The sequence below is a fragment of the Cannabis sativa genome, chromosome 2, assembly GCF_029168945.1.
Source record: "Cannabis sativa cultivar Pink pepper isolate KNU-18-1 chromosome 2, ASM2916894v1, whole genome shotgun sequence".
Lineage (NCBI taxonomy): Eukaryota > Viridiplantae > Streptophyta > Magnoliopsida > Rosales > Cannabaceae > Cannabis > Cannabis sativa.
Genome location: NC_083602.1, coordinates 3,659,134 through 3,729,782, shown reverse-complemented (window position 1 = coordinate 3,729,782; position 70,649 = coordinate 3,659,134). Strand labels below are relative to the sequence as shown.

The window sequence follows — 70,649 nt, the reverse complement described above, 5'->3', positions numbered from 1 at the left end:
GATTGGATGTTACTTGGAGTGATGATTCTGAGAGTAGTGAGGATGAAAAAGAAAAAGTTGTCCTAACAAGTGTTTTGTCAAGAAATTTGCAGGAAAAAGGAAAAAGCATTTGCTTGAACAATATCCTGATCAATGACAACAAGGAAGAATCCAGATCCGAATCAGATGAGTCAGAAATTGATGAGGATTCCATGATTGAATCCTACAAGGTAATGTTTGGTAAGTGGTTGGAAACTAGTGCTTGAAAATCGCTCCCTGGTTAAAGATAATAAAATTTTGTGTAACAACATTAATGAGTTGGAAGATAAACTCAAATGTTGTGAATCTGAATTGTCTTTAAAAGAATCAAAAATTATTTCTTTAACCAAGGAAATTGATAACATTAAAAAGAATGTTAAAATGTTAAATCCAGGTTCCACCATCTTTGAAAAAATTCAAAAATACCGGCCAAACCAATCATCTTGGGCTGGGTTATGTTCCAAATCAACCGTGTCTAATACCACTAATAGTTTTGTTTCTGGAAGAACTGTTTCTACCTCGCAGGTTTCTGTCTCGACAGCAAAGCACTCTGTTGCTACAGAAAAGAAGCAGCACGGTAAGTTTGACAATTTCAAAGGGAAAGGAAGACGTTTCATTCCTATTTGCCATTTTTGTGGAGTAAAAGGTCACATTCGACCTAAATGCATAACCATGCATAACATGTTTAAATCTAATTACATTGGAAATAAACATGTTTTACAAAAACAAAAATGGGTTGTCAAAAACAAATGCTTGGTAGGTTCTACTTGTTTTAAAACTGTTGCTTCTAACATGTGGTATTTTGATAGTGGTTGTTCCAAACACATGACAGGTGAAAAAGAATTTCTTGTGAACATAAGACCAATGCACTGTGGAGAAGTTACATTTGGTAACGGTCTTACTGGTAAAGTCATAGGAATGGGAACTCTCAAGTTCGAAGGGCTTCCTAAACTAAAGAATGTCATGTTGGTTGAAGGACTAAAAGCTAATCTACTTAGCATTAGTCAGATTTGTGATCAGGGTTATACTGTGAACTTTGATAGCAATCATTGCTATGTATATAATATTCTTGATGAAATTGTGTTACAAGGGCTGCGATCTAGTGATAATTGTTATACTCTCACTACGCATGCCATTTGTCATTCTGTCATTGAAAATGTTACTGACCTATGGCATGAAAAACTTGGGCACATTCACTTTAAAAATCTGAAAAAATTATCTGTTTCAGGGATTGTTCGAGGATTACCTAAATTAGGTAAAGAGTCATTGGGAAAATGTGGTCCATGCCAGTTAGGTAAGCAACTGAAAATTTCTCACAAGAGTGTCCCAGATGTGAATACTTCTAGAGTTCTCGAACTCTTGCACATGGACTTAATGGGTCCAATCCAAGTAGAAAGCTTAAATGGTAAAAGGTATATTTTTGTTTGTGTTGATGATTTTTCTCGATTCTCATGGGTGGATTTTTTGAGAGAAAAATCTGATACTTTTGAAGCTTTCCAATCTCTGTGTTTGAAATTACGAGTTGAAAAAGATAGTAACATTGGCAAAATTGTTAGGATTAGGAGTGATCATGGTAAGGAATTTGAAAATACCGTATATGATGAATTTTGTAAAGCTAACGGTATTTCTCATGAATTTTCTGCTCCTAAAACTCCTCCACAAAATGGAGTGGTTGAAAGAAAGAATCGTACTCTAACAGAAATGGCTAGAGTAATGTTGAATAGCAAGAAGCTCACAAAGCGCCTTTGGGCCGAAGCCATTAACATTGCTTGCTATACCATCAACAGAGTATTCTTGCGTCCAGGTACTCACAAAACACCATATGAAATCTGGAAAGGTAAGAAACCAAATGTAAGTCACTTTCATGTGTTCGGATGTAAGTGTTATATCTTACGAGATCGTGATTACATTGGTAAATTTGATTCTAAAAGTGATGAAGGTGTTTTCTTAGGATATTCCACAAATAATAGGGCATATCGTGTGTATAACATGAGAATCCAAACTATTATGGAATCTGCTAATGTTGTTGTTGATGATCTAAAAGATTTTTTTGAGTTTTCCACAGAAGAACAGATTGAAGATTTGCTTGAAAAGCCTGCTGCCGAGGAAAAGGAACCTGACGAAGCTTCAGAAGCAGTCGTTGAGGTTACTGTGCAGGAATCTGTTGCTACAGAAAATCCGACAACAAAAGAATCTGAGTATCCTTTAAATTCAATCACTGATCCAATACAGAGGGAACCATCCTCCAGGGTTAAAAAGAATCATCCTTCAGATCTCATCCTTGGAAACTTGGATGAGAGCATGGTTACAAGAAGAAAATATGCCAATATAATTCAATTTTTATGTTTTATTTCTTCTTTAGAACCTAAATCTGTAAAAGAAGCTTTAATGGATGAAGATTGGTTTTTAGCTATGCAGGATGAGCTTCATCAGTTTGTTCGAAACAAAGTCTGGAAAATGATTCCAAGACCACCGTTTGTGAACATCATTGGAACCAAGTGGATCTTCAAAAATAAGAGTGATGAGTTTGGCACTATCATTCGAAACAAGGCAAGGTTGGTTGCCCAAGGATACACTCAAGTTGAGGGTGTTGACTTTGATGAAACATTTGCTCCAGTAGCTAGACTGGAATCGACCAGGTTACTTCTTTCCATAGTTTGCATTCTTGGTATTAAATTGTACCAAATGGATGTCAAATCCGCTTTTTTGAATGGGTTGTTAAAAGAAGAAGTGTATGTGGAACAACCTAAAAGGTTTGAGGATCCACATTTTCCTGATCATGTTTATAAGTTAGACAAGGCATTGTATGGTCTAAAACAAGCACCACGTGCTTGGTATGAGCATCTAACTGAATTCTTGCTTTCTCATGATTACAAGAGAGGAAATGTGGATAAAACACTTTTCATCAAAAACATTAATTCTGATGTGATTGTTGCTCAAATATATGTTGATGATATTGTGTTTGGTTCTACCTCTAACTCTGAAGTGCAGGTTTTTGTTTCCCAAATGCAAAAGGAGTTCGAAATGAGTATGGTAGGTGAACTCACTTATTTTCTCGGTCTTCAAGTGAAGCAATCAGATGAGGGAACTTTTGTCACTCAAAGCAAGTATGCAAAGAATTTGGTGAAAAAGTTTGGTCTTGAGAAAGCCAAACATACCAACACTCCCATGAGCACAACTTTGAAATTAAGCAAAGATGAACAAGGAGTAAAGGTAGATCAAACTTTGTATCGAAGTATGATAGGAAGTTTGCTTTATCTTACTGCTAGTCGTCACCGACATTTGCTATAGTGTTGGTGTTTGTGCACGTTATCAGGCTAATCCCATGGAATCCCATCTTTCTGCTGTGAAAAGAATCATTCGCTATGTAAATAGCACTATTGATTTTGGGATTTGGTTTTCAAAAGACACTAATTCTAACCTTGTTTGCTTTAGTGATGCTGATTGGGCAGGTAATGCTGATGATAGAAAAAGTACTAGTGGTGGATGTTTCTATCTTGGAAATAATTTGGTTTCATGGCATAGCAAGAAGCAAAACTCAATCTCTCTGTCCACAGCAGAGGCTGAGTACATTGCTGCGGGTAGTTGTTGTACCCAATTGTTATGGATGAAACAAATGATGGCAGATTATGGGTTTGATTTGAAAACTTTAACCATCTTTTGTGATAACACTAGTGCTATAAACATTTCTAAGAATCCTGTTCAACACTCTCGCACTAAGCACATAGACATTCGTCATCACTTTATTAGAGAGCTTGTGGAAAATAAAATTCTTGTCTTAGAATATGTTGAAACTAGCAAACAAATTGCAGATATTTTTACTAAAGCTCTTGACTCGGTCCGATTTATTTCTCTAAGGAAATCCTTAGGGGTTTATCTTGTTTAATGCTTTTATTTTTCCATAGTCCTTGATATTTGAGTTGTCTTAGAGTTCATAATGTCTTGTCTTTGTCCTAGAAGAAAATTTCAACCTTATAAGAATTTCAGTCATTATTTTATTGCTAATGTTGTAATATTATGATGTCATACAGGTTTGTCAGGAAAATTGTCCACTCCTCACAGGAATATTCAGGTTCATCAAACAGTGTTATGTAAGCTACCATTTTCGAATGATGTTGTTCAAAAAACTGTGTGTTCAAGCTCCATTGGATGAATAGAGCTACCTATCTCAATGCGTGAAAGCCATCTCTGAGTAAGTTGGAACTATGTAATTAGGAGTTATGTAGAAGATACGCTACCATTGAAAAGGGCTACCATTGAGGTAGTGTGACAGCGTCTCCTATGGGTACAATTTATCAGAAAAAGTCTTTTTGACAAATTGGGCAATGTTCCCTGCTTACACTTTCACACACTAATGCTTGACACAGTTTGTGGTAAAATTTGTTTATTCTCGAAAATGGTGTTATAAAGCTATTACATACTGTTTGATGTGCTTTAATATTCTTGGTGATGGAGTCAATTTTTCCTGTGAACCGGTATGACCTCATTCTATTACTTCATTAGTTTGATAAAATAATTTCTGATTATTCTTATGAGTTTGATTTTTTCATCAGGGACAAAGACAAATGGACATTGTGAATTCTAGTTGCAAAAATATCAAGGTTATTTTATTTTTCTGTCTTTTAATCAAAAAAAAATAAATAAATAAAAAAAATTAAAAAAAAAATAATAAAAAAAAAATAACAAAAATAATAAAAAAAAGGGGGTTCGTGATCGAGTAGTCAAGTGAGCTTTGTTAAAAATTTTGTTATTTTTTTTTGTTATGTTTCATTATGTTCTTAGACACAATTTTTGCTCTTAAGTGGTGATTAGTGTTTTTTGTGTCTTGGTGTGTTCTCTTGTTCATTATTTGCATTTTTTCTTTGGGGGGCATTTTTTGAAAAAATAAAAGAAAAAGGGGGGCATATTTTTTTTTTCGAATTCATTTTCGAATCCTTGTATATATTTTTTTCTTTTATTTTTTTTTTATTTTATGGAAACATGTTTTAATTGTATTTATTTTAGAATGTTTCCTTTATTTGTGGAGATTTGGTCTTTTTGGTGTTATAGGAAACTTGTACTTAAATAATTAATTTTATTTTTGGTTTCCTTTTTTGGTGGCTATTTCGGATTTGGTGGGGTTTTTATTTCTTGGATTTTGTGGGAATATATGGTTTCCTTTTTTCATTTAAGGAAACATTGACCACATTTGAAAAACCTTTCTTTGGTTTCCTTTTTTTTCTTTCCACACGTGGGTCAAAGGTAAGGAAGTTACCTTCCTTTTCAGTTTTTTTTTTTTATATTTTGGGCATTTAAAATTGAAAGTTATATATTCTCAACTTCCCATAATCCCACGATCACCACTCTCTCTTCTCTTTTTATTTTTTCTCTCAAAGGTCTAACATTGTTCAAAGTGTAAGAGGGTTTGTGTTCTAGGGTTTCAAAAAAAAAAATGGCCAAAACTAAGAATGCCCAACCATCCAAGAAGCCCACTCGTGGATCTGCGTCTGCTTCACCGGTGTCTCCGCCTGCGCCGCCTGCTCCAGCAACCGGAGCTTCTGGTTCGTCTTCTGCTCCGACGAAGCCTGCCAAGAAATCGAAGACCCAAGCTCGAAAATCAGTGGCAAAATTCTCATCTCCTCTTGTTGGTGCCTCTCCTATTGCTTCTCCAACACCTGGGTTGGGTGATCATGATGAATCCCATTCATCCGATCACACATTGTCGAAGTCCTCTTCTTCGAATGGTGCTCCTAATGTCGACCAAGCCTTGGTGACTTTGCCCACGGTGAGTTCTCGAACAAGGTCCAAGGTTTCCACTCCTTCTAAGCCTGAAGTGGTTAAACCTAAAATTGCATCCAAAGGGAAAAAGGTGGTTTCTTCATCTTCAAAGGCCAAAAATCTCAAGGAGAATCCCCCTTCGGTCTCTTCCTCGGATTCTGAACCAGAAGAAAGTGAGGAGGATCATGATTCAGAGGGCTTGTCCGATTCAAGTGAAGAATTTGTGCCCAAAGATCTTCCTGTTGTTGATTCTGGATCCGAGAGTGAAGAACCAGAAGCCGAGGCACGTCCTTCTGAGAATCTGCTCCAGTGCCTCCTGCTGTTCCAAAGAATGACAAAGGAAAAAGGCCCATTGTCTCTAATCCTGTTCTTCCACAGAAAAGAAAGAGACCCTCTGGTATTTCTCTTGATAACTTCAAGCCCCACTCTCATTATTTTTGTTATAATGATCATGCTAGAGATATGAAATTCTATGAGAATAGGAATTTTACTGTGGAGAAAAATTTTAATGTTATTGCTCATAAGCCTTTTGGAGTGTATAACATGTTGAAAGAAAGACAATGGGTAGATACCTTGATCGGTTTTGATGGGTATGTGGATAGAATTGTGAAGGAATTTTATGCTAACATCACTGATGAGTTTCTCGATGAGGACTCTTTCATGTTTGGAAAAGTTTTTGTCAGAGGACACTGGTATTCCTTCACTGTGAAGGATGTTGCTGAGGCTCTCAATTTGCCTATGGGAATTGAGCCAACTGATGTGGAGTTTGATCGTCAAAAGGTGTTCGGTTATCTCTCTGGTGATGATGAAATTGAACTCTCCGACACCATGCATATGTCTCAACTCACCTATCAACATGCTGCTCTCATGAGGTTTGCCCTATCCAATTGGTTTCCTTGCTCCAATCCGGTAAATGTTTCAAATGAACTTGCTTTCTTTTTGTATAAAGTTTCAATTGGTGCTAAAATTGATTTGGCTGACATGATTTGGGAGCAAATTGTCTCTCTTCGAAAGGGTAAGAAACCTAGGCTCAATCTCATTTTTCCTCACTTAATCTATAAAATTTTATCTGATCAAGAGGAATTGATTCTTGAGAATGAATCAATTGAGATGCCTGCTATTGGAACCACTTTCAAAATTCCTGAGAAGCCTCCTCAAGGAAAAGCTGCTCAAAGAAAGGCTCGGTCTGCTTCCCCTGGTCTTACAAATGATCCTGCTGCTGGATCTGCTTCCACTTCTGCTCCTGCAGAAATGGCAGAATTCAACTTGCGTTTGGGAAGAATGGAGACCAGTCAGGCCTTGCTTCTTAGGAAGATGGACAGCATCATGAAATACTTCTGACCCAATGATGATGAATAAGTGGTTCAATCTTTTATCTTTTGCTTTTTATTAATGTTTATTTGAACTTATGACTTTGTCCATGTTTGTTTTTGTTATCTTTGGCTCCTTGATAGACAAAAAGGGGGAGTAGTATTATTTTTTGGATTCCTTGAACTTTTTGTTACAACTCTGGACCCTTGGTTTTAGGGGGAGTTGCTCTTTTGTGGTTTAACACTTTTCCGTTTAAAAAGTTGTGTTCTTCGGTTTGCAAGCTTTTCCGTCCAAAAAAAGTTCTATGTTTTATGTGTTAGAGAGCTTTCATGCAGGGGGAGTATTTTCTATACTCTTGTATCTTTAAAAAGCTATTTGCTTTGGTTTCTAACACTTGATGCAGGTTTTCTCATAATAAAATGTTTTGTCAATCAAAGTGCCAAAGGGGGAGATTGTTAATTCCATTTTTGGCATATTCAATTGACAAAAATATTTTATTATTTAATGTATATTTCGGCTGGCATATATTGATATGGTTTCCATATTTGTGTAAATCAAACTTGAAAGGAAAATTGTCTAGCTTTCCTAATTTTGGAAAAAAGGTAAAAATGGTAAGTTTGGTTACCCATTTCGTTTTTATCTAACCAGCTGTGTAATCTGATCTTGTGTTGAGTTTCCCATTTTCTTAGATCAGGTTTCTTGAAGAGAAAACCGGAGCTAGACTTTCCTTTTCTATAAAAGGAAAGTTGTAGTTACTGCCCACGATTACGTATGTACGAAACGGAAATTCTGATCGATTGAAGAATTATTTTAGGGAAGTTTCTAGTGGGTTGAGGTCTTGTTCAGACCGAATGTAAGCTGTCTATGAGATGTATATTCATTATAAATACATCTTATAGCTGCTAGGTTTTGTATCTCTTTCAAACACTTAGAATTGCTTTCATATCTTAAGGAAAGAGTGTCTTTGTTTAGTACCTCTCTTGGTACCTCTCTTGTATCTTTGAATTTCATTCATATCTTTAGAAAAGAGAGTCTTTGATTTGTAGAGAAGAGTTGTTCTACTCTTACTCTGTTTATTTGTTGTTTGTATTGTCTTGAGTCTGTATTCAAGTCTACAACGAAGAAGAACATCAGTGCACCTTCGGGAGAAGGGTATTTACAAGCTTTCGGGAGATTGCTTTTGAAGTCTTGCATCGGGAGGATACAAGTACACAACCTTCGGGAGATGGTTGTATAGGCTTTCGGGAGATAGCCTTTAAGCCTTGAATCGGGAGGATTCAAGCACTCTTCAAGGTGATCGAAGGGAGTTCGAGCTCTTGGAGTTTTATCAAGATTCGGTTAGTAGGTAGAATACATCAAGCTTGCGGCATACAATAAGAGGGAGTCTATTTATGCATAAGTCAATTACTTTGTATTTTTGATACCGATCTAATGAATCTTATCTCTGGGCGTGGCCCCGTGGACTAGTAACAATCTGAAAGGATTGTTGAAACCACGTACAAAAATCTTGTGTGTTTTTACTTTTATGCACTGTTTGTTTTTAAGGTTTCTCCGGAGTTACAGAGTTGCATTCGTAACTACGAAAATCGTTTTCGATACCGGTTTATTATTCCGCATTTAATTAATCATTTAATTAAATAATCAAACTGGGAATATTAAAATACGGAATTTCAACATAGAAATATACTAGGCACTACTGATATCTATTAATATTTTTTAATTTTTAAATATTTAAATAATTAAATAAATGAGATCAATCAAAATATGACACGTGTTCATATGTTATTCCAACTTGGCATTTAGTGGATACTGTTTGGACGACACTTTGAATTTGCAAACAGAACCAAACATTAAAAGGTATTGCTAAGGTGATTAATTTTATATCTAGTTTCGCGCTTTTACATATTTTAATTTTATAATTATAATAAAAAATAAGTACTCACTCGTAAAATGCTACCATATTATAGTATCATACATCATTAAGACCTAATAGCAATATTTAGTATATTTTGAGTTAATTGTATGTATACAATATGTATCTATTTAAAAGATATTCCCTCTAAATAAATGCAACATATGCTAATATATTCGTGTTTTGAATAATAAGTTTATGGTAAAACAAAAAGAAAAAGAGAATAATAAGTATCAATGGTATTCAACAATAATATCATAATATGATACTTTTCAAATAGATAATTATTTTATATCATAATAATCAAATTAAAGTATATACAACTTGATACAATAGCTAATAAAATTAATAATATTATAACATCTCGTAGTAGTATTTGACTATTTGTTCCCCATTAACATTTCTCCTATAAGCTCAAATTTTCTCTATAAACCAAAATTTCATTATAAAAATATGTATAATTAAAATTTTTGCTCCTAAAATTATAACTTTTGTGGAGTTTTGTTCCTTAAATTTTTGTTTTGTTACAAAAACTCCCTCAAACTATACAAAATGTTGTAAATATTCCCATCCAATTACATTTTACTTATTTTTTTTAAAATATGTACTTATATAGCTTGAGTTACAAGTATAATTGAGTACAACGACGTATTAACAACTTTAACCGTAAGTTATCCAAAATTTAATTTATTAACATTAAACATACAAATATTAGCTCTAATAATGCATATACATATTCTCATAATTCATCATTAGATTGTTATTTATGCATTTAATTTTTGTTTGGACTCTTGATCAGGGCTAGATTAACATCACGTTAGTGCTATATCAATAAATAGTTTAAAGAAATGAGTAGAATGCAACTGCAGGAGATACTTGCAACAGTTTTTAAAGTTCAGGATTGCAATAAAAAAAAATTAGACGACAAAACTCTACAAGGGTCATATGTTCGGTTTGGGGGATAAATATTATTTATTCTAAAAGATATATGATTAATGCTAAATGGCACTAATGGTGATTAGCATCTTCAAAAGTATCATATTGCTATTAGTATAATTAAATATCGAATCTTATATGTAACGACCCCGCTTCAAGCCTCCATTGAGTCCTTACACCCACGGAATGAATGGCTCTTATACACGAGTTCGTCACTCTGGTTGCTTCATGGACTGACGACTGACCCTACAGACCAACACGAGTGTTTCCAGCGTGCTTTGTCCTCACTCACACGCATCCTGCGAAAACTTCTCAGGAGGTCACCCATCCTTGAAATTGCTCCAAGCCAAGCACGCTTAACTGTGGAGTTCTTTCGAGATGGGCTACCGAAAAACAAGATGCACCTTGTTGATATAGGTAGTACCAATCAATCCATTTAAGCTCTCTTCAACTATGCAGTCCCATACCTACACAGTCTCAGAATCATCCCACTTGACCTTCCCCAGGCGGTGTGGGATTGCACAGCTTACCCGGTATTTCCCTTTACGGATCACGGGATTACTGACTGTCACAATCACCCCCCCTTACGGGGTCCGACGTCCTCGTCGACCACACTTCCGACTGGGTCAAAGCTCTGATACCATTTGTAACGTCCCCGCTTCAAGCCTCCATTGGGTCCTTACACCCACAGAATAATGGCTCTTATACACGAGTACGCTACTCTGGCTGCTTTCTGGATTGATGACTGACCCTACAGATCAACACGAGTGTTTTCAGCGTGCTTTGTCCTCACTCACACGCATCCTGCGAAAACTTCCCAGGAGGTCACCCATCCTTGAAATTGCTCCAGGCCAAGCACGCTTAACTGTGGAGTTCTTTCGAGATGGGCTACCAAAAAACAAGATGCACCTTGTTGATATAGGTAGTACCAATCAATCCATTTAAGCTCTCTTCAACTGTGTAGTCCCATACCTACACAGTCTCAGAATCATCCCACTTGACCTTCCCCAGGCGATGTGGGATTGCACAGCTTACCAGGTGTTTCCCCTTACGGATCACGGGACTACTGGCTATCACAATCACCCCCCTTTACGGGGTCTGACGTCCTCGTTTCTTGTGGTCATTAGAATTGGCTCCACCTTTCTTAGATTCTCTCTTGGCAGCATTTTCCTTCCAAATTTTGTTTTCACTCCGCTCAGCCGTAAGAGCCATTTCGACAACTTGAGCATAACTGAATTGACCCCTTGACACAATTTCCACATTTCGAGCAACCATTGGTTTCAGGCCTTCCACAAATCGATGTGCTCGCACTCTATCAGTAGGTACCAGATCTGGAGCAAATTTCGCCAATCTATCAAATTTTTGTGCATACTCAGTCACAGTAAGACTCCCTTGGACTAACCCAGTAAATTCATCGACCTTTGCTGTTAGAACTACTGAGTTATAATACTTCTCATTAAAGACCCTTTTGAAATTGTCCTAGTTCATGGTATCTACATCCTTTGTTTGTTCCACCACCTCCCACCAGATACGAGCATCTTGTTGGGTTTTATACCCTAAATAAAACTCATTTCAATATAATCAGATTTACTTATTAATATAGATCAGAAATAACATTTAATGTTGCATGGTTCACATGATTTATTTCATGATTATATGTACATAATGTATGAATTCATCTGAAACCCTTTTCACATACTTGATCATGTTTATTGTGCCGTCAACACATTGGAAAGTAAACATGACTATGTGAATAAAGTTTCCTAGATTTATCAGACACAGGGTTTTACTGATATGATAATCTACAACAGAGTTTACTTGCATTTGGAGAAGTGCTATGTTCTTTCCAGAGCATTGGTTAAAGTAAAGCTCAGGTTGGATGCATGGAGTATGCATCGGAAGGGACCGATATTGAACTTTGACTTAGATTTAATTAAACTTACCGTAAAATCTATTCAAGTCAATATCGCCTAGTTGATCCTAGATCAAATGTTCTTAATCCTGTTATGATTAGGCTCAATCTTGAAAGGCTATTCGTGTTCTTTGATTTGTTAGTTAAGCCTACTTTTAGGTCAGGGTGATACGTACATTTTGGGAACACGGTAGTGCAATTGAGTGGGAGCGCTAGCATAAACATGGAATCTATAGCTTCTATCTGGCGAATAGTAAGCAAAGGATGATCTCCTTCGAGCTTGACCAAACGAACATAAATGGTGGAGTACTCATTTCACATAAGCTGAAATATCATTTATACGGGCTCAAGTGTTTTAAGGAATAAATACATTGTAGGGTGTAACGGTAATTTAATCCCTTTACAGTGTAGATCATTCATATAGAGGATCATTGATCACATTAGGATTATAACAATGGATAACTAATGATGTGTCTATATGGTGGAACATATAGAGCATTCTATATACTGAGAGTGCAATTCTAAGTTCTATGCGTGGATTCAACGAAGAATTAATAAGTTAGTGAATTTTAGTGCTAAATTCTTGATCTACTTATTGGAAGCTCGGTTATATAGACCCATGGTCCCCCCACTAGTTGAGATAATATTGCTTGTAAGACTCATGTAATTGGTTTTGATTAATCAATTATAATTCTCAAATTAGACTATGTCTATTTGTGAAATTTTCACTAAGTAAGGGCGAAATTGTAAAGAAAGAGTTTATAGGGGCATATTTGTTAATTATGATACTTTGTATGGTTCAATTAATAAATATGATAAATGACAATATTATTTAATAATTATTTATAGTTATTAAATAGTTAGAATTGGCATTTAAATGGTTGAATTAGGAAATTGGCATTTTTGAGAAAATCATATACAAAAGGTGTTAAAATTGCAAAATTGCAAAAAGCAAGGCCCAATCCACTAAGTGTATGGCCGGCCACCTTTGTAGCTATTTTAAGTTGATTTTTTCATTATTTTAATGCCATATAATTCAAATCTAACCCTAGTGGAATGCTATAAATAGATAGTGAAGGCTTCAAGAAAATAACACTTTTCTTCAGACTTCTTCTGATTCAGAAAAACTGAGCCTTCTCTCTCCCTACTTTAGCTGCCACTTCTTCTTTCTTCTTCCTTTGAATTTTGAAATCCTTATTGATTAGAGTAGTGCCCACACACATCAAGTGATACCTCAATCATAGTGAGGAAGATCGTGAAGAAAGATCATCAGCAAAGGAGTTTCAGCATCAAAGATTCAGAGAAAGAGATCCAGGTTCAGATATTGATAATGCTCTGCTACAGAAAGGAATCAAGGGCTAGATATCTGAACGGAAGGAGTCATTATATTCCGCTGCACCCAATGTAAGGTTTCCTAAACTTTATATGTGTTTATTTCATCGTTTTAGAAAGTTCATATTTAGGGTGTTAATCAACATACTTGTGAGTAGATCTAAGATCCTGGTAAAATAAATTCCAACACATCTTTCCTCAGCATGTAAGATGCACACTTCACTCGGTCATTCCCATCCACCCTTAACATCTGCAAAATGCTTTCTATGTGACTTATCCACTCCTCAGCCACTACCGGGTCTATGCCTCCCTCAAACTCAGGTGGGTGTTGTTTCCGAAATCTCTCTGCTAACAACTCATGTCTAGCCTCTGTAGCAGGATATACCACTGCAGCTGGTGGGTCTCTATTTTCTGCATCCTGCCTTATTTGGACTGGCAGCTCCGGTTGACGTCTCAGCTGATGAAGTTCTTCATCCTGCCTATGAATGATTCCTTCCAGTGCGGCAAGGCGCTCTTCCCATCCCTATGGTGCTTGAGGTGGTTCATTGATCCCTCCATCATCTCGGCCTCTATCTCGGCCTTGGCCTTGTCCTCGACCTCGACCTCGACCCACTCTAACTGACCTTCTAGGAGGCATTTCTAAACTCCTGAACCACACAAACCAAAACACATCAAGATCATTTTGATCATCAATTTTACATCAAAAGAATATTACACTCCCGCGTGCAGAAATTTAATGCAACTTAATTATAAGTAATAACCACTTACAGTACAGTGAGTCGAGCTCGTCTCATGGCGGTAAACTTTACATGTTAGGGCTAACCACATTCTTTAGGACTGTATTTCTCTGATACCATATTGTAACACCCCGATTTCCCGAGATGTCACATAGGATAGTCCGTATAAAATAATTTAATAAGATAAAGACAATCAAACACTTCTTTATTGAAAAAAAAAATATCCAAGCATGAGATCTCATTGTTTAAAACAAAATACTTTTAGTACTATAAACTTAAATAAGAACTAGTTAAGTCAAAATAATGGTTCCAAAATGTTTAGCAGTTAAAAACATTAAAAGCAAAATACTGTGCCAGCCCCCTAACATGCGGTCCACGCCTCGAGCTCTTCAATCTCACTGCTTAGCCTTACCCTTACCTGCACACAGAGTACCCGTGAGCTAACGCCCAGTAAGAAGAGCTATGTAGGACATAACCCTCCTAACTAGTTACTTGACATAAGTTACTCTTTAACATTAATCAACAGTAATTCACATTCCATAAATATATCCACAACGCATGTTGTTCTCACATGTACAAATCAAGTCTCATATCGCACACTATACTCACATACGATAATCAACTATACGCTCATGTTGATCAGACATGAGGTAACCTGCCCTGCCTTGTGTTATTCTCACACTTGGCATCCAACAGGGCAATTAATTACCATAAGTTGTATTCACCCATGATAAAGTTATAACCTGCAAGTGATATGCTCACACAAGCAGCAAGAACCTAATATTATTCTCATGCTAACGATGCTCACAAAATATAAGGAAATCCCAACACAATCGAATTAAATAACAAACCGACCCAAGTTGTATGCATAACATACACCCTGTGCACAGATGTCCACTCTTCTTACCTCAGTTGCTAAGACCACACTTGCTACCTCGAGCACCTCAACGAATTTCCTTGTTGAGAACAAGATCCTAAACATTCATTAACACAACAATACACTCAAAATACATTCAAGTATGAATCTCTAAACCCATACAGAAACTTACGTAAAAATACGTAACACATAGGTCCATTTCATTTGCATGGCACACCATATATAAGCATTTATTATTTTGATTCTCACAAACATATTGCATGCACTCAAACAAATATTCTTAACGTAAAACATGAATTCATACAACACCTTTTTACGTAAAATTTACTAAAATACTATTTATTCTCATTAAAACTCAAATAAATAGTTAATTAATCACCAATAATTATAATAAATACCTACAGCAACTAATAAATAATTTTGATATCATAGGCAGTAAATGGTATTACAAAAATACATTTTACTATTTTAACAACACTTATCCATTTTACTATTTCTGGTGGTCATTTTTCGAACTGGTGCTCCAAGCCAAGCACGCTTAACTGTGGAGTTCTTTCGAGATAGGCTACCGAAAAACAAGATGCACCTTATTGATATAGGTAGTACCAATCAATCCATTTAAGCTCTCTTCAACTATGCAGTCACATACCTACACAGTCTCAGAATCATCCCACTTGACCTTCCCCAGGCGGTATGGGATTGCACAGCTTACCCGGTATTTCCCTTTACGGATCACGGGACTACTGACTGTCACATTATATAATTCATTGTAATAATTTTATGGAATATCGCTAACTTATCACAAGATATCACCTCTAAGTGGTGTTAGATGTCATTGGTGCCTTAAATCAATGTTAAATATATGAATAGAAAATTTAATGGTAAATGCACAAATGTACCCTTATCTTATTTGGCATCCAAGAGAAATTTTAGTCATTTTTTTCATAGTCATATACTTGTAGTTATTTAAGACATCCAACAAAATTTTAAGAAATTCAAAAAAATTTAGCACGCTAAAAATAGGGTTCAAGTAGTCAGTTTCACGCGTGTTTATTTTATTTTTATATGCGTGTGTAATAGACAATTTGAACACTCTTTCTATATTATAAATTATTTTAAATTCATTAAAAATTTTGTAAAATATCCTAATTTTTTTACTGAAAATGTCTTAAAAAACTTTTATATACGATGAGTGCTAATTACAACATCTTAGTCAATTCTATGTTCGAAATTACATGCTGGAATCTTTTTTTCATTTTTTTTTTCATAGCAGTATTTGTTATAACTTGCCGTCATAATATCACACATGTAAAATTTTGAAAAGTATGAATAGTTTATAGTACCGAAAATAAAGTTCTTGATATTTCAGTCTACTACGCTTGTTCGAAAAATTAGAAAATTTAGCAGTCTAAAATAGTATCCTAATGCCAAAATAAATAGGTGTGTGTCATGGTAAAAGGATAATTGAATGCAAGTAATTGGGAGGTTGATGCTGTCATAAATTTTCCAACCTCCATAGCCAAAAGGGTACCGTTATTGTCTGATCACGACTTTCGAAAAGATGACCACTATTTAATGCCCATATCCAGAGAGGTCCCATTTGCGTTTTCAGTCTAAGAAAATGTCAGCATTGAAATTGGCTGAAACTGAAAGACAGAAAAATAGCTTTGATCAACCAATGGGGTTTGTGGGTTGGTCAATAATATCACCAACATCCACTTTACTCAACGAGTAACGACAATTGGGTCTTACGACACTCCCAAAGCTTCCTCATTTTCCTAAAATTCTATTTCGGTTGATCTTGGAAAAAGGGTATCTTTCTCTCTCTGTCTCACTCACTCACTCTTTCTGGGTTTGTTTCTGTCTCCTTGAGTTGCACGCTAACTGTTTGATCATTTGTTTCTGTGATCTGAAGATGGGAAATAAGCGTTTTATGGTTCCAGCAGAGGATTTGGACTGGTCTACTGTGAAATATAATCTGGAAGAAGCTAAAGGTGAATTATGTTTTTGGGGTTGACTTTGTTTTAGTAATTAGTGGTTTTGGTGATGAAAAGTTTGAAGCTTTTTGATGGAACTGAATTGGGTTTGTGTGTTTTTGTTGTTGCAGCTCCTCATTTGACTGGATTTGGCTTGAAGTTTTTTGTTAGGTTTATTGAAACGCCTTTTATAGGTTCCTTTATTGTATCTTTCTTGAAGAAGCAGAATGGAATTGTTGAGGTAATATTGTTGATTTTGTTTGAAGAGAAGAGGCTAAAACAATTTGTTTATGGGTTTAATTTTGTTGTGTAATTTCCAGTTGTTGCAGGAGACTGTGATACCAGAACCACCTATGTTCAGACCTGAATATCCTCCCCAAGGTTTTCTTTCTTTCTTCTTTTTATTGTTTGAAAGTCCATTCTTTGTAGAAACTTCTCTGTTTCCTCTGTTTATTTATGGACATTTAATAACGAATTGGCTGAGCTACTACCTTATGATTTTGATTAGCTGGTCTGGTTGGTTATTAAATGAAAGGACCATTTTCTGTACTTGTCATTATTTCATTTTCAATACATTAAAAAAAGTTAGGAATCATCTTGATTGAACATGAACATTGGAATTCAAATCAAACACAACATGATTATTATTATGTCAAAAATCCAAACATAAACATGTGGCTCACCATGACACATGTAAATCCATTTAATAAATGCTTAAGTATGCTTTTTTAATTGCTATTTAAAATGTTTAAAGTGAGTATGCTTGTATCATGCTGACATGACACTACCTTTCTACTTAAATGTATCATGTGTCACTTTCGAGTTAAATGTATGTCTCATTATTATTGAATGTTGGTTTGTCATCTGAATGTGTTCTATCTAAAAAAATTGTGTGACATAATTTCAAATAGTGAAAGTGTTTGGTAAAGATCAAACATAATATGTGTAAATGAATGCTTATTCCTGTGGTTGAGAAACTAACAAATTATTATCCATAAATATGACACAATTATGATGATGGCTTTAGAATCAGAACCGGCTGTTGTCATTTTTGATGAAGATGGGAAACCTGAAGAGAGAGTTTCGTCAACCTTGGAATGCCTTCCACAGTATGATCCTGCTAAATGTTGGAATGGGGATACAAATCAAACTTTCCGCTATTGGAAGATACGTGACTATGCTCATGCTTATCGCTCAAGGATTACAACACCATCTACAGTGAGTTGGTGTTACTTCGCTAAAAAGAATGTATCATTATTTATATTGCTACTGAATTCCAATATCACATGCTTTTAGGTTGCAGAGCATGTAATCTCGGTTCTTGAGGAGTTTAACAGCAAGAAACCTGCAATGCCTCTGTTGATTTCTTTTGATGCAGAGGAAGTCAGGAAGCAAGCTGCAGCATCGACAAAAAGATTTGAGGAAGGTATTTTGGATCATATTATTTTTGCTTGAACAATTTCTGTTTCTGCTTCAGTTACATCTCCCGAAGAACATTTTGAGTCATATTTGATTTGATTGAGGCCAGGGATTCTTACCAACAGAGGTGTATAGACAAATCTTAAAAGGGAAACAAAATCCAGTTATAGTAACCTATGCCTAAAGCAATTAGTAAAAACTTTTTTCATGGAGGATTTTTTTTTTTCTTTTTTAAATGTCTCGCCGAAGATTTGGTTGGCTAAATCCATTAATAAGTTAAGAGACACCTTTTGATTTTGGTTGTGCAGGCAATCCATTATCTATCTTGGATGGAATTTTTATGGCAGTTAAGGATGATATAGACTGTTATCCTCATCCATCAAATGGTACTACTCTCCCCCATCTGGCTTTCCGATGATTTTATTTCTTTCACTATTTAATAACAGCCAGTTAACCTTCTATGGTGACTGACAGGTGGCTCAACATGGATGCACGAGGTTCGCCCTGTCAATAAGGATGCAGTTAGTGTTTCAAAGCTACGTAGATGCGGTGTAATTTTTGTAGGAAAGGCAAACATGCATGAATTGGGCATGGGTACAACTGGAAACAATCCAAATTATGGGTAAATTTATTTCTTAGCACTCATCTTTAGATGTGAACATGAATTTTTAGTGTTTGATATGAACATAGGCTGTCTCCAATGCCACCCCATGATAAAATTATTGCACATGCATCAATGAATTCAATCTGGTGTTAGACAAAACAAGAGAGCTTCTAAATCTCATGCGCTTATGATCATCTCTACAGTTTTGCTCTATGATTTTGTAACAAGGAAATCGATAATTTTTTATGAATCTTTTTTGTCATGATAGACTTGATTCTTTCTTCCTTCAATCTTTACTGAACCAATTTTTTCTTTTTAATTTTTTTTATGGATCTAGAACAACAAGAAATCCTCATGCAGTAGATAGGTACACCGGTGGATCTTCCTCGGGCCCAGCAGCAATTGTAGCTTCTGGAATATGCTCTGCTGCGCTTGGAACAGATGGTGGAGGTTGTGCAAATCTTAATGAAGGGGCTATTAAAACTACATTGTGTATAGTAATCTTCTAGACTTAATTCAGCTTAAAAATGCAGGTTCAGTCCGAATACCCTGTTCTCTTTGTGGTGTAGTGGGATTGAAGTCAACATATGCACGTGTAGACATGGAAGGGTAGGCTCTTTCGTCTATAATACTATTGACAGTGTTAGGTAGAAATGTGCTAAGTTCATTATTCATTTTCTTTTTCTTGATAGCTCTTTATGCGGTGGTGGGACTGTGGAAATTATCGGACCAATTGCTTCATCGGTGGAGGATCTCATGCTAGTGTAAGATTGTTTTGCATTAATTTCAGTGCGAATTACACCAAGAGCACATCTTAGGATTCTCTAAAAGAAAATTACGCCTTAGAATCCCACTATTCTAACATGTTGTGATTGAATCTATATTTCATTAGGTATTCGGCAATGTTGGGTTCCTCTCTTGCTGATAGATTTAGCTTGAATCCGGTTACATTTCTCTTATCTTTTGAGTGATTACTAATTATAATAATTGCCTCGTTGAAAATTACGCAAACTAAAATTATTTTTTCGCTCTTATATTGTTGTGGATAGTCCCCACCTTGTGTGCCAAACTTGTTAGCATATGACACTTCTGATATCTTGGGATCTTTAAAACTCGGAAAATACACAGAGGTAAGTTGTAAACTATTCAGTATTTTTTTTTCGTCTTTCATATTCTGAATAGTTATCAAGTTTCCATGGCATGAACATTGTATTCTCATTTTCCTGCAGTGGTTTAATGATGTATATTCAACTAATATATCTGACAAATGTGATGAAGTTCTTGATCTTTTGACAAAATCATACAATTGTAATGTAAGTCATCACCATTAATTTTAATTTTCAACATTCAGTGCAATCTGTTTATTAACCCCAAACATTCCCAGGTGGTAGAAATTGTGGTGCCTGACTTGCATGAGATGCGCACTGCTCATGTTGTTACGATTGGATCTGAGTGTGCATGTTCACTAAATCCAGATTGTGTTGACGGGTATGTTCTTAGTAATTTTTTTGTTGTTGTTTCTCTTTACATTTTGAAATTTGTTTGTAAACGAAACTTATCTGCAATTTAATCTGTTCCCTCAGGAAACTTGAGAGATTGACATATGATACTCGAATCAGTATGGCTCTTTTTAGATCTTTTACTGCAGCAGATTATGTGGCGGCCCAGTGTCTCAGGTAAGGAAAAATCAGAACTAAACGATTCACAACTGAGAGAAACCAAAAGTAGTTTTTATTTTATTTGAAAAACTGATCATAGGTGTTGACTGACAGAAAATCAATTTCGTATTCATGAATTTAACAGGATTACTCCAATTCGATTAATTCTTTAATAGGATTTTTATGGGGTGGCAGAAACTGTATACACAAAGTGTTTCATATGATTGAGAAAGTGAGAAATTAAACACTGTACTATACAGCATTGTAGAGTCAATGTTTAGAGACTAATGAAAGGAAGTGAAGAAGGGTAATGTTTACAACGACAGACGGAGATCAAAATATTTTTACGAATAATTAGCTCGTTAAAACCATTAATGGAAAAATTGAGTGCGGGATTTTTTCTTTACCTTCTACATCTGCCCCTGAACACGGTCACTTCCGGAACTCAGACTAAAAACTAAGCCTATAAATATAAACCGATTTAATAGTATACTCTTAGCTACTCCGCCATTTTAATTGTATAACACAGACTATTGTAGAAACTTGAAATACAAAGATTCAGAATGTACTTTGGAAAGAGAAGTTAAATGTTGTTTTTATTGTTGCCTTGAGTGTGAATGGGTTTGTTTATCTCTTTTAATATTTTAATTTCCTGCTAGATTTGATTGCATGTTTTAGTAGTAATGTTACACTTTAAAATTAATATCTAACTTGATTCTTCAGGAGAAGAGTGATGAATCATCTCATGGAGATATTCAAAAACGTTGACATCATAGTTACCCCAACAACTGGGTGTGTATTATCAACTCTATTAACATTATTATTGAGTGAATGATTTGATTCGATAGATGAAAGATTCCACGGTCTTTACCGTTACTGTATGCAAGTAACTATATATGTCATTTCGGTTTATTGTAAGCAAAATGACATCCTTTTTCTTTCTTGAAATTGAAACAGCATGACAGCACCTATCATACCACCAGGTGCTATTCAAGATGGAGAATCAAACATGCATGTTACAGGTACGTTGGTAACGAAAAAAACAGAACGTTCTTCTCTTTTTTAACGAGAAATTCGAATACTAATCTAATCTTATGCATTTCTTATGTTCAGGTTACCTTATGAAGTTTGTCGCCATTGCAAATCTTCTCGGTCTTCCTGCCATTTCTGTGCCCGTGAGTGATGTCCACTTTTCTCAACAAATTCCAATATTAATCGTTTGAAAAAGCATTTCTCTTTCCATAATAAATAGCAAGTATAAAAAATAGTGAGTAAAAACAGAACTTTCACAGTTCATCTCAGGAAAAGTAGAGTTAGATTCTCTGAGGTTAATCGAGTAGAAAGGAAAGTAATTTTTGGGTTCTGAATGTGTATAAAACTATTCTTTGGATTCAACTTAAGGAACTGAGAATTTCTCTTACATCATCAGGGTCATTCTTAACATAGTATTTTGCAAATTCGAAATCAACAAAACAATCATCATACACCATTATCACCACAAGAATAATTGTGTTTAATATTCCTCATAGTTTCTTATTGACTGGTTTTCAATCTTCTGAATCAAATTGTGTTGTATTTTCAGGTGGGTTATGATAAAGAAGGTCTTCCGATAGGTTTGCAACTGATCGGTCGTCCATGGGCCGAAGCTACGCTTCTGCGTGTCGCTTCTGCAGTGGAGGTATATCATCAATACTCAGAACTTGTATATATAATTGTTAAGACAATTGAGCAACTAAATTAATATTCACAAATTATCTCAAAAGAGAATGATAATGTTAATGATCTGAAAGTGTGAATCTTCTCTTGATTTTTCAGGAACTCTGCCCCTCAAAGAAGAAGCCTGCATCATTTTTTGATGTTTTGCAGAGATGAATTTGCTGCTACATTTTAACTTAATTATGGGGTTTCTTTCCATGATGTTAACATGTTTTGAAAATTTACATAATAAACCAAGAATTTGAAAAAGAAAAATCATAAAAATACATCAACACTGATAAATTTTCTTTTTTTATGCTCTGAACTTTTTTATTTACAAGAATATAGTAAATTATTTTTTTAGTTATTTTATACTTTATTTTTAATTGTACTATAGTTATCGTGAGATTTTTTTTATTGTTTTATAGTTGATTTATAGTTTTCGTGAAGTTGATTTATTATTTTATTTAAATTATTTTTTTTTTTTACTTTTTTTTTTTTGAAAAGTGTATTATTGTAATTTTAAAACTTTATGAGTATATTTTTATAAATAAAATATATATAAAAAAGATATTTTTAAAAGTTCCCCATATAATATATATATATGTTCCCTCAAGTTTTTACACACAATCAAAGTTCTAACTATTAAGTGAAAAATAATTTCAATATGAATATTAGTGCTACTTGTAAAATTTCATGTGGAGTACTGGATTAGATTGTGAAATTAAAAAGAAAAAGAAAACTGCCTAAATAAAAGAGTAGTGAGTTTGATCATTTAGACAACATGAATACAAAGTAGTATATGAAGAGTGTAAAGGAATTAAAGTATTGTAAATTTTATTCTCCAAAGTAGCAAGCCAAAAATGGAGAGCTCTCCAAATTTTATTTAATAACAAATAAAAATTTAAATTTGTAAAATAGACCAAAAAAAAAAGTATTAAATTAATCAAGGTTGTTGAATGGAGTTGTGACAATATCTAAACTAAATACCTTATTTGCTCTTTGACCGCTGACAGTAAATATGTATCCTCCAGTCTTTGCAACAGTGGTTATGAGTCATTACCAAAGTAAGAAGAAGCGATGACAGAGAACCCCTTCTCTTATTAGAATATTTATCCGAAATGTCATAAGAGTGTTGATAGTTACTTTTTTCTTCAACTTGTAAAGTGGATGAAAGAGGATTCAAGCCAAATCGACCTTCTCTCTAATCTCAATGTGAGACAATGAATTCAATCTAATGTTCGTTGTTTAATATCTCGACAGCTCAAGAAATTGAACTAGTTGCTCCTCCGGCCCAGAGTAGATTTTAGAGGAAGGGCAGACCTCACCTTTGTAGTAGGAAGGTGTTCGTTGCTGGGGCGGGTTCAAATAGGCAATTTGCTAATATGGAGCTGTAGGTGTTAATTTTCTTTCCTCTAGTATAAAGCGGGATTGAGGACAAGAAAATAGTAGGGACAATCAAAGCTAATGCCACAAGAAAGGAAAAAATAACCTAATATAACAATAATAAGTGACCAAGAGATATGATCAAAAAGGCCTTGTCACATGTTGGAGTCGAACTAGCATTAATTCTAATTGTGACTTGTAACCTGATTCACCTTTTATTAATTCTAACTAAAATTTAGCAATTGAAACTTAAAAGCACTCCTGAAATTGTTCATAAATTTTTTTGATATATATTCTAGTTTCTTAGTAAGATCATACAAAATATTTTGTGTACCAAAATATCACACACAGTAGTGTAACATTTTGTTTAGGCTAATTAGAATTTTTACTCCCTAAATTTTGACATGTATTAAATCATGCCCCCTGAACTTTTAAGGTCGTTAAAAATATTTCCTAAACTATTGAGATTGTTAAATTTAAGGATTTTAATCCAATTTTAGTAAAAAAAGTCTAACATGAATGAAAATTTATGGGACATAGTTTAGTACATGTCAATGTTTGAGGGGCATGATTTGGTATATATCAAAGTCTGAAGAGCATGATTTAATACATAAATAATCACCGAAATAGTAAAATTGAATGAAATTAGATAAAAGTCTTTAAATTTAACAATCTCAATAGTTCAAAGAAAATTTTTAACGACCAGAAAAATTCAGAGAACATGATTTGGTACATGTGAAAATTCGGGAGGTAAAAATCCTAATTAGCCAAAATTATTTATTTCATTTAAGATTCACTTGTTATAAAAAAAAAACAGTACCATCAATGTGTAATGTTTTGGTGTATAATAGTGCAAATATCATTATTAGAATTCAAAAGTCATTATCATAACAATCAATAGGTCATTAATAAAGATTGATATGGTCATTCAAATACATCTCCCATCCATTTAAGCACAGATATACATGAACCTATGTATAAATATGTATAATTAATTTTACTATCTCAATCCATCATAGAGAAAGAGACTCAATATTACATGTCTCCCTTCCTTTGTGATGATGATGATGATCAATGATGCTTCAAATATGTTTTTTATGGCATCCAGAGCTATCTAAATACAAAAATCTTCTTTGGATGGGAATGTCATAAACTTTCAACTCTCTTCTTTCTTCTTCCGAGTTTATTAACTCAAGAATTCGAGCTACCATTCTCGAGGTTCTTGTCATCTGCAGCATCACTGGGATGATCAAGTCCACTTGGAATCTTTCCTGGATAATTAGTTGTTGAGGGGTCTGAGCCTGCCATACTGGACATTGAAGAGTTCAGTAGTAAGGGTCATTTTTTACCGAAATCAAATCAATTTCACATGGTTTCGAAATCAATCTATAAGAACAAGCTTAAAAGAGTATCTACAATTCTTTGTTAGCTAACCTTTTATCGACGATGACCATAGATCGAAGCTCACAGTTTGCAAAGCTGCAAATATATTAAAAACGAAAGGTTATTTACTAAAGAAGAATGCCATAGAAGGTTGGTTAGTTAACTTGATTGCATGCTAAGAATAAGCCTCTGCAATACACTTACTGTTTGCCTATTTCCTTTTTCACCAAAGGATGACAATCATCTCCACACACCTTTAGTGTATGAAACAAAAAGCCGCTGTGAGTAACAATGGCGATCTCCTTCTCTTGCCTCGTCCACAACCTGAAATTTTCAGCAGTCAAATTAATTAAACACCCCAGATGCATCATAAGAATTATTGAGCATAAATCACAGAAGTTGTATGGTCTGCTGGCATTATTATTTTGTCTAGACCTCAAAAAAGGGCTCGGGTTAGTGAACTTAAAATAATGCACGAGATGATAAAATTCAACCAAAGTGTAGTTCCTTAAAATTACTATGTAAATTCACAGAATTTAAAAGCACTGTTTCTTCATTTATTCTAGAAAGTAACTCGATTATGCCATTAAAAAGTCGGACTAAAGAAAATTGCAGATTAAATTTAGGAATTCCAAGTTATGAAAAATTCTTTAAACTCGCATCCACAATAATAAATAGCATTATAATTTTGAATTATTTTAGGAGCTGATCAAAACAAATTCATTGTCCTAGTCCTAGTAGTAACTTACCAGTTGAGAAATTTCAATCCTCTGGCTGCAACTTCTTCTTTTGTCTCTCTAACAGTGGCGTTCCATAACACATCCTCGTCACTTTCAATCTGTATAAATACAAAAGATAATTCAAAACACCACCCCAAATATAACAGGCATCATAGATGAGGATTTAGCTAGCAAATTATTCCATGTCATTTCATCACAACAACACTTGCCAGTGAAAAATCAACTGCTGGAAATAGATACTGATATTCACTGATGCTTCTCCTCTTATCACAAGGATGAACTCCCTGAAACCACAAATATTCACAAAAAAAAGAGTTAAAAGGCCTTTTAAATAAATACGACTCGAAAAACAGAAAAGAAAGTATGCGATGTTTAGTATGTTTCGAGTGTCAAGTTAATGAAAAATGAAATTTTAATAGTTAAAAACCTCTCTTAGTCAATGAACCAAAAAAATCTAGTAGCAATCCAACAATAAGCAAACCCTTTTAATTATTCATGTCTTGTCATTTGGTTACACTTGAAATGTATCCTTACCGAACTTATATTTTCATTAAGATCTGTGTATAAATGTGAGAAAGATATATTGTCGTTCTTACATACCAGATGTTCACGACAAGGCTCTACTGCTAAGATTGGTGGGGCGTCAAGACTAGAAATTGCAGGACGTTCGCTATTCCCTGCATTTGCTGCCATCAGCGGCACTATATCCATTCTATCTGTGTAGCCCTCACCTCCAAACACTCCAACAGCTGTTTGCAGTGTCCTAGAATATCAAAGTCAGAACAATACAAAGCTTAGCGGCATGTAACTACAGAAGTGTGTACTCTCAAGGGAAGTTATATCAATGGCTCTTAGAGAAAAGAACCATCATTGAGTTTTTTATTTAGTAAATGATCATGTTTATAAACTTATTAACATAGTTTACCAAATTATGAACCTGATCCATCAACATGGTTTATCAAATTTTCAACATAGATCATCAAATTATCAACTTGGTTTGTCAACATAGTTTCTATAATTTAGAGAAAGATCGGATACGATATTGACAATACCCTTAGCAATTTAGTACTAATAGATAACATTAGTGTGCCATTAGATTCATCAATTGTACTTATATCTGATTAAAACTACACCGAAAAGACTGCAACTTTACTTTTTACTTCCATGATACAACAGTACAATTTATGTGTGACTTCCTCACAGCATGAATGAGAATATGATTTTAACATTTAACTATATTTATGTATAAATCAACTCTTCCCAAATTCAAACCTGTGCATCAGTACTTGACACCAGTTAAAGATAACGTTAGCATGAGAGGAAGCTGTCATATTAATCGGTGGATTCTTACTGTTTTTTACCAACTACATTCGATAACAGAGGCTAAGAAAAATTCTAAAAACATGGATATGAGAATTGATCCTAGCAGAAAATTACAACACTATGGAGATGAACAACAAGATAACCGATGAATCAATAAGTACATTCTGATTCTAGCATACTAACATCATATAAAACTTTCGAAACTACAAAGTTAAATGCAATACTGTAAAGGGTGCCAAATATATTATTGATCTAAAGTTATTTTGTTATGTTAATAAAGGTTCCAGAAGAACAGAAATAAGTCTAATCACCTTAGCAAAGGAGAAACAATGACTAAATCAATCTTCTTGTAAAGCCCAGATGAATGAACATGCTTACGCAAATTGTCTACCTGTCAAAAGCAAGAATACTAATGTATTTTTCTCAAGAACATGGTAATGCTAATATTGCTATTCGCTATCGAAAAATATTAGATGGTGGACACTCCTTTCCATTATTAACTCAATGATGATTTTAAAGAAATAACCATATACAATGACTAGCTTCTTACTTGCTGCCAGCCCAGTGGAGTAAGTTGTGCATCGAAAAAATCGGGATTCAAGTATGCTTTGTAGTTCTTATCTCCTTCCACATTGTGGATACCTTGGGCATGCCTGACCTGGATGTATTTTTCATTCAAATTGCAAATTTAGTCTTATCAAATTCACAATGAACAGTGTATCTAATTGATCATCAAAAGGTTTGAATCAACGATTAACAAATGTATCCGACTTGAGATGAAAGGATTACAAACCAGATGAATAGTCTTGCAACGGTGCAATGGAAACAAACTAGGAGTTGGAGCAGTACTATCCATATCTGTGAATGTAATCAAAGTGAATAATTCAGCTCATATCAAAAGTTATAATGAATTTCTTGAATGAAAGGTGACCCCCATTCTTCTTCAATTACACAATGGTCAGAAGAAAGTACCAATTAATTTTTACCTCCCTAATTTCATTAGATCAAAACTAACATAATCACTAGTCCACATTCTCAAATCCAAGAAACACCCCTTCTATAACCAAAAATTCCTTCAAAAATCAAATTTTAAACCAAATCCCAAGACTCTTCTTCAGCTTCAAAAGACATTAACTTTTCAACTTTATTAACAACTAGAAAATCAATAATTGGTATGTATAATTCAACCAAGCAATAAAATCCCAATTCTCAAATCCCAGATTAGATATCAGATTAAATACTAGATTCCCATCAATACCAATAAAACTTCCATAAATTATGAAACAAAAACAAACCCAGATCAAATCAAAGCCACCAAAACAGAAAAGCAATCTACTTTACCAATTATAACAGAAAAAAAAAATAGAAATTTAAAGATTTAAAGATTCAAACTTAAAAGGTGTTACCGGATGAAATAGAGAGAGAGGAGAAACAAAGAGAAGATAGAGGAGGTGGGGTTGCTGAGAAGGACCTCAGTGCAGAAGAGGAAGAAGAAGAGAAGCAATGAGAGGGAAAGTTGAAGGAAATGGTGGTGATGGACATGTCGATTGGGACCAGTCCAAACCCATTGGCTTTTGTCTTATTCCTTTTTTGTTTCAAATATTAATATTTTAGGCAACTATCCAATCTCCATCCAATTAAATTCTTTTAGGATCATTTGGTGGGCTCCACACTCTTTTTTTAAAGAGAAATAGAGAGAAAATAATAATAATAATAATAATAATAATAATAATAATAATAATAATAATAATAAGGGTAAATAGCGGCATAAGTACCCAAAGTTTTATGTTTGTAAGCGGCATAAACCCATTGTTTATTTTTTGCGGCATAAGTACCCAATGTTTGTAAAACTGTAATTTTCTTCCAATTTTGTCAGTACAGACTCTGTTTTGAATTTATTAAAAGAATATTTAGAAGTAATTGATAATATATATTTCTATCTAGACACGATGATCAAAAATATAAGCCTTATATGTGCCCTGTTTAAGACAATATCAGAGTCTGTACTGATAAAATTAGAGAAAAATTACAGTTTTGCAAACATTGGGTACTTATGCCGCTAAAAATAAACATTGAGTTTATGCCGCTTACAAACATAAGACTTTGAGTACTTATGTCACTATTTACCCTATTATTATTTGAAGCATTTCTTTAATTCTCAATTTTAAATAAATACTTAAATTTAATTTTTAGCGATAATAATACTTAAGTGTTAAGTAAATTATTGTGTGGGAATTTCTGATTAGTTCAGGTCATGAGTTTTTATTTTAATAATAATTTTTTTTGACGAATTGATTAGAATCACTCATGAATTTACGACGCAGGAATCTGCAACTGGCCAATAATAATAATTTAAATATACCAATAAAAAAAAATAACACGTGGATAATTACTTGACATTTACAGCCAAGTACCTACTGAGTTATAGAAATATAACTTAAGTATTATTATCATCAAAAATTAAACTTAAGTATTTATTCGCAACCGAGAATTAAACTTAAATATTTATGCTGCAAATTATTCGTTTTTTATCAATCAATTTGGTTGCTTCATTTAATTACAAAAAGTACGTTTAACTTCCGATTACAAATAAATACCTAAGTTTAATTTTTAGCGGTAATAATATCTAAGTTATAATTCTAGAACTTCTGTAAGTACATAGCTGTTAAGTTTTAAGTAAATTGTCACGTGCTAATCCTTGATTAGCCCATGTCATTAAATTTTTATTTTGAAAAAATAGTTTAAATATACCAATAAGAAAATGACATGTGAAAAATGACTTGACATTTAACGATCAGATACTTACAGAGTTCTAGAATTATAACTTAAATAAATATTATTATCGTCAAAAATTAAACTTAAATATTTATTTATAAACGGGAGTTAAACTAAGATATTATGCCGCAAATTACTCTAAAAATCAATTCAATTCAATTCCTTATCATTTTAGTAGAATAATTAAACCTCCCAACAAAATCCAATGTAAATAAAAGAAAAGGTAAATTTTTAAAAATATTATTTTTTTTATGTTTTATTTACAATTTTACGGTTTAAAATTTTTAATTATAAAAATACGCTTGTATGGATTTAAAATTATAAAAATACACTTTATTCAACAAAAAGTAAAAATACAACTAAAAAATAACTAAAAATTAACCTCACGCAACTATAAATAAGATATAAATTAACAAAAATATTCAGAAAAGCAACATCATGACAACATAAATAAATTATAAAACAACCAAAAAAATAGTTTATTATTATACTAAGAGGTACTTTTGTAAATAAAAAAAAACTCAAAGAGTAATAAAGAATCTTTTCCATGTTGACATATTTTTGTATTTTTTTTATAAATTTTTAATCTATTATATAAATTTTTTTTAAAAAAATTATTCTTTTATACATAAAATAAATAAAAACTCCTCCTAAGATTAAAGACTTAATTAGGCAGACATGTACGAGTTGTCTTCATACAATGGTACAACTTCATACCAAGCATGTGGCGATTAATCTTAAGTGTCTTATTTGTCACGAAGAGGCTGAAATATTTTGCATTGTCTCGTTTCTTGTCCATCTGCTCAAGTATGTTGGAATCGAGTTGGTATTGGTACCGGTGTGCCATTCGCTGTTGGTTTTTTGAGATGGTTTGAGGTGTGTTTTTCGCAGCTCCAAAATGAACGACAATATATCATTGCAGTCCTCTATTGGGTAATCTAGGGTGCCCGAAATGGAAAAGTTTAGAACCACAAAACTATTGGTGCTTTGGAGATTGTTTACTATTATTTAATAACGTCAAGATTAATGTAAATGAAGCTCTTTTTTTAAAAATCTTAATGGTTTCAAGCTAAGTATGGTTGCCCATGATGATAAAGGGTTGTTTGTTGAATGGTACACCAAATTATTTTATGGGAAAGTGGGTGTTGAAGTTGTTGAAGCGATGAGCTTTCGTGAAGCTCTAAGCTGGATCAAATGGAGTTCGAGTTCGTGGAAGAGATTCTTCTTTGAGACTGATTGTTAGTTGTGGTGCAAGCGTTACGAAGCCTCATTAGCATTATCTTTTGTCTTATTTTTATTTGGTGATTAAATTAAAGAATGTAAAACTTTGCTTGTTGAATTATTTTTTGTCTTATTTTTATTTGTTAAACGATATGTGAATGTGCTAGCTTATAGTTTTGTTAGAGCTTCTCGTTCTTATCTTGATTGTAGTTTCAATTTACAAATATTCCAACTGAGTTGTTATCAATTTTGGTAACTGAATTTCATGCTTAATGAAGCTTGATTTTCTATTAAAAAATATTCAAATCTATTATTTTTAAGGAAAAATTTATAGTACACCCTCTTCAAATATTGTTTCAAAATATATCCTTTAATTGTTTCGGCATTTAGGAGAGCTTTCTAACTAGTTTAATTTTTTTTTTTCATGATTGTATATATTGTAATTTTTTAGAATTACCTGTAAATTTTTAAAAAATTTCAATAGTTTAATATGTCAAAAATTAAGTCTAAAAAATTACTTACCACGAGTATATATAAAAAAAAAAAAGTCATACATGCAACAAAATATTTGAACCTCATTTTTAATACGATAAATTATTTAGAATTTTTTGAAAAATTAAAGGTGGTTCTAAATGACTATAACGTACGCGATTATAAAAAAAAGACTGAAAAACTATCCTTAGATATCGAAACAGATAAGAAGTATACTATATAATTATCCTTATTTTTTATGTATATTTATATTGAATTTATATATTTTTATCTGTTGAGAAAAATATATAACAATTGTTTTGAAATAACATTATTATTTTGAAGAGTGCTAATTACAACTTTCTATTCAATTTTTTAGTCAATCTCTATTCTCGAAATCACATGTCGAAATATTTTTTTTTTTCAAAACAGTATTCGTTATAGTTACAATATCATCCTTATAAATTTTTGAAAAATTCTAAATAGTTTACAATGTCAAAAATAGAGTTCATGATATTTTAGTTTATCACGTGTGTTTAAAAACTTAAATGTATTTTTGGCACTATAATTTATTTAAAAAAATTTAAAAATTTACCGTGATGATGTTAGAAGCATAAAACTCCGCTATAAAAGAATTAAGAAAATATATTTTAACATATATTTTTGAGTATAAAAATTTATTAAAAAATTATAATAAGAAGTTAACACTAACAATTTTATATATTTTGAAGAGTCAAAGAAAAAAAGACTATAAACTAGCTAGGGTAGTGCATTGATTACATATTTGTGCATGATTGCACGATCTAATATATTAATGACTAATGTGTAATCTCAACAACTCATGTACTACTATTAAATACACCATTTATTTTGGTTAATTATATATGAAAAAAATTCATTCCCAAAAGGATTTCATTTAACATAAATTGTAACACTAAGATGATGTCATATTAAAATATTAATTTAAATATTTTTTGTAGAATGATTATTTTATTTAAAAATAAAAGAAAAAATTATTTCAATTCAAAATAATTTATTTTTTATGTATTTTAAATATTATTCTATTTTATCTTTATTCTCACATTTTTATTCCTCACAAGGAAAAAGTATTTAATATTTAACCACCAAGAATATTGGAAGCCATCAATCACATTAGATTCTCAACAATCCATATCCAATCACAACATGGTTGCATTTCATTTCTTCAACTTGCAACAACTAACATGTATCTTTTTTAGAGTGGTAATTCCAAAATCATCTAAATGTTTATTAAATGTACTAATACTACAATAAAAGTAGAATAAATATTATTACACCAATTTGGTTGACACAAATCACACTAATCAAAAAAAAAAAAAAAAATTGATTATATTTGGAAGTTTAATTTTGGTGAAAGAAAAATAAGGAAAATATAGAAGAAAAAAAATGAGAAATAAAAATCAATAAATTTTTATATCTAATAAGAAAAGAAAAATTGTATAAAAAAATACTTAATTTAACAAAAAAAATTATATCAAATTTAAAAAAATTAATTTATATTTTTTTTTTGTTCTCTTCACTTTTTTTTTTCTATATTTTTCTTACATATTCCTTTTCTCACCAAAATCCAATTTTAAAAATCACAATGGAAATTAATTTTGTCTTCCTAGCTTTATTAATGAGTTTATCACTTTATCAAAAGTTTGGTCTATCATATTTTTCTTTATGCCTCGGTAGTTGGCGGCTCAAAACGATAAAGTACATAATAATAATTTGAATAGCATCACACCTTATATTGACTCTATTACTCGCTATTATACAAATTATGGCTCTTGTTTATTCCCTTCCCCGTCTGTTACAGTTATACTTGCTTGGTCTCCTCCCTCTGAAGATTGGATAAAGATTATTTGTGATATTAAAGTAGGGACTGAGACTATGTGTGTGGTGGCTTTGGATAGAAACTTTATGAGAAGAGTTTTGTGGATTGCTACTGATATTTTGGAATTCACTAATCCCCTTATCGGTGAAGTTACAACGTGCTTACTTGCCCTGAAGACGACAGACCTTTTGAAGTATCGTTTTCTGATTATTGAGAGCGACTCTAAGATTGTTATTAATTCCCTAAAGGGGACTTCTTATGACTGGAGAATTGATAATTACGTGCACTATTGTAATATACTCTCTTCTTTGTTTGTGGGTTGTAATTTTTCTTTCGTTTCAAGACTGTGTAATTTTACGGCCCACAATGTGGCTAATATGACTTTTGCTCATAATTTAACCAGTATGGTAGAGATATCTACTATTTCTGAAGATATTATTTGAAATGATCATGAGGTCTAATTTTTCTTATCAATTGACGCAGTTTTTCAAATAATAATAATAATAAGTTTGGTCTACTAAGAATTTTGAATTATTTCTTGTGGTTTCCTGTCTCAAAGTTGTCGCAATGTTGATTTCTCGCTATATTTTAGTTATTTTCTTACTTTTTATTGAGCAAAGTGTATTTTTATAATTTTAAAATTTTACAATATATTTTTGTAAGGGAAGTTCTATTTGCACCCTATAAAATAATAATTACACTCCTTATTAAAAAAATCTTAAATAGTTTTTAAAAATTACTATTATTATTTTTAAAAATTTTCCCTCACGTTATTTTATGTTAATTTCAATACTTATTTCAGTTTTATTTTCATATTTTTTTTATAAACCGTAAAAAAATCATATAATTTTTTATTTTAATTTTTTTATCATAATATTTAATATATAATTTACTTTTATTTGATATGTATATTTTTTAAAAATATAAATTGGAAGAAAAATATAAAAAAAAAATAATACAATTAAACATATAAATTTTATATAAAATAAAAATTAGAGCGTCTTTAAAAATTTGTAGAAATTTGTAGAGTGTAATCAAAATTTTTATTCTATAAATAAAAAATTTATGCCTTAAAATTGTAAATAAAGCATTTGCCTTAAAATTTCATTTTTGAAAATTTTCATTTAACTAATCCTTTTCTTACAACAAAACGACGTAGCGTTTAACCTTTGCATTGAATTGAGATTTTGAGAACTGAGAACGACATGTCGTTTTCACATCTGGTTTCTTTCTCCATCCATAGTAGCGCAAACCATTCTCTTTTTCTCTCTCTCTCCAACCAGAGCATCAGAGCTCAACAATGGCTCCTCCCAAACTACTCTCCCCACTATTTCCATGGCTAATCATACTCACTATTTTCCTTCTTTTCCTTTACTCTTCTCTCCTCCCATTTCAATCACCTGCTTCTACTTCTTCTTCTTCTTCTTCTTCTTCTTCTTCTTCTTCTTCTTCTTCTTCTTCTTCAAACTCACCTCTTACCAAGATCCATACTTTACCCACCTGCAATTTCTTCAAAGGCCACTGGGCTACGGACCCCAATCGAATACCCATCTACGATGAAACATGCCCTTTTCATAGAAACGCTTGGAACTGTCTAAGGAACCAGAGAGCCAACATGGGTAGAATCAATTCCTGGAAATGGGTTCCCGAAACTTGTGATCTTCCACGGATCGACCCGTTTCGGTTTCTGAGTCTGATGAAGAATATGAATATTGGGTTTGTTGGTGATTCTTTGAATGAGAATTTTTTGGTGTCTTTTTTGTGTATTTTGAGAGTGGCTGATATGGGTGCAAAGAAGTGGAAAAAGAAAGGAGCTTGGAGAGGAGCTTATTTTCCCAAGTTTAATGTCACTGTTGCTTACCATCGAGCTGTTTTGCTTGCTAAATATGAGTAAGATTATTTAGCTCTTAATTCATCTTTCTTTTAAATTTGAGTTCTTTTATGCTATTACTATAGATTGTGACAGTAATGGATTGGTAAAGGTGAAAAGTTTTGCTTTGGCATATGATAGAATTGTGTGTTCTTAGTGTGTGTAAAATACTTGTTAGATTTGTTATTGCGGTGAATTAATACCTATCAAGAACAGAAATTTAATACTCTAGGAATGGAATGGAATAAAATTTAAAATGTATAAAAAAAAAATTGATAAAAAAATCAGTAATTTTTTTTTTCTCATGTTACACTGGAAAGGTTTTTCCTTCGATTTCAAAATAGAATAGTCATTTTACCATAGCGGGCAATTTATTGTAATGATATTCTGATACTTTAAAATGCAACCAAACAAATGAATCGAATGAAAATTGTTTCTTTTCTATTCCATTCTATTTCATTACCTTCAACCAAACGCCACCTAATTTAGTAGTATCAAGAGAACTCAAATAACTAAACAACCAGAAAATTTAAACACACTACAGATTGCTAAAAATGTAACGAGGTTCAATCACAAGCCAGAGAGACTTCCTGGGAGGAACTGCCTTGATGCTATTCTTTATTCAACAGTAGAGTAGCTCGGTTTGTAGGGAGAATGATCACAGAAATCGAGCAGCAACAATGGTGTCTTGCGCCTACAAAATAGCTCACAGCGAGAGTAGGCAATCGAACACATTCCAAACTCTTTAACAACCCTACTCACTCAAAGTTTTTTCATCCGAAATATTTCACTAGATCGTCACGTAGAAGAGTGTACAATGAGACCTTATATAGACAAATAATGAGGTCTCCAAAAAGGGTGGGAAAACAGAGCTGACAACTAAACCGGGCGTCTGGTTCCATAGCAAATCTTACAACCGGCAATCCATTTGGCAGGTAAGTTAGTTTAAAATCTTCCACAGTTGTCAATGAAGTAAATATTGGGGAACATATGTCTCTCCTTGTAAACCTGAACAGTTGCTTCAAAACTGGTTTGTCCTTGGTTGAAGGACTATAATTGGTATTAATTTTTGAACCTGAAGGAACACTGATATGTTATATTTTACAATAATCATTTTCATTGTTATCTTACACTTTTAGCTTGGTGATTTCATTTCTTCTTTTGTGACATGTTTAACTAGTTATGCTTTTCCTTGTTTTGTTGTGATATTTCTTTTTCTTGATTTAGTTGCATAATGGCAACCTCACATGCTCATTACTGATTAACCTAAGGTGGCAGCCAAAACAACCCTCAGATGGTGACCAAGATGGATTAAAAGGAATTCATCGGGTAGATGTGGACACTCCTGCATCTGATTGGGCTAGCATTGGTGATTTCTATGATGTTCTTGTTTTCAACACCGGCCATTGGTAATTTTCTTTCCTTTGTCTAATTTGCATACGATTTTATGTTCATCGATGCAAGTTAGTTTTATTAATGACATTATGAGGAGATTAGTTTCTCACTTACCTAATTAGTTAGAAGTCATATCTATAACACAGTTTGTCAGTTTTCTCATTCTTACGAGGTTTTCGTACTCTTAAATTAGGGTGATTCTATGCTAGTTTTCATTTTTACAACGCTGATGTGATGTGTTTGAAAATCATGCTCATCTTTTCCATCTTTGACATCTCAAATTGCTGCATTGCTCCTTTCTCTATGGTGCAAATCTGAAACATTTTCAAGGGCGTAAATTACTAGTGCTCGTATATTGATTGAAGAAAGTGTCTAGGATTTTCCATAGTACTTGATGTCTGGCTTAGTCTTCCCTCATCTCCCTTATCTATCCTACTAACTTAATCTTCACCAGGTGGGGTTTTGATAAATTCCCTAAAGATAAACCTCTTGTTTTCTATCAAGCTGGTCAGCCGATACATCCTCCACCTAACATGCTGGATGGGCTTAAATTAGTTCTTGAGAATATGGCGTCATATATTCAAAAAGATATTCCCCGCAAGACACTCAAGTTCTGGCGGTTGCAATCACCGAGGCATTTCTATGGTGGTGATTGGAATCAAAATGGAAGTTGCATGTTCAATGATCCACTTGAAGAGCTTCAGGTATGAATTAATGATAGCTCTCTCTTTCATGACACTCCATTTTCATGTATCAATGACAATCTTAACTTTTGATTATGTTCTTTGAAAATATGGTCTTTGCATTTCTTACCTTTTTTCCAAGTAAAATTAGATTCTGATATCTGGACAGCTTGACTCATGGTTTGACCCCAGAAACAATGGAGTAAATAAAGAAGCAAGAATTCTGAACCGTCTGATTAATGATTCAGTTCAAGGTACCGATATCCAATTGCTCGACTTGACTCATTTGAGCGAATTCAGAGCGGATGCTCATCCTGCTGTATGGTTGGGCAAGAAAGATGCAGTGGCAATCTGGGGTCAAGACTGCATGCATTGGTGCTTACCAGGTTTACCAGACACTTGGGTTGACATCTTATCTGAACTGATTCGAATCGGCTTGAAGACAGGATGATCAACGAGGAACACGAAAAAGTAGTTTTACAGGCTTCAAAAGAGTATATATATAGCAGAGTTTCAGGGAATTGGGTTGAGAAGATTATTTCCATTCATGGAGTTTGGCAAGGATTTTGTCATTGCATTCTTGAGTTGAGTGCTACAGCCATAGCCATAGCCATACATACAATTGATTGTTCTCCAAATCCAAGCATGGACAAAAGAGTTAATGTTACTCTACATTTTCTGGTTTGTTATTGTCAAATTGATAAATCATTTAATTGATTATGTTATGTATAGCTTTCTATCATTAGTTCATTTTTAATTATAATCTCTTAATTAAAATATAATTTTTCTTGATAATAACAAATGTATTCTTAGATAAAAGTTCCACTGTAATATTAAATTTAACCTCATCTTATTTAATAAATTCAATTCTTGAGATATTTTCAATCTATTTTTTAAAATAAATCTTCAATTGGACACAATTTTCTTAATTAGTTTTGAGTTTAAAAGAATTAATAATTTTTAATATTTTACATATTTTCAATTATATTATTATAATTTACAATACACTTTTTATTATATATGATTTCTCTAAAATAATTTTTTTCTTTACTTTTTAACAAAATGCATGTTAAGCATGATAATAGTGAGAATATAATGTTAATGCTTTTATTAATATACTGTTAATATTTTATTAAGGTTTTTATTGTTAAAAATATTATGGTATTAAATAACTAATAATTTTATACGTTTTTAATTTTCTTAATTCCATAGCTTTTGACCAAATCAAAAGCTTATTCAAGAAGAAATTAGCTTCTTATTTGTTAATTAATTAATATTAGTCCAAAATTTAAACTTTTTTATTTTATAGACGTATAAAATAAAATTAAATTAAAAAATCCTAAAATGCATAGGAGATAATAGGGGTTGCGAATTTTCAATTTTATATAGTTGATGAATAATAATGGAACTACATACAGATTAAGAGTTTTTTGTCGTTAAATGTGAAACGACATGTCGTTGAAAACCTACACTGATAAAAACCAGTGACCACCCTTCCTCCTCCGCCATTGATTTGGTCCATCATTCCTTTGCCCTAGAAATGGCTCTGAGAGTTCATCTCACCCCCAAAATCCCCACATTCCAACCTCCATCTCCATCTCCAACACTCAACTTTTATCTTTCCCCTTCTGTAATAACATTCTCTAGCAACCGAACCAAAACCCTAATCAAATGCACCTCCTCGGACCTCAGCTCGGGAGAATCAGATTCAGAGTCAGAGCTGGCTTTAAATTTGGCAAGAGAAGTGGAGAAGATGAACAATCTTTTGGTGCAGAGAGCGGAGGCCATGGAAAAGAGCAGAGGACTGTTGTTCAAGGAAGTGTGTCAGTACTTATCAATGGATTCTGATGAGGTTGGAAGCCATTGGAGGAAGATGGAAGAGGAAGACAAGTGGGTTTTGGTTAAAAGGTTTGTATCTGATTGGGGTGTGAATTTTCATCCACTTTCTGCTAAATCAATCAAAGAATTGATTGAAGAACATTTAACTGCAATTGAAGATGATTATCAACAAAACAATTCTTTAAAATCATCATCATCTTCTTCATTGTTTCCTTCTTTGAAGAAATTCATGTGGTTTTCACAAGAGTAGAAAAGTTAATTTCAATTTCTTTTGTTTGTGTACAAATATTCAAGTGGAAACAAATTGCTAGTTTTATAAGTTGTTGAATTTAATAATACAAAGAGCAACTATGATTTGGGGTGCAAAGTCTATTATTTACATAATTATGATTTTAACAATATCATTAAATGAATGGTTCTTTTGGGAATAATCATAATAAGGAGAAGAAATCTTTATATACAAAAAAGGGGCACCAAATATTTCATTTGAGAACACTTTTTGATTGTGATGATGATCATGATGATGATGGTGAGTTAGTAGTGTGTAACAAAGAGAGAGATTTGATCAGAAAGATATCTGTCTGCACTGAGCAACAGAAGCCTCGGCTGGGCAATATGGACATTTAAATGTTCGAGTGCTATTCTTTGACAGCTTGATGATTGATTGCTTGCATAGAACATGTAAACATGGCATCAACATGGGTGGATTCTCTTCACTGCTTTGGTCTCTACTCACAGGGCATACAAATATTGAATGGAACTGAAATTCCTTCCCCAAGTCAACCGGAACGGGTAACTGCTTCATCGCCTGCCATTCTTGCTTCTTTGCAGCCATGACATTTGCTAGCTTTAGCAGAGTAGGCAACCCTTCGAATCCGGCGGCTATCACCACACCAAATGGGCTATGCTGTGACTGTCCTAGGACACTACAGAACTGCTGGATCAGCTCCTCGGTTGATTTCTCCCAATGGGTTGGAGACATTAAGTCTGCGTATGGAGAACTCGTGAGCCTTCCTCGGTAGGCAAGGCAACCCATAAGCTTCATGATCTCATTCTCGTAGAGGAAAGCAAATGGTGCAAGGTAAGTTTTGGCATAGTTAAGTGCATCAGCTTGGCTTCCGGTTTGGAGCATCTCGACGTATTGCAGACTGTGAAGTTTAAGCTCAAGATTAGAACCGTTGTGCTTGAGCTTTTCGCGGTTGGCATAGACCCATCTAAGAGCAGGCTCAAGGTTTTTAGTCTTCATAGCCTCGAGTATCTGATACATTTCGAAAAATTGTAACTTTAAATTGGCTGCTTCAGGTTCTCCAGCCTCATTTATAATGCTATCTCCAAGATCAAACCAACCTTGCTGGTAAAAGTGGTTTGCAATGATTTGATTCACAGTATGGTGATCAAAGTCAACATTTCTGTATGCTTTGGATATGTCAGTATTGAATGCTTTATCAAGGAGTTTTGGGTATTTGCTAAGGTTTACGTTTAGCTCCTTCTGAGAACCTTCTAACTGGTGGAGTGGGGAGATCGCATTGAGCTTATGCTTAAGCTCCAGAAGAATGGAGTTATGATCAGCAGGTGAGTTGAGGTCATGAGGTGACACAATTTGTGCAAGTGCTTGTTGAATTTCATTGCCAACTTGATCAATTGCTTCATGACACTTTGAAGATGATAGCTTTTGCTTCTTGACAACGCGATCGAATGCATCTTTCACTGTATTCAGCTCCATTTTTCAATCCAATATTGAGCTCCTGCAGCAAAGTGATATAAGAATACTTAGTGTGATTTCCGAAACAGTAAACAGTGCTAAAAGTATGCATCATAAATTGAAAGTGGTCAAAAAATATGCATCATAAACAAAAAGCACTTCGCTATAATAAATTAGAAAAGCCAAAACCTTATGAGCATAGATATAAATTAGCTATAATAAAATGAATACAGAAATTTGCAGAAAATGTTTAACAAATTGAAAGCAACTTGGGACAACACATTCTATACTGATAGTGAATGTGAAAAAACATTACACTAGCTTTGAGAGCTCAACTGATTTCTACCTTAATCTGGGCCAAGCAAACCTACCCAAAAGAATCCCTACCTAATCTTATCTGAAAACTGCAACTGCATTAATGTGGCGCAAGAGAGATCTGTGAGACCCAAAGTTGTTGTCATGACTCCAAAACCACAACTAATCTGAATAAAGCACAAACCAGGCTCTAGACTTATGATTTTGACAAGTAAAATTCTTCACTTTATGATAAGGACACCCTCTAGACAAAAGAAGAGTATGGATTCGAAACAGAAGTTGCTCTATTTTATTTACAAAAATAGTGAAAGAATCTTTTGCAGAGTATTGCAGGGAGGATGCAAATGGCTAGGTGCCAAGGAAAAGGCAGGAACACGATGCATTAAGGTCAACATAAGGCAGTGAGCAACCAAGTCAATCTCCATGGGCACCGAAAAATTTAAATTCATACCATGCAAGGGAATGAGCTTGCACTGAGATCTAGAGATGATTTCTTGATATAAGAAGATTACTTCTCAACCTTAAATTGAAAGACAAACATCCAAGGTATAGAATCACGTATTCATCTTGGACCCCTATAAATCCCATTGAGAAAGCTTGCTCTAAGAGTTTCCTACAAAATACATGCAGGATCTACCTCTAAAATTTGTACACTTATTGAGGACATTTTTCCACCCAATTCACCTCCCAGAGTCAAGCAATGAGAAAATGTGTTCCTCAAGAGATGAAAGAAGGCAGATAAGGGTCTGACAGAAGAAAAAGGCTTATATAGCAACTAGAAAAAGAAAAAGAAAAAAAAAACTGGCTGTGATGACATGAGATGAGAAGTGAGAGAAAGTCCAACTGCACCATGGAAAAGGAAGAGGATATTGGACTTTAAGATCCAATAATGGACAGAAGGCAACTAAGGGTCTGACAGAAGCAATAAAAAAACATAGAAAGGATCAAAAAAGACAAGTTAGAGGTTACTTGAAATAGGTAAGTTTTGTAATCCCAGTACACTAGCTAAAAATTGACTGTTGAATTTAGTATCAACAAGTATCAGTCCAAAGGCTATAAGGTACATTATAGGCTAATTTTGCATCGTAAATAACTAAATTGGGTGTTCCTATCCAATGCAGAAGATAATTCTCTCCACTAATTAATGTTCCTTCTTTAATGAAAAAAATTCAGGCTACATATAAGTGAGTCTCTATTCTTTAACATTCTAAAATAATGAACTTTTTGTTTTTGTCAACAGAAGAAGAAGGGACTCAACAAGTATATGGAAATAATGTGTAGAATATCGCAATTAGTACAGATCGGCAATTTTGTTTCCAAAATGCCATATGTTACAAGATTTGGAAACACAAGACGTAACACACCAACCTCAAAAGTCTTGGTGACTATTTATAATCCAAATTATGAAACTAACAAAAATTATACAATTATGCAGATAACATTTTCAATTGTTTTGAATAGAAATGTCCTACAAACAATTGATCTAAACTTAAGAAGATTTTCTAAACAAACAGATGCAAGCATAATTTCAAACAAGTCAAACCTTCAGGGTGTAATGGTGCATTACATTTCATGGTAAACTTGAGAAAAATCAAAGAGAACTTTCACTGCTATAAAAAGTAATTCATCAAAAATGACTAACATTCCTAAATTTAGTATTATCAGCAGAAAGAAAATGATTTACTTTAGGCTTAAGCTATAAAACACCCTAAATTCTTAACTTATCACGCACTCAGTATCAAAATCCATTGATACACGACAAAACATCATCAACACCCACAATAATAAAAAAATAAAAAAGAATATACCTTTCTTAACTCTTACAATCTCCTGTCCCAAACCAAATGTTCCCTGAAAAGGGGAAAAGAAATTACAATTTGACATAAAGAAACTCATAAATTAACAAAGAGAATCCTTAGTAGTGCCTCCTTCACAAGAAAACACAATATTTTTCGAAACCCAATCGTTCCTGGCGTCAAAACACAAAAGCAATTTCCTTTTCTCGTTTCTTTTTCCAAAAAAATGAAAAAATTCAACAACAAATCATCCAAAAAGAAATTGACCAAACTCCAATCTCCAAAATGCATTGCCTAAGATACACCAAACAGTAATCAGTATGAAATCACAACTACCACACTATCGATTACAAAACCTAAACTCATCGATAGCTCGTGATTCCTCTGTTTTCTCGGGAAACAAACAGAGTAGACGATCCACAAATGAAAATCAAGAAAAATTGAAGTAAAAATAGAGTGTAATTGATGCATTAAACCAGAATTGATAGAATGGAAATCTGGAAGAGAAGGTTTTTTGGTAGGTGAATTACCTCCTGTGAGAATTGGGGGCAGCGGAGAGCGCCAAGCCGAGAGAGAAGAAGAAAGTAAGCGTGTGAGTATGCGAGAAAATGACTCATCAATCAGTGAACCCAAATCCTACGACGCCACACGTGCGAACTCTCCTTTGTTCTCCTGAAATTACTCAATTACCCTTATGATAATATATGTGTATATTCGGTTTTGGCTTTCGACTGCGGTTATTTTGGTCGCGTATAAATTAGTAGTTTGTACATTCAGATGGTGAGTTTTTTTTTTTAGAAAAATTCACTAATATTATTAATCAACAACAATCATTAACAACAGTAGTGAAAATAGGAAAGGGAATTTCCCCTAACCAGCAAACGTCTTGATCCAACTCTAAAGCATATTTCGCCAAACCATGAGCAGCATGGTTAGCGTTTCTGTTGACATGAAAGATAAATGCTTCAGGGAAAAAGGATAAAAGACAACGAACATCAGAGATTAAATTCGAAAAACTAGATAAAACCCTTGATGAAGATGTTAAAGTCTGGAAGACTCTGAGGGCATCAGTTTCAATATGGATGATTTTCTTTTATTCTTAGATAATGTATTAAAATTTGATTATATTCAATGAAAGTTCATAGTTAATAAAAAATATTAAATTATGTCATGATTTGGGACAAGTTTATGAATAAGGCTGACTTTGAGATAAGTCAAGCGTGCGCCTTGAGTTCCCAAACGATCGGGGCTTCAAAATTATGAAAAAATAATTATCATTATATTAACAATATATAAAAGGAATTTGTGATAGTCAGTAGTCTCGTGATTTGTAAAGAGAAATGCTGAGTAAATTGTGCAATCCCGCACTGCCTGCTGGGAAAAGTCAAGTGTGATAATTCTGTGTAAGTATGAGATTACACGGATGACTTAAATAGATTAATTGATACTATATCAACAATGTGCATATATTTTTTGGTAACTTATCATGAAAAAACTTCATAATTAAGCGTGCTAGTGTTGGTCTGTAAGGTCAGTTACCAGTGCAGAGAACATCCAGAATAACGTACTCGTACTTAAAGCAGAAATGTTACAGAAATAATAAGGCAACATAACAAAATAATATTCAGTGTAGTGGTAGAGAGTGTTATTTTAAATTAAGAGATTATGAGATCAATTTCCAACTTCCAACTCTTAAAGAGCTTTGAAAAGTGTTACTACTACACTAAAGTACTAAAATTATTCTTTTTAATAATAATTGAACTATTTATGTAGGGGTTTCAAAAATTAATTTTATCTTAAGTTTCATATACCATGAGCTTAATAATAGATGTATGTATATTTTTTTTCGGAAAATATTTAATTAAAATCATAATCCCAATACTTTCAAAAGAAAAAAAATATCACAATGCTAATGATTGATTGTGTTATGTGTCCCAACACATAGAAAAATCAAATGAAATTGTTGAAGAGGTTTCTTCCACTCCCACAATAATTACACACTACAACTTGGACGGCCAAGTTATTGTCTCAAGCTGCAAAGGTTGAACTTGAAACATCACAAAATAAACAATAAACAATGAGGTAGGGCTGTTCGCGGTGCGGGTAGTGCGGTTTTTGACTATTTTTTCAAACCAATCTGTACATGCGATTTTTCCAATTTCCCAAACCGCACCCGCACTGCGAAATTAAAAACTCGCAAAAACCGCACCGCACTGTGGTTTATGCAGTTTGGACTATCACTAAATAATGAAACTATCACAAATACAACAAACTTTGAGCAAAACTTGTTAAAATACCTTAAGGCTTGAAAATAAATATGAAAAAAAAATTAAGCGTCAACAATACAATAATTAGTAAACTTTAAGTTGAACATTCACATAATGGATCTAAATAAATATAAAAATTGGTATTTGTATAATATGCGGTGCGGTGCGGTTTGAACCGCATATTAACAATTCAAAACTGCAAACCGCACCGCACCGCACGGTTTAAGAAAAAGTCAAACCGCAACTGCACCGCAAAGAATTTCAAACTGTATTTTTTTGCAGTGTGGTGCAGTGCGAGCGGTTTGAGCGGTTTGATGAACACCCCTACAATGAGCACATTTTGCAAATCTCTAACTCAGCTACACAATGTATTCCCAAACAGAAGAAATAAAACACAATAAAAGCAACCTTAAGATAATAACGACACAAAGTGAGGCAATATTTTTTGTACCCCCCTCCAGCCCTCTTCCTTCTCAATTTTTTCTTCATATAAATTTTTGGGAATTTTGTGGCATAAATACTCTTTTTATTTGTTTTGTTGCTAATAAGTACCTAATTTCTGAAAATAGCGGTAAAAATCATCAAATTATATTTTTCGGTTACTCCCGTTAGTACCCACTTAACAGCCCCTTTAATAGCTCAAAAAGAATGCCACATGTTGATTCATAATTGGTCTAATTCATACTTTTTATTAAATAAATTTAAAATAAAAAACTAATTAAATAAAATTTTAAATAATATATATTAATTATTCTTCTTCTCAGAACGACTCATGACTCCATGAACCAACCCCATGAAATATTTCATGTATTTGAAGTAAAACGAATCTTGGCAGCCATATCTATGCCACTCAGCTACACACACCCATAAATTTTTGGTTTTCTTTTATAAAAATTCATTAACTTTTCAATTTTCACAAAGAAGATTAATAAATCATCTTATAAATTTAATGCCCAACTAATGTTTATACAATACCCAGTAACAAATCTCCATTTACAACCCAAGTCGTCAACTCCACTAAGCTTCTATCTTCGTTGAAGGGTAATCTTTCCAGCTTTTGATCTCTGCGACGATAAAGATTGGTTGCTAAGCGAGATTTCACGGCGAGGAGGATGGGCGCGGAGTTGGACAAGCCTAGGTTAGGAGGTGCAGAGATCGGGAGCGAGTTTAGGCAGATCGAAAATCAGAGGTGCAAATGGAGCAAGAACAGAGAACTCCAGTTCATCAAAAAAAAAAAAAAAAAACCAAGCGGAGAAGTCCATTGCAGGGAAAGAAGAAAAAGAAGAAAATGATTTTTAATTTATTAGTTTTTTATTTTAAATTTATTTAAATAATTTTAATTAAAATTATGAATTAAACCAATTATGAATCAACAAGTGGTAATTTTTTTAGCCATTAAAGGAGCCGTTAAGTGAGTACTAACGGCACTAATGGAAATACATAATTTGAGTATTTTTGCCCCTATTTTTAAAATTTGAGTACTTATTAGCAACAAAACAAAGAAATTGAGTATTTATACCGCAAATTTCCCTAAATTTTTAGATATTTTATACTCTGACCCATAAATTTTTTTTTTTAATCTATATCCTTATATATTTTTATACTTATCTTCATAAAATTCGTATCTTTCACTTTTATTCTTACATATATTTATTTTTATCTTATTTTGTTTTTCAATAAAAATTATATTTTTTTATTAATGCTTCAAAAAAAAAAAAAAAAATTTATCCCCACTAAAATATTGGGCTGGCTCCGCCACTGGTACTTATCCAATATTATTTATAAGAGAAATACTAAAAAAATATTATTAATGCCTAATATATCGCTAATTATTTACAAAGTGTCACTTTGTGATAATATTAAATACTACTGGTAACTAATAGTAATACTATATTTATAATGCAATGATGTGTATGATGGTGGTAGAGTATTTAATTAAGATTTTTTTTTTTTAAAAAGGGATTAAGATTTGTTTAGAGGTATTTTTTATTTTTTTTTGGAATATTAGGTCCATTTTTATAGTCATTATAAATTACATTTTTTTTTTAATATTTCAAAAAATAATGAAAAATTCTTTTATAGAAAATGCTTGTAACTTTTTGGCAAGCTCGCACATGTACTACTTTTGCTACAAATCATCAAAGAAGTGGAGGACGTGGTTATTGGAGATTGAGATATTAAAATGATTTCAAATAGATATGAAGAAATATATTACATTTTATTCCATTTAATATAAAGATTATGGAAATTTAAGTACAATTAACTTAATTAAAAAAAATAACCCACCCAATAAGTTAGTCCATTACTAATATATTTTTATATTTTAATTAATTGTAATAATAAGAGAAATAATATAAATTAAATTAAAATTCAAATCAACCACTAAACAAAACTTTATCTTAATTATATTTGGGCCCATGTAAGGTCCTCTCATGGGATTTTGGGCTTCAATGGGGAGAGTCCAATGCACCGTTAGGCCCATCATATTTAAGAGACGAAAAAGGACCGATCAGCTTAAGAATGAGATGATCCGAAGCTCTGAACTACTGAGAATTGAGAAAAAGGAAGCCATAGCCATAGCCATAGCCATAGCCATAGCCATGGAATCATCGTCTCTAACTTCGTTACCTGAAGAAACTACAGAACATCAACAACACCCTCAATCTCTCTCCGCCTTTGCCTCCATTCCAGCTCGACCTCCCACTCAGTCAGTACTCAACTCGATCACCTTCCTCACTTTTATAAATATATATACAGAAAAAGATGATATATATGAATGTGATGTTTAGTGTTAGAAATTCATACAAAAAAGAATTTTAAAACAAGTTTTTCAAAAGTGTTGTTACGTATTGTGCAGTAATTATCTTTATTATTATTTTGGATTTGAATGTGTTTTTATTTTGAGTTTTTGTTTAAATGTGATTTTGTAGGAGCACTCCTTCTCAAAAGTACTCACCTTTGGATTGGTTGAGCTATTTTGATGAAGAAGAGGATATAAGTATTCCGGAATCTGATGATGTGAGTTTGGATTTCTGAGTTCTGATCCATCAGAGGTTTTTTCTTTTCTTGTTTTTTTTTTTTTTTTTTAATTTTGTTCTAATGGGTTTATCATTTTAGGTATTTCATGTGTATAAGGCAGGAAAAGAAGGTCCAGTTGTTCTTTGTCTACATGGAGGTGGTTATACTGGGTATGTTTGATAATAATTGTTGTCACTCTCACTATTAATGTTTGCTGTTATTAGTGTTATAAATATGTAGGAAAATTCTACAGTTAGGGGTGCACTATCGATGCACTTATATCTGTTTGGATATTTTTGGAGAATTTTGTAGTTCAATTCTTTTTTAGTCCATTGTAATTATTTAAGACATCCTATAAAATTTTGAAGGCGAAAACATAGTTCAAAAAATTTATTGTATGCGTGATTTCTTTTTTGTTTGAATATTTCTTTTTATATTGTAAATTATTTCGAATTTCTTGAAATTGTACAGGATGTCTTAAATTACTATAACTTACAAACCAAAAATTAGACTATTTTTTTTTCTTTTTCTAAATGCTGAATAGATAGGGGTATATTGTATATATATTTATGTATTGCAAAATATTGTTTTCATCTGATCATGAAGACGACAAAAAAAAAAATTGCCTCACTAAAATACGTTTATATTGCTTGTTTTTTCTATTCCCTTAACTAATTTTGTGTAACTGTTATGTATGTTGGATGTCATAATGTTTCAAGTGCTCTTTTGACTGTGTTGAATTACATATAAAAAAATATTTTGCCAGGCTTTCCTTTTCATTGTCAGCAAGTCTTATGAAAGAGAAAGCTCGGGTAGTGGCAATGGACCTGCGAGGACATGGAAAATCAATTGCAGAAAATGAACTCGACCTTTCCATCGAGGTAAAACTTTGTTCCTAAGTTGCTTTCCAATTTTTACCCCATTAGCTATTTGATCTCCAAAATGTGTCATTAGTTCAATTCATAAAAAGCATTGATTAGAAGTTGTGTATTGCAGACAATGTGCAATGATGTTGTGGCTGTTGTAAAAGCAATGTATGGCGATTCCCCTCCAGCCATCGTGCTTGTCGGCCACAGGTTATTATTATTAGCTCTCCAACCAACCTATCTCACAAACAAAACAGCTCTCATATTTCTTATAATTCTTCTAGATGTCTCAGCTATTATTGTTTAGATTTTGGATGACATACATGCACAAAATTATGAAGCAATATTCAACATCTATTAGCTTGCTTTTTCCTTTTTCTTCCAAACACTAATTTCCCTCAATTATCACACCTTATTGTTTTGAGTTTATGTTTCTGGCACACAGCATGGGAGGCTCAGTTGCTGTACATGTAGCCGCAAGTAAAGCTATCTCTACCTTGGCTGGATTGATTGTTATTGATGTTGTAGAGGTTTAATTACATAACTTTTTCTTGTATTTCATTCTGGTCACTGTTTTCTTATTATGTAATCAACAACTGAGTCTGATAGTAACAATGACTTCAGGGAACAGCTTTGGCATCATTGATTCATATGCAGAAAATCCTATCTAGCCGGGTGCAACATTTTTCAAGCATTGAAAAAGCGGTCTGTACTGTCTCTTACCATCTCAAATGATATTTATATATGTCACTTTTGGTTTTTTCTAAATTGACCTGAAGCGCTAGTTTGTATTATAAGTGAAACTGGAAATGAGATCAGTCATGATAGAATTACCAAGAAAGAAACTCAATAATTTAGATGCGTTTCTCTTAGGAAATCATGGTGGTTGGTTGATTCATATGGTTTTTACTGAATTAGTTCGTCGTATATGGAATCTTATAAAGAAAACAAAACAACGTTTCTGCTCTTGGACATATTTTACACTTTAATGCCTATTGTGGAACACATTTGCTGGCCCTGGATTCTATTAAATAGGTGAACTAGTAAATGAGTTGGTTAATCCTGCAACATCTGAATGTCCTTATTTGCAGGACGTAATGATTCTGCTATATGCCTATAAGCCTTTAAACCTTTTCTCGAACATCTTTTAGCCTTTGACACATTAAAAATAATATTTAAGATAAATTTTCATTTAATGTTGATCTTATATGATCTTTCTTGTTTTGCACATCGGCAAGATTGATTTGCTTCCTTTAATATCTTTATCAAAATTCTGAATGATGTCGTACTTTAGTTTTGATCTAATATACTTCTTCAATTCTTTTCATTGTTTGTGATGCGTGATCTATGTAGTACTTTTCCTTTATTACGATAAATCTTCGCTCTTCAAAGATTAAAATCATGCCTACCAAATAAGGATAGAAATGCTAGTCATAAGTTGATTTTGCAGTTCTTGAGTATCATTTTGTTTATTTATTTATTATTATTCAATTTATAATTTTTTGCCTGCTGGCAGTGAAATGCTTTTTTTTTTTTTAATCCTCAAGAACATCACAAGTCTAATCTTTGTAGATTGAATGGAGTGTCAAAGGGGGCTCTTTGAGAAACATTGAATCTGCTCGCGTGTCAATCCCCCCCACATTAAAGTATGATGACTCTAAGAAATGGTATGGACCCCAGGCTAGAACTCTTCTCTTTTATTTCCTTACCATGTATAATGAATGATATGTAACCGTCTGCCTCTCTCGAACCATTTATTGTCTTTTTGTTTTTTGGTTTATGTTTTTTTAATTCTTCTATGGTCATAAATCCCTTTCATTTTGTGGGCAGTTATGTACACAGAGCGCAACTGGTAGAAACAGAAAAATATTGGAGAGGCTGGTATGTCATTGAGATTTTGCATTATTTCAGCATTCCATTCATTACTGACAGATAGTTTTGTATTGTAACTTGAATTTAAACAATGATACACATGCCTTTACATATATTTAACACGGGAGTTGGGGGCTTTCATGGTTGCTTAGAGTGTCTTCATATCGAGGACATTATTAATCACGAATAATTGATCATTTAAAGAAACTGAGATCTTGTTTCACAGGTATGAAGGCCTTTCCGAAAAATTCCTGTCATCTCCTGTTCCAAAGTTGTTGCTTTTAGCCGGCACAGATCGACTAGACAGGTATCTTTTATTTCCATTGAGTTTGTTAAGAGTTGTTTTCTTGTTTCCTTGCATATTAGCATGGTTTGGTATGAAGTCAGATTCCATATTTTATACACTCCAGCTATTAAAATAGAAAATAAAGTTGAGAATGGAACTTGGTTTGACTGTGGATAGCATCCACACAAAAATTGAGCAGAGACAGCAGAGGAGTTAAGTTTTTATCCTCCTTTCACACATTTTCTAGGAAGTGTTATTTAAGGCTGTGATGTAATCAGTACTTGAAAGTGGAGGTTAATTGTGTGATAGAAAGAGCAAGGATGAAGATAGGATAGGTTGAGACTTTCTAACAAGATTGAAAGTTTCGGTGTTGAACTCTATTGTTGGGTTTTCACAGGGTGACGAGACTCATACTGCCCCTACTCCCTAGGGTCTCTTAAAAGGTGTTTGACTACCCAAAAGTATCAAACTCTTATCTTTGTAAGGGAAGTAGCATTGAGAATGTAGCAATGTTTAGATATATTTTCCAGAAACTCTAGAATCCTTTCCATTTCCAATAAAAGTTTCGAAACAGCCAAATATAATCTTTCCCTCGTTAAATAAATAATAAATAACTAGACTGAATAATCAGTTATTAGAATGAGAGCATGTTATATCATTGTTCTTGGAATTGGATGTAATTAGGTAACGAGTTTCTTATGTTCCTTTTCCATTTATTATTTGTCAGTCCTTCCAAACATCATTTCTAATTTACTATTAAAATTTATTGGTATGCAAATCATTTCAATTGTATGCTATCATCGACCTTATTTATTTATTTATTTAACTGTTAAAACAGAGCTCTTACAATTGGTCAAATGCAAGGAAAATTTCAAATGGTGGTTGTTAAACATACTGGGCATGCTATACAGGTATATATATATATATATATATATCAATTATGTTGACAGTTTGGCAAATAGTTTGAGTTTTGTGTACTTCATCTTTCTTTATTTCTTTTGAAAATAACAATAAAATTTAATAAACCATATTTGACTTGTCAAATTTTCACAGGAAGATGTACCTGACGAATTTGCTAATTTAGTACTTAATTTTATTTCTCGTAACCGGATTGGCCCGCGTGGAGTTGAGGTCAGTGTCTCTATATTTTGTTCTCATTTTAAATGGATTGTTGCCTTATTCTCACAATAAATTATAAGTAAATCACTAGGCAACTCCCAGATTAGGACAACTATCACTATTCACTTTAGATTCAAATAACCAAAACTTTGACAATCTGTTATAAGATAATACTCTTTTGTTTTATGTTTTGTACTGTTCTCATTCTCATTCTCATTCATCTATGGTTGCACTCATTTTTGTTCTTGCTTTGTGAAACATTTCACATCTTGAAACAAAGTAAAGATCATAGTGACCCCTAACATAACTAAGACTATATTCTTAGTGAAGTTGAGATAGTGAGCTGTTTTACTTATGAGAGATTGTTTTTGAGCAAGTGGGTGACATTTTTTCGTTTTAATTTTCAAAAAAATTGCAGATACCAGGACTTCGTAGGCCATTTCAATCTCAACCTTTGAAGTAGAAAGCAAAAAGAGAAGATAATAACAATACTATCATTTGGGTGCTGACCTCAGTTCACTGCATTTTGTAGTATTTTCCATTTTGGCCCTTTCTCTAAACTAGAGTTTAATATGTAATCAAGATTGTTATACATGTACATGACATCAAAGTGTTTTGTTTTTACATATTGTATATTTTGAATTTAGAAACTTTACTCTCAACACTCCAACTTTGCATTAGGTCACATAAGCAACAAAAAAAGAGAAAAAAACATTTTGAATTGAAATAAATATGTTCAAATATTTATTTTAAAGAAATGAAATGAATACCCCCAAAAAAAAAATGCTTCAATATTTTCTAGGCATGGGAAATTTGGAACACAGAAGTATGGTCAGGCTATTAATGATTTTAAGTTATTTTAATTTTCCTATCATATGGTTTTATGATCTAAATTATGGGAGTCACTTGAATTAGTTATGGATTGGATGATGTGGCTGCAATGCAAATTGTGATGCATGATGCACATTTTTCTCACGAGGATGGGTTCCCGTGGAGAACGGAGTGGAAGCGGGGCAGTTTTGTTGTCCCGTCCCGTTAGTAATTTTTATGATTTTTTATGAAGAACTGTTGGCAAGGCAACAACAGATCAAGGAAGAATTATTTCTACAAAATCGCATCTTTGAAATCAGCAACTTGAAGAGGGTTGGTATCAGCTTGAAGTAAGATTTAAATTTTTCAAATTTAACTGTAAATTAAAAAAATAAAATTGTCACAATATGTTTAAAGCAATGAACTCAAATATAATATTTAAAAGGTTATACGAAAATACCTCTCCAACCGTTAAAGGTAACACTACAGACAGATCTTCGAAATTAGGGTATTTTTTTTGCATGACCAATTGAGAATGCAAAAGATTGAACTCGAGGAGAGATTGCTAAGAGCATTTCTAACTGCAATTTTAATGGGAGTTGCTATAAGTGATGCTGTCGGAAAAGTAGGTCTATGTAACCCAAAAATTTTGACTTTTATTATTCATTATTTTTTTCTTTTGTTTATACTTTGTTAGGGTGATTCTACAATGCATCCCTATAAAAGGGATGTACTGATACACCCTTAATTTGTTTCGGTATCCAGAAAACTTTTTTAGTCTAATTTTTTTCATATTCATGTAAGTTATATCTATTTAAGATATCCTACAAAATTTTGAGAAATTCGGAATAATTTACAATATAGAAAATAATGTTCAAACAGTCTATTTTACACGCGTATAAAATAAAATAATCACGCGTGCAACGCACTGTTTGAACGCAGTTTTCGGCGTGTTAAACTTTTCCGAATTTCTTAAAATTTTGCAGGATATCTTAAATAACTATAACGTACATGACTATGAGAAAAAATTTGACCAAAAAATTATTTCTTACCAAGAGCGTTGGAGATGCTCAAATATGACACCATTTACAGTTGTCAAAATTATACACATCATCCTAAAATATTACTTTTTTTTTTATTTATTTTCTCTCTCATTCACATAATATTTGAAACCCTTTCTTATAAAAAAAATACTCTAATAATTAACAATTCCAAAAGTTACATCCCGCATAAATATTAAATTAATTAACTTCTTTAGTAACAAGTAATATTTTTCCAAAAAAAAAAAAAAGAGAGAGAAAGAATACCACTAATCGTGGTCTCTGTTTAGCCACACTCCAATTCCATTGGAAAGAAAAATGCTAAAGAATATTTATAGAGCCTAATACGAGGTATAATATTATTATTGGTGCAATTAACTATCGAATCCTATTTATTTATTTATTTTTTTGACGTGTAATCCTATTTATTTTAATTTAATAAAAATTATAAAAAAAATTGATAATCAATTATAAGGCGTTATGTCATAGTAGTGTTAGGCACTTTAGTGTTCCATAAGAATGCTAATAAACTTATAAAATAACTTCTTGGGGTTGGGTTGTTGCATCTTTCTTTTTCACGTAATTCAAATATGCAATAGTGGCATTCAAAACTTTCTTACCAAAGAATGTTGAAATACTCTTGTGAGACAAAATTAGATTCAACATAACTAAGCAAGAAAATGAGTTGTTCATAATTCTTCCACCTAAACAATCCTGCAATATATTCCTCAAATATGTAGTAGTTGTTAGAGATGCATCGCACAAGAGGAAAAAGGGTGTCATTATTAGACATTGAAATAGTGTAATTTTATGTAATTGTCTCTTATTTTCTTTGGCCAACAATGTAGGAGTTTTATTATTGTGTTTTATAAGTTGAATTTTTATGGTATTCTGGAATTACAAATTTACGGTTTAAGTTAATTTAGGGATTGCTCCAGTAATTTTTATGCGAGTTGTTATGTAAATTTTAATTGTAATTTAGGTTGCTCCATTGATTGCTATGTGAATTGCTATTTGAATTTTCGTAAAAATACAAAAAAAAAAAAAAAAAAAAAAAACTGATTTGAAGTGTAAAAATAAAAAAACTTAAGAGAATTATCCCATATATTATTATTCTAAAATTTATAAATTGGGTTGCTCCGTTAATTTCTATGTGGACTGTTATGTAAATTTTAATTGCGATTTAAATTGTTCCATTAGATGCTATGTGAATTTCTGCAAAAATACAAAAGAAAAAAAAGTGTAAAAATTATTTGATAAATTTGAATGTTATCCTAGAGAAAGACTAGGAGTGCTATTACATCAACAAGAAACTTCACAAAATATTAATACATTATTTAGGAATAATATTTCTTTTTTGTATCTATTAATCAATAATACCCTTATATTATATTTCATTGAAATATACCCACTTTTGTGAGTGGGTTGCTAATTATATCCTCATCTTCCACTCAAGTCTAGCACATAAATTACATTAACTTACGGTAAATAGTGAGGACATCATCTATAAAAGTGGGCATATCTTAAAGAACATGAAAATAAAAGTAAAAATTAAAATATATAAAATAAAGTGAATATATAATGTAATTTCCTTAATAAATAAACCACATGGACAAAAAGATATATAAACAAATAAATCTATAAACTTAAAAATGAATTGTTATACCTCTTTTAGCTGTGAAAAAGAATCTCAAGCATCTAAAGCAATTTATTTCCCTTGTATAGAATAGTAAACTCACAACCAACAACAAAAATAAGTAGCCTTACAAGCTTAGTCCCACCACTGCATTTGTGAAAATAATTAGTCATAAGTATTAGAAAAGCTTGTGCTTTCCTCCCTATGCAACTCACCCCAATGACTAGATCGCCTCAACGGTTGCTTCGACCCTTGGTTTGGTCTTACGAGGACGACCGATATGCCTTACTTGTTTACCTTTTAAATACTTCAATGCTTTCTCTAAGTCGACTTCGTTTAGTTTCACATTCTGCACATGTATCTCATGTCACCGCCAACACATCCAACTCAGAAAATGTAAGAAGAAATGCAATTCAAGAGAAAACTAATGAATGGAAATATACCTTAGGAACTGTAACGTAACTGCTTTTATGATGAACAACTGGTCCGTCCTTTGTTAATTTTAACTTCACCGGTTGTCCATCGTCTGGATGGGAGCCCTAGTTTGAGAATAAGAAAATTTAGAGATGCACAGAGACAGTAGACATAAAACAGGACCATGTTCAGGAGAGCGAAAAACTAACCAGTGTCACTGGATAGCGAAGCAACTCGAGAGCATATTCAACTTTAACAGATTGAACATCCTTAATCTGAAAAAGGGTATTAAGCCAGAATCAAATCAAATACATAGAAATTCCAGGTAAGACACTATTTAACATACATGGGAAAGGGAAGCTCTTTTCGGCGAGAAGCCTTTCCTATCTTCACCAAGCTGTACATAAAATCCATAAGGACCGGTTTTCAAAAGAATCTGCAGAAAGATTGTGTTATGTCAACTCATGCATTAACATATTCAGGCAAAGACTATATATTTCCTGATATAGATATTAGAATTTTACCTTTTCTTGGGAAGTTGGATCAAGTCCTAACAACTTTGGCTCTTCTATAATGAAGTTGCTTTGAGATTTTTCCTCTTCGTCGTCGTCTTGACAATATAATGTCTTAGCAATGTACCTTACTCCAAGAGTTTATTGGAATAATTAAAATATTAAATTGCTTAACTAATTAAATTCTATAAATAACTACTTGCTTCGTCTGACCGTTGAGTACATGCCCCCAAACCTATGCACACAAAGGAGCAGAAACTACTTAGTATAAGACAGTACAAAATGGTCCAAACTTACTTGCATTTTGGGTGTTGATCGCAGCCAATGAAGTATCCTGCACCAAACCGACTCACTTTGAAAGCCAACGAGCCCTCGATACAGCTGAGAAACAAAGCCATGAAATAGACTAATTAATTTTCTTTTTTAAATAATAATAAATAAGCATCTAATAGACCTCCAGTACAGCACACCTATGCTAGGCTGAGGCAATCTCTAAGGGTGAAGAATTTCAGGAAATAGGATGTGTAAGAGTTGGTGCATGTCCAATCTTATTTGTATTGAGCATTAGCTCTAGTATCAAAAGCAGGTTTCTCGGATTTCCTAGAGGTGTTTGTGTGGTTCTCAATTAGAATAAAGCCACCCTCTTATTCCCTTTCATGCTTACTAATGTGTACCAATAGCACCATCTATAGGAACAAAACATGGCCTATGAAGGCTAAGGTGGATATCATGGAGGATTTTTTGGACTTGGTCCAAGATTATATTTGGTTTGAAGGATGAAATTTAGAAGTTACCGACTATGGAGAAAAGTATTGCAAGCCTTGGTGAGCACGATAGATCAGTTTGTTTGCTTCTGGAAAGCAAGAAATCATGACCTTAAGCTACACTAAGAAGTAGTGTCTTTGTTAACAACGAAAAAGGCACTACCGGACGAGTTGACTAGCAAGGTGTTGGAGCTTCACGGGGCACGCAGAAACATGAAAGCTTTCCTACAATGATGACAAGAAATCTGAAGGGTGGATTTTGAAGGAAAAAACAGTATTTTTTGCTGTTCACTGCTTGATAAATGAGAAGTTGGAGACAATGATCATAAGCTTGGATGGGAACGTGCTCGTTTGCAGTACTATGAGAAATGATTAAGAGGACCAACTAAGGTCACAAATCATATAGTAGTTACCGGAAAGCCATCATGTATGAGGAATTCATGTCTATGAAGCAAGAAGGGCACTGCTAAAGATTACACTCGATCGGCAATTTGAGATTCTTGCTTCTTTGTTAGATAACACGTAGAATCAAGTGTATGAATGCACATTTGTTGGAATATTGAAAAAATATCTCTTAAAAGAGATACAGATGTCTTGGTTATGTATAGTTATAATTTGTATTTTCTTATTCTAAAGAGGTGACTAGTTAGGTTCTTTAAATCTAGGTAGAATGGCTTATGAATAAGTGTGTAATCTGATATGAAAAGTTAAGCATAAATAACTTATCTCAATTTCATTTCATTTCTCACAATGGACTTAAGGAAGACACAGGGGCCGAAATTAAGTACTCGGGCTGAAAAAGGGATAAAGGACTATGAAGTTAGCTCAAAATATAGAAGTAAAAAATTGTGCCCTCAAATTGGCACAACCTTCTTTTGGGTTTGAGCTTCTAGGCAGTTGCCTCGCCATAATCTCAAACATGTTTCCTTTGTACAAACCCCTCCTTGCAATGATCACCCAGGGCCATTCTCAACGAGATGATGCTCATCAAAGGTTTCAGGCCGGCGTACACCAAAGTAGAATGGTCAACTTATGTGCTTTCTTCACTCTCTTGTGACTTTCTTCGCGTCATACTTCTACAAATGCTATCAGGCAAAGGTTTCTTGCCAAAGATTTGACGACATACCTCATCAAGTCTAGAGAATCTTGAGCAGTTTCCCATACATCTTTGGTCGTAGAATAAAAAAGATAAATGTGACCAATCTAAGCTTCCATGGAATTGGTTAGCCAAGCAATGATCATTCAGTTTTAGAATCTCATATGGAATAGGCAGCATCAATGGAAAAAGGTGCTGGAATCCCATTGTAGCTATCAATGTCCAATGAAAGACATTGTTTTTTTTTTTGAAAAAAGAGGAGAGGTCGATGTCTTAGACTGACCACCCTCTGCAATATATTCAATCCCTCACTTATGGCGGAGGAAAACCGATTAAGACAAAGTAAGGGAGAGTTTAAAAACCAGAAAACTAATTTTATTGCCAATGGAAGACATTGTTGATGCAAAGTGAGCATGTAAATGATAATTTTATTGCCAGTTTCTACATACACATTCCTTGGATCAAGATATAACAGCAATTTAAAACCATTTTCTACTGGTAAGATTCCAATCATACCTTGGACAAGTCTTGCTATTGTCTAGTAAAGAAGCAAACAAAAAATCCCCAAATTTCTTCTCCAACATCTTCTCCACCTGAAAAATTTAAACCAGTAAATGTGTTGCAGGAAATCCATAAGAAAATATACTAACAGTTAACAATTAAGAAAATATAAAAATACCTGATGGATATGAACCTTAGCTGTGCTTTCACAATAAGAGCTGAATCGTGTCCAATAGTCTCCCAAGAGACCTTTCCATTCAGTTAAACCAGCTGAAACATTATCAAGCTGAAGCAAAAGACAACAAATGACTAACCACATAAGATAGATGATTAGCTTGCTCTCTTCAAACTCAGTACGGTTTTCTCCAAAAGATAATTATATAGTACTGGATTTGCTTGGGAAAAAGTGTGTTATCCCAAGAGTGGAAGCATGGCCATTGGAAAGTTATTGTTGAGAAACAAATCGTTACTCGTGAAATAGTGAGGTTCCCTATGGAAAAGAATTCTTTGTGGTATACTAAAATGGATAGCGCAATAAGACTTATAGAAGCCGGTGGGAAGGCATGGCCTCATGTTATGAGTATATCTCAAGTTGATCACTTTCAAAATAGACAATGGAAAAAGAGAGAACATAAGATTTTGAGAACACATTTGGGTCGGGGAGGAAACTTTAGCATCCTTATTTCCTAAGTTATACAGAGAAAACTCGAAGAAATACTAAATAATGATAAGTGAGGTTATGCAGAAGATCATCATCATGTAGCCAAAAGTACTCCAAAAGCAAAAAATTTGTGAGCTCATAACAGGACAAGTACCTCAGTCTCCATATCAGCAGTAAAACTGTAGTCAGTAACCTCAGAAAAATGGTGACTAAGAAATGCTGAAACCTAAAAATAAAATATACCACAGATAAAAAAAATAGAAAAAGAGTCTACACTTCAAATTGAAAGATTAAATTATGGTAACAAAAAAAAAAATGTAACATTAAGCAACTGAGAGAGCTGATGACAAAAGATATCAAGAGAATAATGAACTAGCACATAAGACTTGTTTACATATTATATGAAGAAAATCCACTACTTTTCGTTAGAAATTGAAATAACAATACTTTAAATTTTACTTTGTTTAAAAACAAAATCAACAGCCTGTATATCACATCATTAGACATGATTGTCCAAAAACATATCATGGTAACAAACGTTTGTAGTGTTTTCGCAAATTTCTGGGTTTCACTCCTTAAAAGATGATTGATAGAGCAGTAGATAAAAAAACATGCAAAACATACCATGCGACCTCGAAATTCTGGATGTAGAATACGGTTTTTCACTTTCACATAGTTCCTATCCTGGTACCGCCATTAAATAAGAAGTCAAACTTCTGTATCACTAAAGAAAAGGGTTATGATCTTATGAACAAAGTTAACATGAGGGAAGCTTATGAACAAAGCTAATATTCAGCTTTACAAATGGGCCAAATGGGGGCAAAGAAATAAAAATGGTGTTGTCAGATCAATTAAGAAGCCCACTCCAGCAAAAGAATAAACTGATAGACCCAAATAGGGATCATTAATTCAATAGCCAAAACAATAGGTAGAAACAAACAGTAATTGAGGGAGGAATAGAAATTAAGCAGATTTCATAATTGTTGTTTAATATAATTTTTTGTTTAAAACAAAACTTCAACATGTAATGAAAGGTAAAATGCAAGCAAAAGTAGGAAAAAGATCCTACTGGAAACAATAAAAGACACACATAAAGGGATGCCAATGTATACTTAAATCAGAAAACTCCCTAGCATTAAACAGCCATATTACCACTCAGTGTTTAATTTTGTCCCACAGCTGAACTGCATCACCTTCAATTCCTTTGAAGGTACTCTCGAAAAAGAGACAGAGAGGTCATATGTCTTTGACTGACCTCCTCCCAAAGATATATACTTTCTAACCATATTGCCCACCAAGTAGCCACCACCCCAACCCTGTACTTATGTATGGGATGCATCGGTGAAAGTTGAAGTTCCTTGAGAAGTCTATACCACAAACTCGGAGAAAAAGAGCAGTTAACAAAGAAGAGTACTGCCTTATCCACTCTTCTTACAATTGACACTCCACCTTAAAGACAGCACAAAGTATGGTCTCCTTTTTTAAAAGAGAAGAATGAATATCTATTTTTTCAAACACAAAAGTCGAGTGGAAACCATCACCTTCAAAGGCATTAGACTTTTCCAAATCTTAATCCAATGGAAGTTTGATGTAGCAAAAACACCTGAGCGGGTATGATGACAATTGAATTTAAGCATATTATCAATTACATAACCCTTCCCAACAAAAATACCATTATTAGTGACGGTATACACATTAACCCCAATAGTTTGAGTAAACCCAGTCTTATTAAGCAAAAAACGAGAAACGTAATTTTTCCCATCTCAGGAGTATGCATAACATATTTCAATAACAAAGTCTTTCATGAGGTAAACTTAAGTTCCACATTTCCAATCCCAACAACAGTAGTGGTGTGGTCTTCCAACAACACTTTCTTATCTTGAGCAACATTGTATGTTTTGAACACAACACGATCATAGCAAATACAACGTGAAGCACCAATGTATACCCACCACCCATTTTATCCAGCAACAAGGTTGATCTTAGAAATCATAACTGTAAAAGGCTCTTCAGCTAGGTTAGCTTGCGAAGCAGAGCTTCGCTTGTTCTTACACTTGCATGTCATATGACCTAGTCTGTTACAATTGCAACACAGAATCTGTCGTGGATCATTTTGTTTGAGATGTGGCTACTGCCTTCCATGTTGATTCCTTGTGTGGTTCTAATTCTAATTATTATTTCGAGTGTGATTGTTGTTGCGGTTGGGATTCGAACTTGAATTGCAGTTCTGATTCTTAAAGTTTTTGCCATTACACTTCAGAACTACAAGAGTCGACTTTTTGGGGTTGCAATGATCACCTCTTCTTTCTACTCTTGTTTTTGTGCCTCCTCCTCAATGTGAAGGCGGATGATCAAACTTTTTAAAAAAAATTCTTAGTCTTGTGTCTGAAAACATTCTTAAAATCTTTCCAGGAAGGGGATAGCTTTTCAATCATTACAGAAGAAATATGATACAGAGAAGGCTGGAACGAAGAAATATGTCGTTAGTCAATATCTGAAATTCCAAATAACTAATCTGTGATAGTCAGTTCTCACGAGCTACAACAACAATTTTAAAACATTTTTCAACTTTGCCTGAGATGCGTAAAGACAATCTATCAACCACGCCATCCTCAAGATAAAACGTCCCAATTCTAATCATTTCAAATCAAACACTCTTTCTAATCATTTTTTCTGAGCAATTATATTTGGGGTAACTGAACGGTTTCCTTTGGTGCAAAAGGATACGGAAAAAGAGAACTAGGTTGTTTTATCATGAGGACGGCGTAGTTCATAGATTGTCTTGCTCATCTCGAACAGAGCAGAAAAATGTCTTAAAATTGTTGTTGCAGCTCGTGATACTAGGCCTCCACACATTTGTCAACAATCATTTGGAATTTCAGATATTAACTGACAGCATATTTTTTTGTTCTAGCTTCCTATTTATCATATTTTATCTGTAATAACTGAAAAACTACCCCCTCCCTGGAAAGATTTTAAGAATGTTCTCAGGCATAAGACTTAAGGAATATTCCTTAGAAAGTCTGATCACCTGCCTTGGCACCTAGGAGGCACAAAAACAAGACTAGAAGAGGAGGTGTTTGCTGCTTCAAACAACAACACCAATAAGTACACTCCTGCAGTTCTAAAGCCTAATAGTAAAAACGTTAAGAATTAGAACCGCAAATCGAATTTGAATCTCAACCACAACAACAACCACACTCCTCAAAATAATAATCAGAATTGGAACAACACAAGGAACCAACATGGAACGCGGCAGCCACAACCAAACAGAATGATCCTGGCTAGTTTTTGCATTACAATTGTAACAAACCACGTCATACGACACGCAAGTATAAGAACACAAGCCAGGTCTACTTCGCAGGCTAACCTGACTAAAGAACCTTTTACGGCTATGATTTTTGAGATCAATCTTGTTAGTGGATTGGATGAGTGGTGGGTAGACACTAATGCTTCAAGTCATGTTTGCTATGATCGTGCTATGCTCAAACATACAATGTTGCTGATGATAAAAAAGTGTTGTTGGGGGAGTCACACCACTATTGTTGCTAGAACTTAAGATTACCTCAGGAACGACCTTGTTACTGAAATATGTATTGCATAATCTTGAAATGAGAAAAAATTTAGTTTCTAGTTTTTTGCTTAATAAGATTGGGTTCACTCAAACTACTCGAGCTGATATGTACACCATCACTAAAACTGGTATTTTCGCCAGGAAAGGTTATGCAACTAATGGCATACTTAAATTCAAACTTGTGCTCTAGACCTTTAGTCACTCATCAATCACTAATTGTTCTAGTGGAAAACTTTGTTACTCTATGTTAAATTTTGGAATGTTATTTTGTTTTCTATGTTCAAAAAACTGATATACTAGTTTCATTCGCAAGAAAAAAAAATCCGAATCAAACCAATCTGTAAACTAAACACCCCAGCCTGAAAGTCTCCCTAAAGCAGCCCTCATACAAAATATATATATAGATATAATATACTCTCATAGAGCTTCTGCTGCCCATTACTACAATTACCCATGTACTTCTATACTACCTTTATTCTATCACTTCCCCAATTAACCTATTGGTGAGTGCTTGTCATAAACTTCATTAAGATTGAGCTTGGATTAGCCAACAAGACAAAATTAAACAAAAGTCCATTGTTAAATCAAGCTTTGTCAATGAATGCATGTTTTACTTCCGCATACACAAGTACCACATAATTCCAAAATGAATTCAAATCCACAAGAGAAACTAACGATTAAAGTTTCAATTACTTGCAGATCATCATTACCTGTAAAACTTTCAAAGTAGATGCATAAGTTGAAGGCCTTCCTATCCCAAGCTCCTCCATTTTCTTAATCTGGAAATTGCAACAAAAGAAGCTGTGATGAATGGAAAGTACAAATGTTCTGTTATCTATATAATGTCCAACTTCCTGTTTCCAAAATATATAGCCAGCATCCATAATGCTAATAGTAAAAGGAAATACTACAAATTCCAACCAGTGACCCCTCGGAGTAGCGCAAAGGAGGCTGGGTATGATGCTGCTTGAGCTCCACTGCAAGCAAATATAATGGATCTCCAGACTACAAAAAAAGAAAAATTAGAAGCTTTAGCAAATTCATGCATTGAAACACTAATTTAAACTAAGCACACTGAGGATTAATTTAGAAACCAATGGTAATTTACCTTCTTAGTAACATCAAAATTGCCTATCCCTAGTATATGGGATCACTTAAAAATAGGAAACATGACAAAATGTACTGGAAAAGTAACTGATCTTGTTACCTTCAATGAATCAAGAGTTGCAAATATTTCACTGTGATCAATTCCTTCATTTTCTTTATATCTGGCTTCTGCAGCTTCCATGTCCTAAAATAAAACAGATCAACAAATTACAGAATCCGTCGTGGATAATTGCAACTGAACACTACCAACACAAGCAATTCAATTCAGGGAAAAAAAAAATGCCAAATGCCTCTCCTAGCTCTCAACTATATAACCCCTCGATAAAAAGAATAATTTTCGTCAATTTGAACATGTAAAATTTTCTAATTAATATCCTCAAATTACCAATAAAGGATGACGATGAGTGTGTATTTTATACACCCGTACGTTAATTTTTATTCTTGTTTTGGCCTGTTTTCTCTCAAGTTTCTATTTAAAAGGTTATAACAGAATACAAGTGGTGTGAAACAAAGTCGAATTGATCAAATTAACATATCATGGTTTAGGTTTATTTTTTAGAACATGGAAAAAGAAAACACACAGCGTCAGTAACTTCAAAAAAATACAGGAAAGAATGGTGATGAGCATGATTACATCTGGTAAGGACATAGAGGCACATATGAAACAGGCAAGAGAAGAAAATGACTACTGGTACCTTGAAAACTGCTTGATATCCAAGAAAATCAACCTTTGAGCTTGCAGATCGGAAAATAATGAGCTCATCAGCATTTCCAATATCAAGTTGTATCTGGTTTCAAAAAAAAAAAAAAATCACCCAGCATATCGTTAATTTTTACACACACTACTTGACAGGAAGAACAACAAACAAACAAAAAAAATAAAGTTATCTACAAGAATGATAAAATTGCCTAAGTCACTACAGCTCTTGAGGCATTTTCAAAATAGAATAGCTATATTTTACTTTCCACATATAGAAGTAATAGTAAGGAAATTCTTGAGCCAACCTGCTTAATTGTAGCAGGTTCCATTTGACATGCCATCGTGCGGCACCAGATAAGAGTATACAGCTTCAAGGAATTTTCATCAAGTGTTCCTCGAAGTGTTGCTACAAGTTGATATAAAACAATTTAAGCGAAGGAAATCGATCAAGAAAAAAATAAACAGATAGTAAGCACCCTATAATGTATATACTTACATGGCAATCTTGAAATATCAGTAGGTCTAATGGCTTCATGAGCCTCTTGAGCATTCTTCACTTTCTTAAAATATTTCTGAGCACCTACTGATGCAAAACCCGGCCCATATCTGCAGAAAAGGATCTTTTCTTTAGAATAAACTAATTAAAGAAAAAGGATTTAAGGATAAGCATACATATCTGCATTTCAACAAATGTCAAGGTGCACAAATGACAAGCATACAAGTAAATAATTCTTAGAAGAGATAAGTTAGCATGTGTCTGCCTCTAGAATTAGTGCACTTCTATTGTTACCTCTTAAATTCTTTAGTCAACTGCAAACCAACTTAAGCTCACCCTGATATGACTTAATATGAATTCTCTTAGTTTAACATACATCTCTATCCTAATCACCACCCCTCCAGCCAACTGCAAACCATTATAAACGCACCCTCAATTGAGTTCATATGAATTCTCTTAGATATAACATACATCTATCCTAACCCCCGCCCCTCCATCTGGCTATCTTTAAAATTAGGACAGAGGCCTCTATTGGAACAACTCAATTTATACAACCAGCTACCAATGCCATCCTCATAATCATAGGACTCGAAAGTAGTTCTCTTAGCTTTAAAATACATACTCATAATTATATGACTCGAAATAAGTTCTCTTAGCTTTAAAATATATAGAATTTTAATGACATGTAATGTATAATTTGCACTAAACCTTTAATTAGCAGCAAACAGTAGTACAAAACTTGGTCTAAATTTCAGCAGAAGCAGTATTTCCATATAACCAGCTCAAATAATTATTTAAATCAAAAAATGGTTATTTCTTTGCATCACCTTTCAGTTACCAAAGAGTGTATGTCCTTGGCAGCTTCATCAGAAATCTAAAATACATAACAAGTATCAGAAAGAAAAAGAATGATATTGTTCTTCAAAACAGTTCCATTAAACATCAAATCCGGGAAAATATTCCGGTAACCATAGTCATACATACGTGTAGTCCATCTGTCCTAGTATACGTTATCAGACCTGCTGCTTTGCCATCAGATAACTGAACTCCCTCATAAAGTTTCTGTGCAAGCTGCATTGACAATTAGTAATTTCTTTTAGCAAAACACATAATATTACCGCCAATAATCATCTGCTTACTGCACCAAATGGGAAAATAATGTTAATGGGACAGAAAAAAGCAACCTAACAAGGTACAATAGTAAAAATGTAGAATTACAAATTGTTAAGATAAACTCTCCCAAACCTTCATAGTGTATGTTGATGAAAAACCCAATTTATTAGCAGCATCCTGCTGAAGCGTTGCTGTTATATATGGCATTGGAGGGTTTTTCCGTATTTGACTTACTTTATAACTGACCACCTTGAGATTAGCTGAAATGATCTTATTTTCAATCTCTTTTGCCTCTGTATGAGAACTAATAGAAAGCTGATTCAACTTTTTGGACTCATAATTAGTCAAGTGTGCTGAAAAGGAACCAACATTGTCCACAGAATTTAATTCAACCTTGATACTCCAATACTCCTGTGGTTTAAACTGATCTATTTCCATCTCTCTGTCACATATGAGACCCAAAGCCGCAGATTGAACACGCCCGGCAGACTGACAGCCTGGTAATTTTCGCCATAATAATGGTGAAATATTAAACCCAATCAGATAATCAAGAGCTCGTCGTGCAAGGTAGGCATGAACCAAGTTTGCATCAATTTCTCTTGGAGATAGCAGTGCTTTTTTAATGGATGGTTCAGTTATTTCATGAAAAACAACTCTTGATACTGAAATATTTTTACGTAAGGCACCCTGTTGTTGCAACATCTCAAATATGTGCCAAGCAATAGCCTCTCCTTCTCGATCAGGATCCGATGCAAGAATAAGATTTTCTGCTCTGATGAGGAGCAATGCAAAGAAAGAAAAATGAGAATTTTCAGAAACATTTCATCAAAATTGATTAGAGAAAGAAAAGAAAATGAATGAAAACATACAATAAAAAAAATGTTGGTTAACCTTCTAGAGTAATCAGTATTTTTTCCTTACAATTAGGAATTAGCTAAACAAAAGGAATTGTCCCTCAACAACACATCCCAAAGTTTTAGTTGATCTTTTTTTATGAGATAAAACATTTAATTTTAGCATTTTATATATTAGCATCCACAAAATTTTCCACAGCTTAATTGTGAAAATGGCCCTGAGTATACTATAAACATCATGTCCTTATTGTCACTTCAGGTTGATTAATCTCACATTAAAAAAGATGAAAATTCGTACCCGCTAAGCGCAACCTTTATGCTCGTAAGATGAGTCCAGGCAGCAGAAGGTACTTCCCACACCATACTAAATTCATCATCAGGCCGAACAGATCCAGACCTAGCAGCCAAGTCCCGTACATGACCATAACTAGGAATCACTTCAAACATATCACCTAGATATCCCTGAATGACCTTTGCCTTTGTAGCAGACTCTACCACTACAACAGATTTTCCATTTGCAGGGTACAACTGCTTCAGGCTCATTTGTCCTTGAAATTTTATTTGCCCCACATGTTGAGCTTTTTGTTTCTGTTGCAAATTATTAGCTGCTTTCACCAGTTTTCCCTTTCTAATACAGTTCCCGCTCTCCTTATCAGACAAGAGTTTTGTTGAAGAATCCATGACCACTTCCTCAGGTCTTTCCTTACTTGCATTTAACTGAAATACTGTTCTGTTAGTTCCTCAGGTCGAGAAAAAAGTACTAATCTTGTTTCTTTCTTCTAAGTAATCAATATTTGCTTACCTTTGAACAATGAGCATTGCCAATCTTTCTCTTACTTGATTTAGTTGCTAAAGAAGTACCTTCTTTTGTATCATCTTTAGGCATTGTATCCCCATTTTGTTCTGTACTTTTCTTGGTCCTAAACTTCTTTTTACTGATCTTAGAGGTCTCACTACTTTTGCTAGTGAATGAACTTGAAAGAAACGATCCCGGGCTTACAATATCCTTTTTGCCACCAACTAAGACTTCACTTGAAGCTTCTAAGTCAATATCTTTGGAGATACTAAAGCCTGCTGCATTGTTTTTGCATTTAGCCCCTTGTAACCCAAAAGTACTTCCACCACTTTTTCCATCTTGTTTACCCACATTGTCAAGTTTACTACTCCTAATGGTTTTGGTTCTCACTTGGGAAAAAAATCTTTTGGAAAAAGTACCATCAATCAAAGTATAAAAGGATACATTACTAAAATTATTCACAACCCCAAATGAACTTAGGTAGCCAAGTCCTAACTGAGAGTTTAAGGTAAGCACACAATGAAATCTATCTCCACAACTCCTCATAAGATTAAAGTCTTGAGGGATTTTCGCCTGATTGGTCGAGATTATGCTAGACAATTTGAAGTTTTTAAACCTAACCAGAGAAGACTTTCTACATTTGTCACTCGTCCCAAAAGATGAACTTGGTGAACAAGACAATGACATCAGCTGAAACACCAATGACATCCAACAACATTAAAAATAAAGTCAAGATATTGAAGTTAAAGATAAAAATCCAAGAAAATGACAAATGAGAATACATTACTAATAATAACAACAGCAATAGCACAAAAAGCTTTGAACTTTATTGCATTTATTGAGATTGTTTCTGATAATTATGGTTCCAATTAACAAGAATCAATATTTAAATTAAATGGTATTATTTTAAACACAAAAGTAAACCAATACGGTTCCTCATAAAACAAATGTGTAATACGAAATGAGAGAAATTAGAAATGGAGAATAGATTAAGAACCTTAGGGATGAAAGAGTGGAGTTGGAGCAGAGGTGATGAGGATGAAGTAGAAGGGTTTGAGAAAGAAGCGGAAACAGTTGTTGAGGTTGAGCACAAAGCCCTTGGAAGCTGAATCATCGCCATTATTGATTACAGTTTCATAGTAGAAGAGAAATGAATCAAATAATGATGATGACTGTAATCTGCATGGGAAGGGTTTTTGGTTGGAAAAGGGTTTTGGCCGTTTTCACAAATTCTATTTTTAGGCCTACTTTTATGGTTTTATTTTTAATTTACAAAAATTGTTTATTTCTACCACAAGTAACTAAAGTCTTTTTTTTTTTTTTTTTTTTAAGTGTAGCGTAATGGTATTTTACAATCATTTAATAGCTTAATAGTTTCAAGGCCCTAGATTGGAACCCATGATCTCTCTCTTTTTCCCATCGCTCCCTTACTACTAAACTAGCCTTGCAACAGCAAGTTAGGTTCTTAAATTTTATTTGAAAAAAAAAAATTAATACATTCTCTCGTCAATATTTATGTTTGAAATTATATGTTATTTTTTTTAAAAAAATAATAGTAGTATTTGTTATTAATTTTTTAAAAAATTTAAATAGTTTACCATAGAGAAAATAAAGTTCTTAATATTTTAATTTACTTGTGTTTTAAAAAATTCATATGTAACTATTTAAAAAAATTTAAAAGTTTACAGGCACGAGGTTGTAAGTATAATAAATACCGCTATAAAAAAATATTTTAACAAGTGTTTTAGATACATATATTAACTAAAAAATCATAATAAGAGATATCACTTAAACAAAAAAGTGATCTTTGAATTATGTCGTTTTTGGTTTCCTAACTATTTTTTTTTTGGGAAATTTTCATGGGCCACCTTATTTTGGCAATTATTTTCAAAAATAACGTTGTTTTTGTTATGTTAAGTTTTTGTATATATAATTGCCGTTTTTTTGGTAATTTTCTATTTTTAGGATTAACAGTTGTGTTTATGTTTGCAGGTAATCGTGGAGGAGATGATGACGTGTCACGTCATTTTGTGTGTGATACATTATTAACGTTATTTTTGTAAAAATTTACCTAATATAGTATATTCCTAAAAAAATCCCTTTTTTTTGGTAAATTAGTCCCGAAAGTTTTTTTTGGGTAATATTGAGTGGTAAAGTGTCAGGACTAGGGTTGTTCAGTGGATCACATCCAATGTTTTTAGGCCTATTCAGATCTGATCCAATCATATATTAGATGTTAGATTTTA

General features: G+C 33.2%; 7 protein-coding genes across 11 annotated transcripts; 4 read left to right on the top strand and 3 right to left on the bottom strand.

Annotated features, from left to right (window-relative positions):
• The first annotated feature begins 16,255 nt into the window (after nt 1–16,255).
• LOC115719506 (fatty acid amide hydrolase) lies at nt 16,256–22,511 on the top strand. Its single transcript, XM_030648579.2, has 21 exons — nt 16,256–16,604; nt 16,708–16,786; nt 16,900–17,009; nt 17,089–17,149; nt 17,796–17,986; nt 18,065–18,194; nt 18,496–18,573; nt 18,662–18,809; nt 19,129–19,241; nt 19,325–19,400; nt 19,484–19,555; nt 19,684–19,735; nt 19,841–19,921; nt 20,021–20,104; nt 20,176–20,279; nt 20,375–20,467; nt 21,173–21,241; nt 21,407–21,471; nt 21,563–21,624; nt 22,032–22,127; nt 22,265–22,511. Exons 2-21 carry the CDS (start codon nt 16,708–16,710, stop codon nt 22,319–22,321), a joined length of 1,821 nt encoding a protein of 606 aa, XP_030504439.1. The 5' UTR covers nt 16,256–16,604; the 3' UTR covers nt 22,322–22,511.
• A 1,854-nt stretch (nt 22,512–24,365) lies between these two features.
• On the bottom strand, nt 24,366–28,587 carry LOC115719624 (phosphoglycerate mutase-like protein 1). Of its 3 annotated transcripts, none has more exons than XM_030648732.2 (10): nt 28,383–28,587; nt 27,770–27,834; nt 27,527–27,634; nt 27,288–27,367; nt 26,254–26,416; nt 25,863–25,937; nt 25,663–25,751; nt 25,118–25,237; nt 24,965–25,009; nt 24,366–24,839 (listed from the first exon to the last, which is right to left on the bottom strand). In XM_030648732.2, the coding sequence occupies exons 1-10, from the start codon at nt 28,516–28,518 to the stop codon at nt 24,722–24,724; spliced, it is 999 nt and encodes a 332-aa protein (XP_030504592.2). In that variant the 5' UTR covers nt 28,519–28,587; the 3' UTR covers nt 24,366–24,721. The 3 variants fall into 3 exon arrangements, with proteins under 3 accessions (XP_030504592.2, XP_060965895.1, XP_060965894.1); XM_061109912.1 differs by lacking the exon at nt 28,383–28,587 and adding an exon at nt 28,318–28,365; XM_061109911.1 differs by lacking the exon at nt 28,383–28,587 and adding an exon at nt 28,272–28,327.
• Nucleotides 28,588–34,396: 5,809 nt separating this feature from the next.
• LOC115721054 (protein trichome birefringence-like 12) lies at nt 34,397–37,999 on the top strand. The gene is made up of 4 exons (XM_030650284.2): nt 34,397–35,191; nt 36,443–36,580; nt 37,021–37,270; nt 37,419–37,999. Exons 1-4 carry the CDS (start codon nt 34,602–34,604, stop codon nt 37,698–37,700), a joined length of 1,260 nt encoding a protein of 419 aa, XP_030506144.2. The 5' UTR covers nt 34,397–34,601; the 3' UTR covers nt 37,701–37,999.
• A 754-nt stretch (nt 38,000–38,753) lies between these two features.
• LOC115719352 (protein RMD5 homolog) lies at nt 38,754–40,811 on the bottom strand. Its single transcript, XM_030648351.2, has one exon. The coding sequence runs from the start codon at nt 40,809–40,811 to the stop codon at nt 39,654–39,656; it is 1,158 nt and encodes a 385-aa protein (XP_030504211.2). The 3' UTR covers nt 38,754–39,653.
• On the top strand, nt 38,790–39,455 carry LOC115719353 (uncharacterized). The gene has a single exon (XM_030648353.2). The coding sequence runs from the start codon at nt 38,790–38,792 to the stop codon at nt 39,336–39,338; it is 549 nt and encodes a 182-aa protein (XP_030504213.2). The 3' UTR covers nt 39,339–39,455.
• Nucleotides 40,812–47,585: 6,774 nt separating the features above from the next.
• On the top strand, nt 47,586–52,993 carry LOC115720962 (uncharacterized). Its single transcript, XM_030650181.2, has 13 exons — nt 47,586–47,875; nt 48,099–48,186; nt 48,286–48,356; nt 48,953–49,067; nt 49,183–49,262; nt 49,498–49,582; nt 49,677–49,757; nt 50,625–50,719; nt 50,883–50,933; nt 51,151–51,231; nt 52,049–52,121; nt 52,264–52,341; nt 52,748–52,993. The coding sequence occupies exons 1-13, from the start codon at nt 47,601–47,603 to the stop codon at nt 52,790–52,792; spliced, it is 1,218 nt and encodes a 405-aa protein (XP_030506041.2). The 5' UTR covers nt 47,586–47,600; the 3' UTR covers nt 52,793–52,993.
• Nucleotides 52,994–55,712: 2,719 nt separating this feature from the next.
• On the bottom strand, nt 55,713–69,772 carry LOC115721414 (uncharacterized). 3 transcript variants are annotated; one of them, XM_030650704.2, is made up of 22 exons: nt 69,401–69,762; nt 68,410–69,093; nt 67,906–68,324; nt 66,886–67,525; nt 66,625–66,711; nt 66,468–66,514; nt 65,641–65,750; nt 65,450–65,550; nt 65,140–65,232; nt 64,545–64,628; nt 64,259–64,342; nt 64,048–64,116; nt 60,388–60,447; nt 59,918–59,989; nt 59,281–59,388; nt 59,118–59,194; nt 57,039–57,122; nt 56,754–56,868; nt 56,576–56,665; nt 56,439–56,504; nt 56,259–56,354; nt 55,713–56,164 (listed from the first exon to the last, which is right to left on the bottom strand). In XM_030650704.2, exons 1-22 carry the CDS (start codon nt 69,521–69,523, stop codon nt 56,039–56,041), a joined length of 3,435 nt encoding a protein of 1,144 aa, XP_030506564.2. In that variant the 5' UTR covers nt 69,524–69,762; the 3' UTR covers nt 55,713–56,038. The 3 variants fall into 3 exon arrangements, 2 of the variants coding, with proteins under 2 accessions (XP_030506564.2, XP_030506565.2); XM_030650705.2 differs by lacking the exon at nt 59,918–59,989 and having other exon boundaries at nt 69,401–69,763; XR_009686060.1 differs by lacking the exons at nt 55,713–56,164; nt 56,259–56,354; nt 56,439–56,504 and having other exon boundaries at nt 56,754–56,872; nt 69,401–69,772.
• Between the last annotated feature and the right edge of the window lie 877 nt (nt 69,773–70,649).

What these genes read in the sequence shown, in the direction of transcription:
- LOC115721054 (XM_030650284.2), top strand. Translation starts at nt 34,602, where the DNA reads ATGGCTCCTCCCAAACTACTCTCCCCACTATTTCCATGGCTAATCATA. An exon ending in GTTTTGCTTGCTAAATATGA is followed by an intron (nt 35,192 to 36,442) that starts GTAAGATTATTT and finishes GATTAACCTAAG; the next exon opens with GTGGCAGCCAAAACAACCCT. An exon ending in GTTTTCAACACCGGCCATTG is followed by an intron (nt 36,581 to 37,020) that starts GTAATTTTCTTT and finishes AATCTTCACCAG; the next exon opens with GTGGGGTTTTGATAAATTCC.
- LOC115720962 (XM_030650181.2), top strand. Translation starts at nt 47,601, where the DNA reads ATGGGATTTTGGGCTTCAATGGGGAGAGTCCAATGCACCGTTAGGCCC. An exon ending in TTGTTATTGATGTTGTAGAG is followed by an intron (nt 49,583 to 49,676) that starts GTTTAATTACAT and finishes CAATGACTTCAG; the next exon opens with GGAACAGCTTTGGCATCATT. An exon ending in GGCACAGATCGACTAGACAG is followed by an intron (nt 51,232 to 52,048) that starts GTATCTTTTATT and finishes CTGTTAAAACAG; the next exon opens with AGCTCTTACAATTGGTCAAA.
- LOC115719624 (XM_030648732.2), bottom strand. Translation starts at nt 28,518, where the DNA reads ATGTCCATCACCACCATTTCCTTCAACTTTCCCTCTCATTGCTTCTCT. An exon ending in GTTGCAAGACTATTCATCTG is followed by an intron (nt 27,635 to 27,769) that starts GTTTGTAATCCT and finishes AAATACATCCAG; the next exon opens with GTCAGGCATGCCCAAGGTAT. An exon ending in ATGGTCATCGTCGATAAAAG is followed by an intron (nt 24,840 to 24,964) that starts GTTAGCTAACAA and finishes TTCAATGTCCAG; the next exon opens with TATGGCAGGCTCAGACCCCT.
- LOC115719353 (XM_030648353.2), top strand. Translation starts at nt 38,790, where the DNA reads ATGGCTCTGAGAGTTCATCTCACCCCCAAAATCCCCACATTCCAACCT.
- LOC115721414 (XM_030650704.2), bottom strand. Translation starts at nt 69,523, where the DNA reads ATGGCGATGATTCAGCTTCCAAGGGCTTTGTGCTCAACCTCAACAACT. An exon ending in CTAGGACAGATGGACTACAC is followed by an intron (nt 66,515 to 66,624) that starts GTATGTATGACT and finishes TATGTATTTTAG; the next exon opens with ATTTCTGATGAAGCTGCCAA. An exon ending in GTTACGTTACAGTTCCTAAG is followed by an intron (nt 56,165 to 56,258) that starts GTATATTTCCAT and finishes ATACATGTGCAG; the next exon opens with AATGTGAAACTAAACGAAGT.
- LOC115719352 (XM_030648351.2), bottom strand. Translation starts at nt 40,811, where the DNA reads ATGGAGCTGAATACAGTGAAAGATGCATTCGATCGCGTTGTCAAGAAG.
- LOC115719506 (XM_030648579.2), top strand. Translation starts at nt 16,708, where the DNA reads ATGGGAAATAAGCGTTTTATGGTTCCAGCAGAGGATTTGGACTGGTCT. An exon ending in AATCCAGATTGTGTTGACGG is followed by an intron (nt 20,280 to 20,374) that starts GTATGTTCTTAG and finishes CTGTTCCCTCAG; the next exon opens with GAAACTTGAGAGATTGACAT. An exon ending in ATCAAACATGCATGTTACAG is followed by an intron (nt 21,472 to 21,562) that starts GTACGTTGGTAA and finishes TCTTATGTTCAG; the next exon opens with GTTACCTTATGAAGTTTGTC.